The 72,089-nt window shown below is 39.3% G+C and overlaps 1 protein-coding gene across 1 annotated transcript; it reads right to left on the bottom strand.

The window, feature by feature from the left end:
* Positions 1–56,621: 56,621 nt before the first annotated feature.
* LOC145947378 (uncharacterized) lies at positions 56,622–58,689 on the bottom strand. The gene is given in 2 exon segments (XM_083057176.1): positions 56,622–57,314; positions 57,316–58,689. Coding segments are annotated over 2 exon segments (2,064 nt in total). The 5' UTR covers positions 58,687–58,689.
* Between the last annotated feature and the right edge of the window lie 13,400 nt (positions 58,690–72,089).

Genomic DNA, 72,089 nt, shown 5'->3' with positions numbered 1-72,089 from the left:
TAGCGCTTGGCGCCAATCATAATACTCTAAAGAGCGAAATCAAATGCATCTATAGAATAAACTTTAATAAACCATACAATATAGGATCGTTGTTGGGATTCTCGTCGAATCGTATATTGCAACCTCACAAATGGCATGATTCGGATTTACCTATAAATATTATTAGCGTGAATATTATCCGTATAGAATGTAGCGTCACCACTGGTGCGTACAGTAATGACAAGCGCGTACACACGATACATGAATTTTCACCGAGCGTGCCGCCAGGATATAAGATATCGGAAACGCCTGCACAGATCATTTATCTCCCGATCGTCGTACGGAGCATTACTGATCTAACGATACGCATTGTTGATCAAGAAGGACGATTGTTGGATTTTCGAGGAGAGGAAGTTACTGTAAGATTGCACGTACGGCGTCGACAAAATTAGCGTGTGATGCTCGTGCTAAATGATACGGAGCACGTGAGAGATAATAATTTTACGAGGGACATTACGAGGGACAATACTTTTGCGAGAGCAGCTGCGGCAGTGAGCGACAATAATCAGAGATCTCGTTACACTAAAAAGAAACTCAGCGCATTGAATCGCGAATTTTTAAAATCATTGGGATTCATCGTACGAAAAGATGATTGATATTTTGAATATTGGTGGTGAACCAGTCTTTGATGATCGTATCGTCAAGGTTGAGACACATACATACAATCCATATGCTAACACATCGCTTGGACATAGCGACGAGATACGGATACCTATACACCACCAGGATTTGTACACGTTGCCGTGCGAAAGCTTTTTGTATGTCGAGGGAAAGTTGATGACATCTAAAATAGATGCAAATGAAACGATGATATTAACAAATAATTGTGTTGCGTTCATGTTTGATGAAATTCGATATGAACTCAATGGTGTGGAGATTGATCGCAACAGAAACGTTGGAATAACTTCAACGATGAAAAATTATGTTTCTTTAACAACCGAGAGAAGTAAAATCTTGAAGAATGCTGGATGGGATATGACACATAATGGGTCATGTAATGAAATTTGTATGTTCAACTTTTGCGTGCCGCTCAACATGCTATTGAGATTTTGCGAAGATTACAAACGTGTTGTGATTAATGCTCGCCATGAATTAATTTTGATACGTTCGCGCAGCGACAACAATTGTCTGTATGGACCTGCTGAAGCTGCTATTGAATTACTCAAGATACAATGGCGTATGCCTCATGTACTATTGAATGAGGTTAATAAACTGTCCTTGCTATTGGCATTGGAAAGCGGGCAATTCTTAAACATGAGTTTTCGCGCATGGGATCTATACGAATTTCCTCTGCTACATAGTACAACCAAGCATTCATGGACTGTGAAAACTGCTTCTCAGCTGGAAAAGCCGCGATATGTGATCTTTGCACTGCAGACTGGTAGAAAAAATATTATGACAAAATATGTTACTGTATTCGATCATTGTAAATTAGCCAACGTAAAGCTGTATCTAAACTCTGAATCTTATCCCTATGATGATTTAAATTTAGATTTTGAAAAAAATAGATTCGCCCTCTTGTTTGATATGTACTCTCGTTTTCGTAAATCTTATTACGGGTGTGATATTGAGAATGTACTAACTATCGCGAAATTTCTACATTGCGGTCCTCTCGCAGTTATTGATTGTTCGCGACAAAATGATTCTGTCAAAAATTCTACCGTGGACATGAGAATAGAGTTTGAATGTAAGGAAGATGTACCGGCAAATACTACAGCATATTGTCTCATCTTGCTGATCGTGTTGTCGAATATTGTCCTTTGTCCAACGTAGTTCGTAAAATTACATAATCAGCAATTATCCCCTCCTCCGATGTAATATAAATGATTGAGATTTAAATGATTGAGATTTAACAATCTACATCAGTCGTCCAACATTCTTGCAACAAAATGGTTGTACCGACGTTTGTGGATCTGCAAGGATTTATTCTCAATAAACGATTTATCGTGAAGGAAGCGGCGATTCTGAGAAGAGGATTCATTGTTTCACATTATTTTTTCGCATGCCCCGTACCATGGGGTGTGCTCATAAAATCGGAGAGACGTCAAGCTTCATTGGTTGACTCGAAATCATCATGCTCATAAAATCGGAGAGACGTCAAGCTTCGTTGGTTGACTCGAAATCATCATGGATTGCAATGGGAAGATGGAAGCGTTCCATACTGCATGGCTCAGCGTTTGATTACAACAGCTATCGCTGGTATGATACAAGAAGAAGAAGAGACATCCTCTCTTGTGTACGTAAAAGGCCATGAAAAGCGAGAATAGTTGACCAATATAATGGACGATGCGAGAAACGGTTTCATTATTGAGACCTTGGATGCAACTATGAAGATATTCCTGCATTAAACAACTTAGATACTACCTATAGCCTACGTTGCGATAAACATGTAAAAAATTGTGCTTTAGAAAATGTATTTAAAATATTTAATTGGTAGTCAAATCATCACAATGATTCGCCACACACTTTTTTTGAATAAATTAATATTGAAATAATATTATCTTTGTTCGCTCATTTTCCTCATACGCATACGTATTATATGTCACGTGCTCGTATTAATTTCAGCATGTGACAGAATTCTTATGTTATAATTTTTTAAATGTAGTCGATTGAGGTTTGACTGTAGTTGATTGATGTTCGATCGAGGTACGAACATGGTTCGAAAGTGGTTCGAAGGTGGTTGATCGATGTATGTACGTGGTTCGATTGATGTTCGATCGAGGTTGATTGATGTTTGATCGAGGTTCGAAGGTGGTTCGATCGAAGTTGATTGATGTTTGATCGAGGTTCGAAGGTGGTTCGAAAGTGGTTGATTGAGGTATGAAAGTGGTTGATTGATGTTCGATCGATGTTCGAACGTGGTTGATTGACGTTCAATCGATGTTCGAACGTGGTTGATCGAGGTACGAAAGTGGTTCGAAAGTGGTTGATTGACGTTCGATCGATGTTCGAACGTGGTTCGAAAGTGGTTCGAAGGTGGTTGATTGACGTTCAATCGATGTTCGAACGTGGTTGATCGAGGTACGAATGTGGTTCGAAAGTGGTTCGAAGGTGTTTGATTGATGTTTGAACGTGGTTCGATCGAGGTTCGATTGTGATTCGAACGTGGTTCTATTGACGTTCGAAGGTGGTTTCAATTTTAAATATTATTCATATGCTTATTCTCATCATGGAATCTTTGTTTCGGACCATCTGTTTTCTTATCTCATGTGCCGAGTAAGCGTTCAAGCTATTATGTCATACTACTCCCCTACTCTTTTTAACGTGAGCGGGTCTGTCTCCGCGATGTTCGTCATAAAGTTTTTAGCGTTTGACACGTTAGTATCTTAAAAAAGAGTGAAAAAAAACAAAAAAAATGACTGGAAGTTTTCTGCGCCGTACGCTTCCCGAAATAGTAAGTTGTACAATTTATTTAAAACTATTGTACAGAATGTTGCAATATGTTTAGATATATATTAAATATTCATATTTTGCAGATGATCTATAACATTGTGCAAAATTTACGGCCGCAACACGTGGTGCAGCAAGATTTAACTGAACTGGGTGAGAATGCTGAGGTGGGAACATCGATAAATGTTTGCAGAAATGTGGTGCGAAACTGCAGAGGCGCGGGAAATGGATGCCAATAACAGTTGGCTATGGGAGAACATGTATGCTCTTCGGGAACTGTTTGGCCTAGAGCCATATCCACCAGAACCTGTGGTGGAAAATTGGAACTAGTAAGTATTTCTTTTTAATTATAAATTATTAAATTAATTAATAACAAATTTCTGTTATGCAGGAGTCCCCGCCCAGCCGTCGCCTCCGCTTCGCGCTGCATCAAACATTTGACCGCCTCATCATATCCAGACACTCTCGTTCAGACAGGCATTGCTTAACCATGTGTTGCTGTCGTAAATATTATATTTTATATTATTATATTATATTTTAGATTTTATGATTATATTATATTTTATATTATATTTTATATTTTATATTATATTTTATATTATATTTTATATTTTATATTTTATATATTATTATTATTATATTTTAAATTTTAAATTCACACACACACACACACACATACACACACAAACATTTTGTAAAATATACACACACACATAGTTATATAATAAAAATTATTTTAAATATTAAAAATATATAGTTTATTTTAGATTAGATCTTCTCCCCTTCCTCATCCTAAAAATATTAATTTAAAAAAAAAATATTATTAAAAAAAAGTCTCTCTCGCGTCCACCTCTTTCTTTGCGTTCTCCTTCGCTGCATCAGCTCTCGCGCTCTCCATCGCCGCATCGTCTCGCAACATCTCTCTCTCGCTCTTGTGATATCTCTCTCGCGTGCACCTCGCGCTCTCCTTCGTTGCATCAGCTCTCGCGCTCTCCTTCGCGTCATCTCGCTACCTCTCGTCATCTCGCGCTATCTCTCTCGCTCTTGCGTCATCTCTCTCGCGTGCGCCTCGCGCTCTCCTTCGCGTTCCTCTCTCCGCGCGGACCCCTTATCCAAAAAGCTTCATGCGGTCTTTCGCGGACGCCTCCCCCTCCCCGCGGACCCCTCGCGGACCCTAACCTCGCGGACGCCTCCCCCTCCCCGCGGACCCCTCGCGGACCAGGCACCAAAATCGCGGACGCTTCCCCCTCCCCGCGGACGCCTCCCCCTCCCCGCGTGACGTCATTCCCCCTCCCCGCGTGACGTCATCCCCCGCGCCCTGGGTTCCCCTCGCCCCTCACCCCCCTCATTGCTCCATGGGTTAGAACTCTCCTTATATCACTACTTACGCCTTTCTATTAAAAAAGATTTTTTATCTTTAAAGAAATAATTGTAATAAAATAATATTTTAATTTATAAATATTGTTTAAGACTTTATTCTTTTTATTCCCTATTTATTTTGTATTAATGTACGACGTAGAGATCACGGGCCAACCATTGCAAAAGAATCTCCGAGAGGCGGAAGACCGCCAACGTTGGACGACGGTGGTTCGCCACTGCACATGACCATAATGTCACGATTCTTCAGGCATGAAGATACGACGAGGAAGAAGAAGAAATGTACGACGTACATATTGTTGCTCAACGGAAACCGCGAGAAAGTGGTGGTTTCTTCAGTCAAAAAATTTAAAATGTATATTGGGAAATGTCATTATTAAAAAAATATTAAAATTATAAAATAATAAAAATAAATAAATATTTAAAATAAAAAAAAATTAATAAAAAAATTAATAAAATAAATAAAAAAGAAATAAAAAGTCAATTATATATAATTAATTAATAAAAAGTGAATTGCATCCCAATATACTTCAATATAAATATATTATGTGTATGTGTGTGTGTATATATATATTTATATACACAATTTTCTTACATGCTTTTAAGCATGACGTCTTTCAAATAAAATGTATTATTAATAAGACGAGGGACCAGGTATGTCGGCAACATCAGCGTCTGCAGCATGTAGCTTTAAAATATTTTTATTTTTTTTACAGCAGTAGCATATAATTTGTCCGCCGACATAAGAAACAAATGTTTTTCATTAACTTGCATGTTTATAGCTGTTTCTCCCCTCGTCTTTAATGCAGATTTAAATACACAAATAGCATTAACAGAAGCCGACGAAAATTTATTACGTTTTTTTGTTTTTACATTATTTAAAAGAGAAAACATTCTCTTCGGATCGGCATTAGAATTTGGAAGCGATCTAATAGTATTTATAACATTTTTTAAATTAGGATATTTAGCATTATTATTGGTGTCTCGACGTTGTAAAATTTCTTTCCAAGCATTATCAAAATTTAATTTAGTGAGGCTTTGTTTTTCTACCATTGTAAAATCTGATGCTAATGCAATCCATTCTTTTTTTAAAGCATCTTCATCAAAACCGCTAATAGTTTTAATGACGAAAGAAACGTTATTGAATGATGTTTCTCTATTATAAAAGCTTACAAATGGTTGAAAAACTATTAATTGTGATAAAAATATGTCATTTATTGGTAATCTTTTACGAATTTCTTCTGCAGCAGTCACATAAAATGTTAAACAATTTTCTCGAATAATTTTAACAATGTCTACGTGACCTTCCAGTAGTAATTCGTTAAGATATTCCTCACATTCTGAACCCAAAGTAACTTCATTAAGATCTTTTTGGTTCTCCTTTAGAGAGAATGTAATATTTTCAGAAAATGGTTCTAAATGCTCTTCTTTTAAAAAATTTTTGCAGATTTGGAAAAGAAATTTTTTGGATTTTAGTTGTAATAAATGAATTCTGGTTTCTAATACTTGAAAAAATGCATTAAATGCATTAAAGAAATTTAAAGTATATTTTAAAAAAAGAAAATAAGCTTTTAGTTCAACGTTGTTCATCATAGACAGTAGATATTCTCCAGAATTTTTTTTTTCCCTTACAACCATTTCGGTAAGAAAATATTTAATTGTATCCCAAGATTCAAGAAGTCGTTCGACACATAAATAATGAGACAGCCAGCGTGTATCACATAATTTTAATATTTTGCGATTTGTTTCTTGGAAACATTCACAAAATTCTTTGAAAATTGCTGTACGTTTTGGGCTGCTGTTCAAATAATTAGAAATTTTTTAAATAAATTCATTGCAATACGCAGGTATTTTATTACATGCAGTATGCGCTGCTAATGCAGCGGAGTGGCAAGGGCATGTTAAAGTTAGTAAACGTGGACATAGTTCTTCCAACTTTTTTTTGAACGATAAATATTTCCCTGTCATCACAGATGCGTTATCGCACGATAAGGCGACAATATTTGGAAATGGTATCTGCAGTTTCCACATTTCACATTTAAATGCCTGAAACAACTTTTCTGCGCTTGGATCTTTGGCATCAATATCGATTAATTTGACTAATTGCGAGCGAACATCTAATGTCTCCGAATCAACGCATCGGACAAAAAAAGTCATCCATTGTCTGATGTTTCGTCAATAAAAACTGAAAACTTCGTATTTTGAATTTTATTGACGACACGATCCGTCTCAATCGGACACAAAACGTTTGTAATAATGCCTTTACATTTCGTTCGACTCATGCTCATGCTTTTCAATACGTCAGAATCTTCTCCTATTTGTTGAAAAAATGTAAGAATCTCTGTTGTATTTTGATGAGAAATGTTTTTATCAGCAATTAATGCTGCATATCTGATTTCCGCGGATTTTTTACGCTCATTAAATGGCAAAAGAGATTTATTTTGCATATTTAAATCTTCTAAATTTGATTGATTTTTTTCTAGATATTTTTTATATATATTTATGTGTGTTTTGGATTCTGCATGACGATGGATTTGCGATAAACTACTAGCGATAGATTTATCGCAAATCAAACAAAAAAATAAACTTTCGTCATGTGGCACTTCACGCAACCAAAGTTTAAATTCTTCAATATCTAACCATTCTTTTTTAAATATTGATTTACGCGATTTTTTTATTGGTATAAATCGGGAATAGATTGGCTATTCGAGCCGTACGCGGATGTCGGTGCGTCGATTCCAACGAAAATTAATTTTTCGTTGGAATTAACTAATTGTGCACGGGGCACACATTTTGCTTGGTACACCGCCAAGACTTTATTAAGGAACAATCTCAATTCGAGATTTTTAATTCCAAAGATCCCCTCTAACCCCCCTACAGAATTATAGGCGAGAAAAATATAGATCCGAAAGTCGCTGAATCGGGAATCGAACCCGAGACCTTTCGCTTGCCGGGCGACTGCTCTCACCATCTGAGCTATTCAGACCCTTCGACTCTATATTTTTCTCTGCCTTGATAAAATAACTATTTGTAAATAACGCCTTTTTCAGCCGGCGTGAATTAAACACTAAGAATATAAAGGCTCGATATATATCAAATATAAATCGGGACTAGATTGGCTATTCGAGCCATACGCGGATGTCGGTGCGTCGATTCCAACGAAAATTAATTTTTCGTTGGAATTAACTAATTGTGCACGGGGCACACATTTTGCTTGGTACACCGCCAAGACTTTATTAAGGAACAATCTCAATTCGAGATTTTTAATTCCAAAGATCCCCTCTAACCCCCCTACAGAATTATAGGCGAGAAAAAGGCGTTATTTACAAATAGTTATTTTATTAAGGCAGAGAAAAATATAGGGTCGAAGGGTCTGAATAGCTCAGATGGTGAGAGCAGTCGCCCGGCAAGCGAAAGGTCTCGGGTTCGATTCCTGATTCAGCGACTTTCGGATCTATATTTTTCTCGCCTTGATAATTCTGTAGGGGGGTTAGAGCTCTATTCTATCAAAAGAAAATAAAGGACAAAAGATATATACCTGTCCTCTTCTACATATGTTCGAAGGACAAGGGTTCTCATCTTTTCGGTGCGCTCTGCGCTGCCGACCTACCCCCTCCACTGCAAGATGGCTGTCGCGAAGTGGCTGTCGCGCGTGAAATCTTGCATCACTGCTCTGGAGGTGTCGGGACCTCCACCCGTGTCAGGGGTCGTCTCGGTATCTGCCTAGGCTCCCCCCCGATCGCCCCCTCTTCATCTTTCGGTTCGTCTTCGGAGGAATTATCGGATATTTCGGGGGTAGACACGTGTTCCTTCCCGGCTAAGTTCGCGGCCTCGAATCTAAGCAGTCTACTCCGGAGAGTGGGGAGAATCCCTTTTACTGACAATTGTTCCCAACAACCCTAGCCGCGAGTTCCTTCTTTAGTTCATCCACCTTAAGAGCGCATATCCATCCCAGGCTCTTCTTAGTGGTCATTGTTGCGAAATATCGCGAGAGAAAGAAATATTGTCGATAATCAACGCGCATCTCTCGTTATTAAACCCAGTATGGACGTCGCCGAGCGATAAGAGACGGAACCAGTACGCTTTAAATATTTGGCCGTCAGTAGGGATACTATGAGAGTTCTAACTCAGGTCCTCTGAGGGGGGTGCGGGGCGCGGGGGGTTCTCCGTGGCGAGGGTATGACGTCACGCGGGGCGGGGGTATCTCGTAGGCGCGGGGGCTGACGTCACGCGGGTGGAGGGGGATGTTTCGACAAAGGAGGGGGAGTTTTCTGAGTGCAATATTTGTAGATGGTATCTTTACGACTTTTTTATGAGGGTTCTTAGACATTTTCCCCAAAAAGGTATAGAACAAGCGCCGATGATTAACAATTTTGTACCCTCGTTAATATAATTTTATTACGGAAGCGCCGATGTCCGGCTGCTCGAACTTGTCAACGGAGCGTTCTAGAGTTCATTAAAACTATGTTTTTCATTTTATGGACATTTTATCATTAGGAAAGGAATGAAGATTTTAAGCCGACGCTGCGACGAACATGTCAAACGTGATTTAATAGGCCTCTACCTATTTGCGTTGACGTTCGGCAGCTTTGTACCCTCGCGAAAAATCTCCCATAAAAACGAGAGCGAAACATTTTTCTTAATATTTTTTAAGGAAGAATGCAACGTATCGGCGCCAACGTTCGGCTGCTTTGTACCCTCGCAGAAAATCGGTCGTAAACGAGAGCGAAACATCTTCCTAAATATCTTTTTAAGGAAGAATTGCGATAATTTTGAGAGGGATGGGGGTTGAAACTTATGGAGAGAGTCTGTCTCCGCGTCAAAAAGTCTTTAGCATTCGACGAGTTAAAGTGTCCTATGCGAAGTGTCAGTGGCACAGTGTAGTGAGTTAAAAAGAAATGGAAAATAATAATTTCGAGAGAATATTAGACGAGTCATCTGATGAAGATCACGAGTTGTCGGATAACAATGTAGACGAATCTGACGAAGATCATTGTTGTTGAGTGACAGTAATTATATTAGTGATCGCAGTGAGGACCTTACGGATATTCACGACAAGGTAGTGTCTAATTCACAAATCCTTGCGCTAAACGGACGTACAAAAGTTTGCGCCATATACTTTTATTATTCTACGGGTGGTGCTCTGGCTTTATGTACTTCATGTATGATCTCTATTCAAGATTTCGGACACATGTATGCTGTACGAAAGCATGTGATTAAATTACACAATGCAGTGGATTGTCGATGGTGTTGCTATTGTAGAAAATCATTGTGTCAGATATTTCCATGTGATATGTGTCCTATTTGCACAAAATAAACTTTTGGAGATTGTGCTGGGACACTTAAAGTGAGAATTCTACAAGTGTTGTGAAAATGGCGAGTCAGAAAAAATCGAAGGTGTCTTCGGTGGTACAGTTTCTACGAAATCGTGAACTCGGTGTACAGAAACCCCAAACAAAAGATTTGGCCCATTTTATAGAAATTCATGAAGATATTTTAAAAACAACTGGAGGTTTATCTAAATGCTTCAGAGCACACAACAATATCAAATGCTTTCGACGTCGCTATAAAAGCTGTGTGGTTTACTTTAAAGGATCTGAGGACCCATATATTGGTCGAATGGATATGCCATCACCATCGGCATTATGCGAATCATCAGATTATGATTTTTCGGACCAAGATATTGAGGAACCATTATAATTTTTCAGACCGAGATATTGAGGAACCATATTCTCCCTAACCTGTCATGGAGGTAGTATGTAATACTTGTAAGTATTTATTTAAATAAATTAAAATATTTATAAATTAATAAAAAAAAATTTTCTGTTATGCAGAAGGGACCCCTTGCTGTCCCATAATGGTCCTCTACCGCCTCGCTGCCACCGCCCTACCACCTCGCAGCCGCTACTCAACCGCCGACGCATTAAAAATTTTTATATTTTGTATTTTAAATTTATATTGTTTATCTATTTATCTTATTATTTGTATTTTTCTTATATATTCATATTATATTATTATATTTTTTATATTTTTATATTATATTCATATTATATTATTATATTCTTATATATTCTTATATTTTAAATTTTAAATTCACATACACACATATTCATACGCACACACACACACGCACACACACACACACACACACACAAAATTATAAATATTACACATACCTATTTTATGAATAAAAAAAAAATTATTTTAAACATAAAAACACATATTTTACTTTAGAATAATTCCTCTCCTTCCTCCCATTTATATTAAGAATATTATTATAAAAGAATTATTATTATTAATATTGGAAAAAAATATTTAAAAAAAAAATCTCCTTCGCATGCACCTCGCGCTATCTCTTTCTTCTCTCTCGCGTTATCTCTCTCACGGTTCCTAGTCTCGCGCTATCTGTCACTCTTTCGTGTACCTCGCCGCGACATATCTCTCCTTCACATGCGCTATCTCTTTCTTCTCTCTCACGCTACCTCTCAGTCTCTAGCCTGGCGTTTCCCCTTCCCCGTATGACGTCAGACCCCGCAAGGACCCCGCAACAAGTTATGTATGAGAGCTGCTTACGGGTGGGAGAAAGATGGAGAATGGAAATGCATGCAAAAATTACATCATAATTTAGACTTTAAAAACTCTTTATTTATATATTTTTTCTTACATATTATGGACTAAAAATGAAAGCTGTCAGCTCACAATCGATGAGTTGATGTTTATTGAAGGCGTCGCTAGCGCGTATTACATTTGATACTTCTTTAGGATTCTCGTTACATTGGACGCGATATTTGAAAATTGTGTAAATTTAACATCGACTGTCTCGGTAATTTTAACCAATCGATCAAAAGATACATCAATGCATGGATCGAGATCGAACATACGGTGTAACGTCGATTCGATCATCATCATGCATACATTTGAAGATTCGAGACTTATGAGTTTGGCGTTGTTAATCGTATGAACTCGCATTGTTAGCGGTCCAACGCTTATAAAACTGTGGACATCATTAGAGTCGTTCCGAAGAAAATTTTAAAGTATCATCGAATATGAAATTTTTATGCTTTTATTCCATATATTCCTACAATTTTTTTTGAAGATCTTATATTGAAAATTATTGTACGGAATTCACAAATTTGACATAATAACTTTATAAAAGCGTATTTATTTCGTTTTTAAATCGGATTTTTTTTATGCAAAGAATAATATTATAAAATCGTAAATCCCCTTACTAATCTTGATCATTGAATAAATCTCACCATTTATCTACATTTCCCTTCAATCAGAAATTTATATAAATTTAAAATCATACTATATTATCGTATGCAATTAATTACAATTGCGATTTAGTGCGATTATTTATATTTATAATAAAAAATGGAAAAATGTTTATATTTGTTTTATTTGAATATAAATGCATAACGAGAAGACTAGAGGAGACCGGGGCTAGTAGGCTCAGTTCAAAGATATTATAAAATATCTCTTTTGTTATAAAATATATTTTTTTTTGTTTTGAACACGCGTTTAGATTGGTCATCACTAATTAAATAAAAATATATTATATAACTAATTTTTATCAGATCTATATTGATGTTTTATTTCTTCTCATATAACAATATTGATATGTGTGCAATTGAAAACTATTAAAATCATCAAAAAAGCCCGATCTCTAAAAGTTAATAAATTATATAATTTTTTTCCGTGATTCACGTATATGGCACCACTGTGCGACATCTATACAATCTCCGACACCGCAAAGGTTTTACCCGAATAATCTATATCACACACCGAGTCGCAAAGGAAACGTATAAGGATACACAACATTATTGTATGTAACCGATACGCGGTGTTTACCGTGTCGCGCGCGAGCTTCAATGGAATGCGTGCTCGAGCCCGCGCAGCGGTTCTCCGCCTCGAGGGAGAAACAATGTATACGCGATGGCACTCTAAATTCGGGGTTTACTCGTCTCGGCAAGAACCGTCTCACAGGAAAATCTTTTTCCCAGCTCAAAATATATCAATAAATACAGGCGGGAAATACACATAGATAACAGAAAAAAATCTTGAGGAAATAATAAGGCAAACGAAAAATGTTTGGGAAATACGGAACGGCCGTGATGGCGATAGCCAACGCAAAGAAATCTCCTATCTCTCTCCTGACTCCTCTCCTTATCTCCGTCGCTTAAGCCAAGTCTCAAATTTCTTAATTAACCGAGGTTAAAAATAATTTTCCCTTGGGCCCCACGTTGGGCGCCAAATTTGCAACGGACTTTTCTTCCTAGTGCCGCGCAACTTCGTCACTTTTCTCGGTATCTCTATACACAAAAATTCGACAGATTGCTTGGGCGCCAGGTACGGTCAGGCCGCACCACTCAAAATAACACGATAATTAATTCTACGATAGTGACGGCTTAAGCTCGGTAACTCAGTTTCTTAATTGGCAGAGGGGCGGGATTCTTAATGCGGGGAATCGTACTCGGGGCTTCGGAGAGAAGGAGAGTCATTAAATCAGCAACTCGGAATCTTTCAATAAAAATTAAGAAAATATATTTCGTATAAGAAAATGGATTAATGCTTCATATTATTCATTTACGGCCTCGTGACTCGGTAGATCCTCGACATTCGAGGTATTACAAAACAATTGTGGTCTGATATTTATCGCTACCGAGGGGAACATATCCCGTATTATATTTCAATCGAGGAGGCGAGGGAGAAAGACATCTCCCAAATTACAAGACTCAAATACTCGATACAAGACAATCAGAGAGACGAAACTCGATAAATAATTAGACTAACATTTATACACAAAATTCTGGACTGTCGACTCGGTACGACTCTCCACGGAGAGAGAGGCGGCGCAATTCTTACATTAATGGCGAATCTCGGTACGGGCCTCGCGTTTTGCACACTCCCGAGTGCTCGGTAACGAAAGTAATTAACAATAACCTAGGTAACAATTTTTGCCGTGTTACTAGAGACGCGAGTCCCCGCCGAGTTCGCTCTTACCGAGATTTCGAAAGTGGTGGCCTTACAATATATGGAGGTCCGTCAGTGTCTCACGTGGTTCGCACGCCGCAGTCTCGTCGAACAGTGTACGACTCACGGCACGCCGGTATCCGGCGTCGGTGGCGCTGCGCGCGCCGCCTATAATCGATCCTTGATCCTCTGTCGACGATAGTCGATCCTTGTGGGCCTCGTGGCCCCGGTATTTTCGGAACTGCTCTCGGTACTTTTCGGAATGTTGGTGCGGATAATGTAGCTGTTCGCTGCACGTTCCGAATAACTGCTTCTCTCCTTCTTTAATGGCTGTCGACTTGCTGGGGAACCCGCCGAGAGGTGATCAGTCTCCGACGGTTCCGCTTTCTTCGGGACGATGCCGGCGGCCCCACTGGAGTAGCCATCCCTGTCTCGAGATGTCGGTACCTTTTTATGTGCTGCTCCGCTTAGTTCCGTCCGCTATCCGAGGCTGTAAAACGTATCCGGAAGTAACGGGCCCTTGCGTATTTATTCTATTTATTTGACAATAAATACCTTACTTGATCGTGTTATCCGGCGTCCCCGAGCGCACCGCTTCCACCCAGGTCGTCCACTCTTGCTGCAAATTCCGCCATCCCACGATGGCTGCTCCCTTTGATACATTAGAGCCTTCTCCGACCACTCACTTCCACTCGGTAAACCTACGGGACTTAACTAACTAAAGGCGAGTCGACGAAGAAAAGTTCGTCGCTCGCCGACCCAAAATTCGTTTCCTCCCTCTCGACCCTTTCTCGGCCGGGCCGTTCCGGCCCTGTGACGGACGTAAAACCGTCACGTCACAAGGTGTAACCGAAACCACGCATGCCGGCCTTAGCCGACCAGAGTGGCCGCATCCTCCATGTTCCCTACACATAGACAATGGGAGCAGGGATGACCGGCAATTATGCCAATCACCCCTGCATCCGAAACAACCAATGGTCCAAGGACCACCACTGGACAACGACGATAACGAACGCCACCTCATTAAAAGGACGTAACCGGACCTAACATACCCGCGAGGCGAGTCAGATAGGCCGCAGTCCTTATCCACATTAAGTAAATAAATAACCACGTACAAAAATGGACCAACTAACGAAGGGCGTAACCAGACCATACAGACCGGCCGAAGCCGTCAACATAGGCCGCAGCCCCCATAACATTAGACGAAACATTACATACCGAGTATGGGAGAGGGAGGCAGACCCACGTCCACCGGGTTCACCTCCATATCCCCCTGCTCTTCTCCCTCGGTGGATGTGCCCTCGCAAGAACCCCCATCCGGGCGTCCCGAGGCCTGTCTTTTATCTTGAGAAGCGGCACCCATCCGCTCCTCACCGTGCCTTTTTGGAAGGGCGGCCAACTTGGCACACACCCCTAAGCCCAATCTGTGATTGGCAAGTTTGCCCCTGCCCGCGCAGGCAACGCAGTGTGGCGGCGCCGAACAGCCGGCAGCCCTATGCCCCACCTTGCCGCAGCGATAACAGTCCCCTCGATCCAGATGAGGGAACTGTATCTCAGGGCCGCGTGTCCAAACTCTAAGCAACGGTAGCATTGTATGGGGCGGCGGGCCAACGGAACTACTGTCAGTTCCGACTACACCACACGAAGCCTTTCCTTCGCCACCAACTTGCGCGCCACCTTAGCGGGGCAGCGTAACCAAATTGTGCTGACGTCAGTTTTTGGGGTACCTCGGACTAACCCAGCCCGGATGTTCCCAACATCGCATTCTCGACGTCAGCAGCCTCCCTCAGGATGTCCTCGCGAGAAGAAAAGGCCATGACACCCTTTAGACGCACCTCCTCCAGTCGTACCGGACGTGATATCCAGACGTATCGAGACCCGTCGAAGATCTGCCTCAGCCGACCAGCAAGCTGGTCCGTCTTGGTAAACGCATCCTGACTGGGTATTTGGATTAGCGAACCCCCGGTTACCGTTCGACACATCCCCATCCCCGAGATGCCAATCTTCTTAAGGTCGATCCACTCCTTTGCCTCGGACAGAACCGAGGCATAGGTGGGCCGATCCTTCCCCCCCCCCCGACCACAGTCAACGCCACCGCCGCCGTGGACAAGGGACGAATACGGACTCGCTTGCGAGGAGCCCCCGCATCCGAAGCCGCAGCGCCAACGCGCATTCTTTTCTACCCTGTACGGAGCCTCCTGGCTCTCCTCCTAGTCCTCCCTCCGATCCCAGGGGCATCCGAGGACCCCTCCGCAAACGCAGAGGGCACAGAGCCCCCATGAGCGGGAGAAGCAACGGGCGCAATAGAGCCCGTAACACTGCCCGTCGGACCCAAAAATCTGGAAACTCCTTCAGGAGGAGGAGCCCCAGCCTGAGCACCGACAGACTCTAGTCGAAAAGCGGCCGCCATCGTCGAGACAATATCGCCTCTGAGATCGACAAGTTTTCGATCCAGGAGCGACGAGATCTCCTCCGCAAACGGGGATCTATCCGCTATGGCAGCGGTCAGAGGAGGCCCTTCCACAAGCAATGGAGGGGGCTCTCCTTCCCCCTTGCCGGCTCCACGCTCTGCAACTCCCCACTGTAAAGTAGGGCATCGTATTTTGCCCCCAATGAAAGGAGGCTAGCCCGAAGGGCTCCTAGTTCACCGTTAACACGGTTGACCTCCTTGTCCTAATATGCGCCACCTTAGGCCCTCATTTTCGGACCATAACCCCTTTACCTGCGAATCCGCAGCAGCATATAGGCGTTCTTCGAAAGCTCCCACGATCTCATCCAGCCTGGAAGATGAGATCAAAAGCTCCCTAGCCAAGGAGTTATCCAGACCCTCGGATACCTCAGATACTTTTTCAATCTGGCACACAAACTTCCGCGCCAGATTCCGTAAATCCAGCGGGGAGACGTTCGCAAGACCCCCGCGAAACGTCTCCCGAGATGGAATATTCCCCCGGCTCACAGCGGAGAGGACGGGACCAGTGGACGGATCCAAAATCCTCTCAATCTCTTTAAACAGGATCTCCTCTTTCTTGGCAACGTTAAGCCGCTCCTTGGCTTCGGCAATGCCAACATAATCACCGGTCTTAGCCGGACGACCGCGTTTTTTTAATAGAGTGGAGGTTGTACTCACCCTTATCCGCTTGTTTCTCCACTACTGGCTACGGAAACGTGTCGGACGAAATCACCATCGGAGCCTCCTCATCCTGGCTCACCGATGGTGAAATATCCGTCGACGGTCCGGGAAGCGGCGACTTCTTCCCCATATGAACCGCGAGCCTTTCCAGAACAACAAAGGGAATCTTCCCGCTGTCCGCCAAACACCGTAGTGCCGCACTTCGGGGTTGCTGCTCTTCCACAGCGCTTTGAGCGATAGCCACTTCCTCTGGCACCCTCGCTGGCAAGGTACCAGATGGCTCGACGTCTGATGACGACGAGGAGGTGGCCGGGACAATACCCCCCGGTCCTTAAGCATCCGTGACTCTAAGGCAGTCTTCTCTTGTTTCTTTTCCATCATGGTTTCTGAAACATTGGTTTTCTGTCAGGGTTTTTCTTCCCTTAGGAGATTCTCTTACCAGACTAACGGAGTCTCCACTCCGGGTGTTTTTTCGGTGTTTTCCTTCACCTAAGCTCCGGTATCTCGGGCGCGCTAATGCCCGTACATCTTAGACTCGTCTAAGATGCCTGTGAGGGGATCTATCTATTTATCTATCTATCTATCTTGTTTTTTTTTCGAATCCTGCATAGAACACCCTCTACCTCGGGGGAGGCTTCGGGTAGTGCCGGACTCTTACCGACTAAACCCCACCGGTGGCAACCTTGCGCTTGCGACGACACCCCGGAAACTGCTCTCGCATAACTTCCGGGATGTCGCTTCGCGCCTTTTTTTTACTCGCTGGGGAAACCTTTTATAGGTACCCATGCCTCCGGGATGAGAACATGGGTTATGTGGGACTCATTCTGCTTATCCCAGGAAAAACCGAAGTCTTCCCCGTGATAAATCACAGAATATTACCGCACTAAAATCCCAGCGGGTGTCCTTCTCGGGCGTTGGTTGGGGGGCGCCCGGGATGCTGGTATCCCATGCCGTCCGGACGCCCCCCCGCCCAGCCTTCTCCAGGGAGATGCCTTAACCTTGCGGCCAAGACATCTCCCCGTCCGTCATCGTGCGGATACCACCGGGTTGTGACGCGGAGCGGACACCGGCTCCACGTCACGCCCTCCCATTGGTATTGGGGGGTGGGGTCAGGGCTCGAGTGTTCCCGCTCGAGCCCCGGGCCCCCGCCCTTCGGCCGCGGCCCCCTCCGTCCCCCACAAGGTGCAGCGGATCCGACCGTCAGCCGGAGGGCCCTCCTCGAGGTTCGGGCGACTCCCCAGGACTTACGCCGTGGGAATCCGCCCTTATCCCTCCCTCGAGGTCTCCGGGAGCAGAGCGCCAGACTTAAACGTCCAGCACTCCCCCCCGGTGACCTCATCCCACCCCAGTACTATCTAGGGCGAGACGGGGCCCGACCCTCCCCCGGCCTCCACCACAGCGACCTCTTCGCCTGGGCAGCCAGGAGGGGTCGTCCCGGGATTCAGGGAAGAGAACAAGTCTCCCCCTTCTCCCGCTCTTTTTCCTCTCCCTTTCCGTCTCCTCCTTCTGCGACATGACTTTTTCGACATGACATGTCCTGGTGAATACCTGGGTCATCCTGTAGGACACCCCTCCTCTGGATCTGTCCAGCCAGTGGACGAGATGAGGTCTAATAGCCTCGACGGTCCTCTGGCCGGGCAAGTTGGGATCCTCCAGCATGCCCCGCCATCTGTCTATGAGGACTCGTCTGGCTTGTCCCCTCACTGTACGTCTGATACCGTCGGTGATGAGAACTCCTGCCCGCTGTAGCTCCTTTATCCTGGAGTATACCTCTGAGTACATGCGGGCCAGGAGCTCCGTAGGGGGCACTCCGGAGAGCACCCCCACTGCCGTCCAGCTCACTGTCCGGTACCCCCGGCATATGCGGTTGGCCGCCCGGCGCTGCAATTGCCTTAAGGCGTCACGCAGGCGTCGAGTGGCCCCCACCTTTTCCGCCCAAACGGGGGCACCGTACATGAGCATGGCGTGCACGGTACCAGCGTACAGTCGACGAACATTTTCTGCCGGTCCCCCAAGGTTTGGTAGTAGGCGGCCCAAGGCCATGGCCGCCCTTTCTACTTTGGGGAAGATTCGTCTGAAATGCTCGCCGAACGTCCACCGACTGTCCAGGTGGAGGCCCAAGTATTTAATGTGGGCCCCCACCTCGATCGGGGTGTCCATTACCCTTATTCGGGCTCTTGGTGGCGCCCCATGTTTTCCGTTGTGGAAAAAGGCTGCCTCTGTTTTAGGGGGCGCCACCATGAGCCCTACCGTCCTTATGGTGTTTATCACCCTTCCCGTGGCCCAGTTGGCCCTTACTATTGCTTCCCCCCAGTTTCTCCCTCCGGCTAGGAGTCAACAGTGTTGTCTGCATAGCAGACGACATGACAGCCGGAGGGGAGGGCAGTTCGCAGAACCCCGTCGTATGTGATGTTCCACAGGAGCCCAACACGGATCCCTGTGGAACACACACGACATACTTCGTTCCGTCCTCTCCGCATCCCGGTCGTAGCAGGAGACTTTCCTACCCCGGAAATAATCCCGAACCATGGCTATCAGGTAGGGGGGCACTCGGTGATGTTCCAGCGCTACCCCTACCCGACGCCAGGGCAGGGTGTTAAAGGCATTGGAGATATCCAATGACACCGCCACCAACACCCCGCCCTCCTCCATGACGGATCCCGCGATTGAGCGCACTCTCTTGACTGCGTCAATTGTCGAGCGCCCAACCCGGAATCCGTACTGATCATTATTGAGGTTCGGGCCCTCCCGAGTCAAGTGCCAGACGAGGCGGTCGCAAACAATCCTTTCAAGGAGTTTGCCCGCCTCGTCTAAAAGGCATATCGGCCGGTATGCGGAGGGCTGGTCCCGCGGCTTGCCCTCTTTCGGAAGGAGGACTATGTTTGCCTCCTTCCATACTGGGGGGAATTTGCCTTCCCTGAGACATGAGGTATAAAGGTTCCTCATATCATCCTGGAGATCCTTGTGAGCAAGGCGCCATGTCCTTCCTGGGATGCCGTCAGGTCCGGGCGCCTTGGCGCTCTTGATTTTCCTGATGACATCCCGCAGCTCTCCTCTAGAGACGTGCATCAGCTCCTCGTCCCATTCTATATTCCTCTCGGGGATTGGGTCATTGTAACCATCCTCCATTATTGGAAACAGGGTATCAATGACCCGTCGGACGAAGAGCGGATCCATGGTCTCTGTGACCGGGGACGCCACCTGTTTAAGCTTGCCAAGCACTAGCTTATAGGGGCGCCCCCATGGATCTCTGTCTAGAGAGGAGAGCAGTTCTCCCCATGACTTCGTTTTCGCTGCCCTGATCTCCAGTCTGAGTTCGTCCCTGAGGGACCTATAATCTTCCCATGCCTCTTCGTGTCCTTCCTGGTTGCGGCATCGGTTGGCCCGTCTTTTGGCTCGGACCAATCTTTGTCATAGCTCCGCTATCTGTTCCGACCACCAGTAGGCTTTCTTTGGTGGCCGGAACTTGGTCCTGGGCATGGAGGCTTCGCACGCAGCCTCCATGGTGCCCATGACCCAGCGGAGCTTGTGTCGTCCAATTCTTCCAGTACGCCCTTCTTACAAGGGGAGGCTACGACGTGAGGCCAATCGATTTGAACGAAACTCGTTGTAGCGATAGATATTGATGTCGAGTAATATTGGGTAAAAATATTGGGTAAAATGGATGCCATGAAGGCATCTCCGTCTAGTTTTCTGAGGGCCCATCGCTTGGCACGGGACTCCTTGTCCCGGCGGCGGGCCACGGTCTCTCGGGGGATGGCAGCAACGGAGAAGGTTATATGCTCATGATCGGAGAGTGTCTCCCTCTCCGCCGCTACCCTCCATTCTCTTATGATTCTGGCTGCGAGGGGGTTCGCCCAAGTCAAATCGACGATATTGAACCCTCTCGCATTCTGATGCACGTATTATGTGCGCCAGAATTTATCACATTGAGACCGAAGTCCGCCGCCCAGTCCAACACCATGCCCCCTCTCCTGTCCTGCCGCGGGGACCCCCAGACGCCTGATTTAGCGTTGAAGTCTCCCGCAACGATGATTGGACTAGGAGAGAGTCTTCTGGTCAATCTGCCCACCCTTCACAATCTGCGCGCGTATTCCTCGTGCGACAGACTCGGTGAAAGGTAGACAGATATGACTGCGATGAGCCTCCAGGTCACTGCCACGAATCCTTTCCCCCTGGTATGCATCGCCATTGGGGAAGAGTTTGTGGCTCCTCTCCACGTGATGGCCGCCGTGCCATCCAAACTAACGGCATACCTGGGACCCTCTCGGGCATTGTACGGCTCCGAGAGGATGCCTAGGCCACAGTTCTCCTGCGCCATGTATTGTAGCAGGAGGTCTTGCGCCGGCCCCGAGTGGTTAAGATTGGCTTGTATTACTCACCTATGTGAACTTGGCACCCGACTTTAAGAAAATGGATTTTTTAAAAAAGCATTCGATTACGCTTCGTTTGCACCCGTTTGTACCGTCTTTGATTTCGTTTGTACCCCAAAGTTATTAAGGGTTGAAAAATCGCCAGCACCCCACTTTAAGATAACGTAATTTTTTTGATGCAGTTCGATTCAGCATCATTTGTACCCGTTTGTACCGCCTCTCGTTTCGTTTGTACCCTCACGGGGATGGAAATACCAAATTTTTAAAATAGGGGTAAGAGCCAACTGTTATTTTGAGAGATATTTTAATTCTGTAAACGGGTGCTGTTTCGTAATCGTTTGTACCCGTTTGTACCGCTTTTCGTTTCGTTTGTATCCCTACGGGGGTGGAAGTACCGGATTCTAAATGTAGGGGTAAGAGCTAACTTTTTTATTTTTAAAGATATTTGAATTGTGACGCGGATGTTGCCTTCTAATCGTTTGTATATTTAATTGCGGAATCTTTTATATCAAATCTACGGTATAGATGTAAAAAAAATAAGTTGCAGGTTTGATATAAAATTAAACTAAAATTAAACTGAAATAAAATTCTCAATCTGAACTCAAACTAAAATTGAACTAAAAAATTAAACTGAAATAAAATTCTCAATCTGAACTCAAACTAAAATTGAACTAAAATATTAAATTGAAATAAAATTCTCAATCTGACCTCAAATTAAATTTAAACTTAAATTAAAATTCTCAAACTGAACTCAAACTAAAATTAAACTTTAATTAAACTCAAAATAAAATTGAAAAATGAATATTCTTTGATTAAAAATTTATGTCTTATTAGTTAATCATTTTTTACTTCTGCGGAACTAAATAACAAAAACTTAAATGTAAATGCTTTGACATAGTAAAATAAAAACGTGTGTGTGTGTGTGTGTGTAAATTGTGAAGTGTAAATATATATAAATATATTAAAATGCAAATAATATGTTAAAACTTTACATATATTTTTTTATTTTTTTTATTTTTTTTTAGGTTTTTTAATTTTTTTCCTTTTAAACTTTAAAACTATTTTTGTTTTATAGACATTAAACGAACTTAAAATGAATAATTAAGATGTGACACATATGTATAATAATAGTGTGTTTTATATTTTAATATATATTAATAAAGATAATTTCTTTTTTTGTAACATCATTCTTTGTGATGCCAGTAGCGGCTTTTTATCTCTACAGAGATCATTATAAACTTCCCATTTTTCTGTCAGCCTGCGTATGTTTGCAATATAATGCCCTACACTTTCTGCATCTGATGTGCCTTGATACTCTATAACGGAAAGCAATTTATACATGCAATCATGAAATAGGAGATCTACGGGTACGTGGCTCAATGTGAATGTTCCTTCCCAATATGATATATTTAAGTTTCTTGCTAGATGTGTCGATTGTAAACACTCTATATCAATAAAAAGCAGTTGACCACAAATAACTGAACATTCTATGTTTTCTCCGTCACAACGAATACATCTTTTGTTCTTGTAAATATATTTTTCATTTATCGAATGTTGTAAGGCGCGCATATTTTCTTTATAAAACGGCTTGACATTAATATCTATAATATTAAAGTTGTTATTTTGTGCGTGTTGGCAATTCTGACAAGTTACATTTATGCTTAAGGAGAATTCCTCCTTTAATAAAGTTTTGCAACTAAATTACAGATATTATAGCAGCAATTCATAGTTCCATGTACAGGAGTGATAAACTTATTTAATATTAGTGCTCCTTCTTTATATATTTTTATGGAAGATCCATATGTCGATAATTTTTTAATAAACTGGAACATGTCACTTTGAGCTTCTTCTACATAACAATGGAAGTTTGTCCAATCATAATAACCGACTAGTAACGTCTGAGCAATTGCATCAAAAGGGCATGTATTAATAAGCATAGTAGAATTTTTTCCAAGAACTACCGGTGCTAAAGTGTTACCATTTTTTAATAAGGGTACTGAGGTTGTGAATTTTGGTTTTAGATGAATATTTTCAACGTCCGGGCACACAGTTAAATATTTTCCACGCTTCTTTGGACTATTATTTTTACCTCTCCAATTTTCCATTTTATTAAGATAGGTAAAACTTAAGTTAGCGCTAGTATCTTCTATATTACTGTCTGAGTCAATAGGCTTAATATCAATAGGCGCGATAGAATTATCAGACACGCTAATATCGTTCTCAGTGGTAATTTTAAAATCTTTCGAGCTATTTGGAGGATCATTTATGTCATCGGAAATGGGTCATTATTATTTATAGTTGTTTGGAAAATATCTAAACTCCTAAACGACCTCTTCCTTGTTCGTTCTCACTCCCACTCACCCGCTATCACTCGCTCTCTCATTTTCTCTCTTTCTGACTTCACACGCATTCTCGCTCCCCCTTTCCCACGGCCCACAAATCACGGGCTATCTCCCTGAGGTAACTAGGCCAATCAAGTAGCAACACATCAATCATCGTGCGCACATGTCGTCTCTCAAAGGATCTCGCTATCATCGTTTCTGTACTTCGTTTTCTGGCAACAACGAGCGGTTCTCTCGCAGCTACACACGTGTGAACAAGAAAGTGAAACGGATCAAAAGGTGAATATCAGGAACTCTACAACGGATCAGTGCTATCTCTCGGACTCTCTATCTCCAAGGAACGATTATAGGATCTCTCATAATGACAACGGACTACGACAAGTGAATCTCAACGAACAGATCAAGTGCGACATAACAATCAGTGCGGCCATTACCGCTCTCCTCGGGCGGCCACGTGTCGCGATATCCTTCGGACTTCTCCATACATTTTTCTCGTCATAAAGACCAAAGACATTTTATTTTCCATTTTGTATATTCTAACGTTTCTTGATTGGCAGAAGGCTGATATTCAGCCGCCGTACATTATTATAATAAATTAGAATTATATTGTTGTGTGAAACATCGCCCGTTTTGATTTTGTGGTTTCTGCCCATATTTCCGCCTCACTCCAACCAACCAGAATTCTCACCGGACTTTTATCTCAATAGTAGTATTGTTAGTAATACAGAAAGATTGAACATTAGATTTATTTAGATTAATATTATCATCGGAATTATCCGAGTTATTTTGTGCGGCATGCAAATTACTAGCTTGTAAAATTTTTACCGCGCCTGCAAGCGATTTAATGTGTGTAACAAGAAATTTGTCGATACGCGTACACTTAGCATCTTTAAAAACAAGTTGTTTTAATTCCCTAAAATATTCTTCGCTGCAAGCGGAAGATGCTATGCTGGCCGACATTATTGCTGTCCATAAAGGAAAGTGTCTAACAATTTTTAATAAATTGCTGCCAACTTGAGGACACCAGTATGGATTCGGTTTTTCGCCAGTATCACTTGGTTTACTTTCAATTTGTATAGATTGCAAAAAACTTGTTATTTTCATACCGCATTTATCATCTAAATCATCTATCAAATCTTCATTTGTAAAGTCTGTATCATAATTAGTATCATAATTAGTATCATACATTTTATCGTTTTTTATTAATTGGATTAATCTTCGTTGTGCAGTAAGGCATCTAATTTGTTCGTCGGTAATTTCTTCAGTATCTGATGCGCATACAATTAAAATGTCACGACAAATCTGACGAAATTGATATTAATCCTATTGACTCAGACAGTAATATAGAAGATACTAGCGCTAACTTAAGTTTTACCTATCTTAATAAAATGGAAAATTGGAGAGGTAAAAATAATAGTCCAAAGAAGCGTGGAAAATATTTAACTGTGTGCCCGGACGTTGAAAATATTCATCTAAAACCAAAATTCACAACCTCAGTACCCTTATTAAAAAATGGTAACACTTTAGCACCGGTAATTCTTGGAAAAAATTCTACTATGCTTATTAATACATGCCCTTTTGATGCAATTGCTCAGACGTTACTAGTCGGTTATTATGATTGGACAAACTTCCATTGTTATGTAGAAGAAGCTCAAAGTGACATGTTCCAGTTTATTAAAAAATTATCGACATATGGATCTTCCATAAAAATATATAAAGAAGGAGCACTAATATTAAATAAGTTTATCACTCCTGTACATGGAACTATGAATTGCTGCTATAATATCTGTAATTTAGTTGCAAAACTTTATTAAAGGACGAATTCTCCTTAAGCATAAATGTAACTTGTCAGAATTGCCAACACGCACAAAATAACAACTTTAATATTATAGATATTAATGTCAAGCCGTTTTATAAAGAAAATATGCGCGCCTTACAACATTCGATAAATGAAAAATATATTTACGAGAACAAAAGATGTATTCGTTGTGACGGAGAAAACGTAGAATGTTCAGTTATTTGTGATCAACTGCTTTTTATTAATATAGAGTGTTTACAATCGACACATCTAGCAAGAAATTTAAATATATCAGATTGGGAAGGAACATTCACATTGAGCCACGTACCCGTAGATCTCCTATTTCATGATTGCATGTATAAATTGCTTTCCGTTATAGAGTATCAAGGCACATCAGATGCAGAAAGTGTAGGGCATTATATTGCAAACATACGCAGGCTGACAGGAAAATGGGAAGTTCATAATGATCTCTGTAGAGATAAAAAGCCGCTACTGGCATCACAAAGAATGATGTTACAAAAAAGAAATTATCTTTATTAATATATATTAAAATATAAAACACACTATTATTATACATATATGCCACATCTTAATTATTCATTTTAAGTTCGTTTAATGTCTATAAAACAAAAATAATTTTAAAGTTTAAAAGTAAAAAAATTAAAAAACCTCAAAAAAATAAAAAAAGGTAAAAAAAATAAAAAATATATGTAAAGATTTAACATATTATTTACATTTTAATATATTTATATATATTTATACTTCACAATTTACACACACACACACACACACACGTTTTTATTTTACTATACCAAAGCATTTACATTTTAGTTTTTGTTATTTAGTTACGCTGAAATAAAAAATGATTAATCAATGAGACATAAATTTTCAATCAAAGAATATTCATTTTATGTTCAATTTTATTTTGAGTTTAATTAAAGTTTAATTTTAGTTTGAGTTTAGTTTGAGAATTTTAATTTAAGTTTAAATTTAGTTTAATTTTAGTTTGAGAATTTTATTTCAGTTTAATTTTTTAGTTCAATTTTAGTTTGAGTTCAGATTGAGAATTTTATTTCAGTTTAATTTTAGTTTAATTTTATATCAAACCTGCAACTTATTTTTTTTACATCTATACCGTAGATTTTATATAAAAGATTCCGCAATTAAATATACAAACGATTAGAAGGCAACATCCGCTTCACAATTCAAATATCTTTAAAAATAAAAAAGTTAGCTCTTACCCCTACATTTAGAATCCGGTACTTTCACCCCAGTACTGGGGGTACAAACGAAACGAAAAGCGGTACAAACGGGTACAAACGATTACGAACCAGCACGCGCTTTCAGATTTCGAATATCTTTAAAAATAAAAGTTAGCTCTTACCCCAATTTTAAAAATGCGGTACTTTCACTCCCGTAGGGATACAAACGAAACGAAAAGCGGTACAAACGGGTACAAACTATTACGAACCAGTACCCGCTTTCAGATTTCGAATATCTTTGAAAATAACAAAGTTAGCTCTTACCCCTATTTTAAAAATGCGGTACTTTCACCCCCGTAGGGGTACAAACGAAACGAAAAGCGGTACAAATGGGTAGAAACGATTACGAAACAGCACCCGTTTACAGAATTAAAATATCTCTCAAAATAACAGTTGGCTCTTACCCCTATTTTAAAAATTTGGTATTTCCATCCCCGTGAGGGTACAAACGAAACGAGAGGCGGTACAAACGGGTATCTTTAAAACGATGCTGAATCGAACTGCATCAAAAAATTATGTTATCTTAAAGTGGGATGCTGGCGATTTTTCAACCCTTAATAACTTGCATCCCTTTGGGATACAAACGAAATCAAAGACGGTACAAACGGGTACAAACGAAGCGTAATCGAATGCTTTTTAAAAAAATCCATTTTCTTAAAGTCGGGTGCCAAGATCACATAGGTGTATTACTCTGCAGGTCATCTTCCTCGGAGCCGGTGTCCTGTCCGCCCTGCGCTTCCATTTCAGAAGCGGAGTCCTTTTCCTCCAAATTTTCTCTTAGCCTCCTCCTCTTTCCGCCTCTCATTGCTTGAGGGGTGTTTTCCTCCTCCTTCGCTTTCTTCCTTTCGGCGTTCGGGAGGGGCGTCGGAGCCCTAGTGGAAGAAGAAGAAGTTGTGGGTCTCCTCTCCTCCTCTCGCCCTTCTTGTGTAATGGGCTGGCTTCTACTTAATGTAGTAAGAGCCAGCCCTCTTGTGCCCTTTCTCACTGACGGGCATGATTTTCCTCCAGAGCGGTGTCCTGCTGGGAGATTTTTGTCCTTACATATTGGACATTCTACTTTCTCCCGACAGGACCTCGCTTTCATGTCCCTTGCCGCACCTAAAGCACTGCCCGCTGCGGTCTTCTTTGTTGGGGCACCGCTGCCTGACGTGGCCTCCCTCCAGGCATTTATAGCACTGGAGGGGCTTTCAAGCAGCTGTACCCCAACTATCGCCCACCCTATCCTTATTCTTTCCGCAGTCGCAATTTTGTTCGCCGCGGTTAGGAGGCATCTGGCTCATGCCGTTCCCATGCCATTTGGGGACATTCGTCCCCAACCTTGACCTCTTCCTTTTCACATCCCCCGGCTAGTGATATCGATGTGGCTATTTCCGGGGGAGTGATCGATTCCTCGAGTCCTCTTAGCCGGATCTCCGCCATTTTGGTGGGTCTATCCACCCTGACGCTGTCCTTTCCCGCGAACACCTTTCTAAGGTTTAGTGCCAGCTTATCAGCCAGCGCATTACCATTCTTGCCGGGGACCTCAAATATGAGGGCCCCGGTTATTGCTCTCCTTATTTTGACTCCCTCTGTGATGCCGAGGGAACCAAGGCTTATTCTTGTTCTTGCCTCTCGCATAGTCTCCTCATACTTGCCAGGAGGGCAATATTCTGAACTCAGACTTAGAAATCGATGAGTCGGATGTGAGGGACGAAGATTGAGAGTGTGTTGTAAGTATTTCTTTTTAATTTAAAAATTGTTAAAATAATTAATAAAAATTTTTTTTTTCTGTCACAGAAGGGACCCCTCGCAGTAGTCCCACGGCTGTCGTCTTGCCACCCCCACCATCGTCGGCACAGCCGCCCGACCGCCTCATCACCGTTGCCGCCACCACTGCCCAGCCGCAGCTCCTCCGCTTGCCGCCGACGCATTAAAATTTTTTATATATTATAATATTTATATTCTTATCTTTATATTCTTATCTTTATATTCTTATCTTTATATTCATATTATATTATTATATTCTTATATATTCTTATATTTTAAATTTTAAATTCACATTCATACGCACACACACACACACACACACACACACACACACACACACACACACACACACACACACACACACAATCTATATATATAAGTGCCGTCCGTCTGTCTGTCTGTCTGTATGTACGCGAACTCCTTCCACATTTGTGGACCGATTTTTGTGAAACAGGTACCAAAATGTTGCAAATTTTTCGGGGGTGGCTGCTGTGGGGTTTATTTTAATTTTTAAAAAAAATTTTTTTTTTCTCATAGAGGAGGGTATGTTTTCCTGAAAATAATTTTTTTACAGATTTTTACGCCATTTACGCCAATGTGTTTAGGGTGTTCCAAAACATTGTATGTGGGTGGTTGCGTGGGTGGGCAAAACTTTAAAATAACCATAATGGTCATCCCTTAAAAATATCGAAAATTTTATTACCAATTTCGAAAATATCGGTTAACAAATATGTGATTGCTTGGGTGGGTGCGTGGGTGAAGGTGTAAAACAAAAAAAATCACATATAGTAGCCATCCCCGAATAATTAGCGAAATTTTGGGACCAATTTATTGAAAATCGGTTAACAAATGTATGAGTGCGTAGGTGGGTGCGTGGGTGGTTGCGAGGGTGGGTTAAAAAAATCACATATAGTAGCCATCACCGAAAAATTTGCTGAATTTTTTTACGAATTTATTGAAAATCGGAAGTATGCCTCAAAAGAGAAAAGGCGGAAATTTGTATAAAGTGAGTCGCGAAAGTAAGCGCTTACGAAAAATACGAATAATTGAGAGTTTTGAGGAAAGGTCTCAAAGACTTGAAGCTAATGTTCAAAGAAATTCTCAGGAGAGGATCAATGAAAATGATAACGCAAGGTCTAAACGACTCGAAGCTGATGCTCAGAGACATGCTCAGCAAAGGACCCACGAAAATGATGACGCAAAGTCTCAACGACTCGAAGCTGATGCCCAGAGACATGCTCAGCAGAGGGCCGACGAAAATGATGATGTAAGGTCACAACGACTTGAAGCTGATGCCCAGAGACATGCTCAAGGAAGACAAAAAGCTAAACAATTAAATCATTACATTGCGCTAATTGCCAAGGACCATGAAATAAATGTGCCAGTTTATACACTTAGCCAAATGAATGTAGAATGCCAATTTTGCAAATCGTTAAACTTTGCATGTGAAAAATCTAAAGATGGAAAATTTACATATTGTTGTCAAAAAGGCAAGCTTCAATTAAAGCCAATAAATTGTCCTGATTTTCTTAAAAAATTATATAATGTAAATGATTATAAATCAAAAAATTTTATGAATAATATTCGTTCATATAACAGCGCTTTAGCTACGGCTTCAATGGGTGCGCCGGGAAATAGAAATCCATTGGATGTTGTGAACAATGCTCCTTATTGCTTAAAGATTCATGGGCAATATCATCATTTAACTTCAACAGCAATGCGCCCAGCGGATGGGCAAGCTCCGCGATTTGCACAGCTTTACTTTTTAGATACAGAAGAAGCTGTAAATCATAGAATGAATAACAAAGCTAATAAGGAGTGTGATTCAGAAATAATGAAAGAGTTGTCAAGTTTTATGGTTCAATGCAATGAATTTGCAAAAACATTCAAGATGATGCGTCAAGTTGAAAAAGATCTTAATCCGATAGGAAATAAAACCATAAATTTAATGTTGTCCTTTAGAAAAAATCCTAAACAAGATCAAAGAAGATACAATGCTCCACAAGCAAATGAAATAGCTGTGGTCTTTAAGAATGTAGATGGTGAGCCTCCATTTGAAAGAGACGTTCGGATTTATAATAAAAATTCGAACGATGTTCAACAAATATCAATTCTAGACAAAAGGTGTGACCCAATGTGTTATCCTTTGTTATATCCATATGGTAACAATGGATGGCATTCAGAACTTAAATCATATAATCCAAAATATCCAGGATTCAAAGTAACTCAAATGGATTATTATGCTCACCTGTTAGCATCAAGATTAGAATTTAGTCAATTTAAAAAGGCAGGCAAATTGAGATGTCAATTTATACTTGATGCCTATATGAAAACTGAAGCAAATAGGCTTAATTATATTAAATTAAATCAACCTCAATTAAGAGCAGAACTTTATTCGGGATTAATGGATCACCTAGATAATCGAGCACAAAATGAAGGAATTACAGCTGGTATACCTGTGATATTACTATCTTCATTTATGGGCAGTCCAAGAAACATGCAAGAAAGGTACCAAGATGCTATGTCTTTGGTAAGAAAGTTTGGTAAACCAGATATTTTTCTTACAATGACTTACAATGACTTCTTACAATCCTCAATGTCCAGAAATTAAGGATAATCTTGATGGATGTTTAATAGAATTTCGACCAGATTTGGTCGCTAAAACATTCAACTTGGATGTCAAAGAGATTTTAAATGATCTAATTCATAATAAAATTTTTGGAAATATAATTGCTTATGCAGGTGTGATTGAATTTCAAAAAAGAGGACTTCCACATTTGCATTTACTTGCAATGTTGAGTGATGAAGATAAGCCTAGACTTCAAGAAGTTATTGACATGATGGTATGGGCTGAAATCCCTGATGAAGAAAGATATTCAGAACTTAATGTAAAAATTTTGAAGCACATGATTAATGGTCCTTGTGGAGATTCCTCCCACAGATATCCTTGCACTGGAGACGATGGAAAATGTTCAAAAGGTTTTCCAAAAGAGTTTCGTGAAGAAACTAATGCTAATGTGAATGGATATCTTATGTATCAACGAAGGAATTTTGGTAAAAAATACATCGTTAGAGGCAAAGAAGTTGATAATCGATGGGTAGTGCCATATTCACCATATTTAATCATGAAATATGATCGACATATCAATTTGGAAATATGTTCATCGGTGAAAAGCGTAAAATACTTATATAAATATATTCACAAAGGATTTGACTGTGCTGCGATTGAAGTGCAAGCACGAGATGGCACAAGGCTAATTAAAATAGATGAAATTAAATCATTCCTTGATGCAAGATATATTAGTGTTCCAGAAGCAATGTGGAGACTGAACGGATACGATCTGTTTATGAGGTCTCATACAGTAATCAGATTGGCAGTTCATTTGCCTAATCGTCAAATGGTTTATTTTCGAGAAGGAAATGAAGAGCAAGCTGCTCAGAGAGAGCTCACTCGAGAAACTACGCTGACTGCATGGTTCAAATTAAATCAATCTGATGAAAATGCAGTGAATTTTATTTACACAGATATTCCTTATCATTATGTATATGATAAAAAAGAAACTAAGTGGAAGCCACGCAAAAAAGGTGGTGAAAAAATAATTTCAAGACTCTATACAGTAAGCATAAAAGATATTGAGAGATTTTATCTCCGTCTTCTTCTACTACATGTGACTGGAGTTAAATGTTTTGAAGATTTGAGAACTGTAAATGGAGTTCTTTATAATACATTTAAAGATGCAGCAATTGCAAAAAACTTGGTAGAAACTGATAATCTTTGGGGAAAAACGCTGGAAGAAGCAACAGAATCGAATATGCCTGCACAAATTCGAGAATTATTTGCTTACATTTGCATCTTTGGAACTCCAACAGATGTACCAACTATTTGGAATAAATATAAAGATTTCATGATTGAGGACTTTGTACATAACAATGTTGTAAATCCTGAAAATATGGCTTTAAACCATATACAAGGAATTCTGATAAATAATGGAAGTAGCTGTGAGAACTTCCAATTGCCAAATCCAACTCCAGTAAATATTTACGTAATAGAGTATAATGTGGATGAAGAAAGAATACGTGGTGATTATTTATTATCGACACTGAGTGCTGAGCAAAAGCACGTGTACGATATAGTCATGCGAGCAATTGAAAATGAAAATGAACCTCAGAGGTTATTTTTTATTGACGGGTTTGCAGGAAGTGGTAAAACATACCTATTTAACACATTTTTAAGTGTTATTCGAGGAAGAAACGAAATAATTCTTCCATATGCTTCAACTGGAATTGCAGCCACACTTCTGAAAGGAGGAAGAACTTATCACTCTCTGTTTAAGCTTTCAATCCCAATTGATGATGGAGCTAAATCAAATATTAGAGGAAATTCTCAAGGTGCACGAGAAATGATTAATGCCAAATTAATCATATGGGATGAAGTGAGCATGACTGTTGGACATGCTTTAACAGCAGTTGATAAACTTTTAAAGGATTTGATGAAGAATCCTCGACCATTTGGAGGAAAAGTAATTTTATTTGCAGGAGATTTCAGACAAAATCTCCCAGTAGTGCCTCATGCACAAAAAGCAGCTATAATTGAATCGATTGTAAAATACAATCCTATATGGAGGAACGTAACTCAAGTTAAATTAAAACAAAATATGAGAACTGCGGAAGAAAAAGAATTTTCAAATTGGCTAATGCAACTCGGAGATGGTAAATTATCAAATACAGATGGACTACATCTCGATATAATTGAAATCCCCAAAGATTTTATAACAAAAGAATCTCTTATTAATGAAATTTTTGGTGATAGAATCACCATGGAACGGATTAGAGAAAATCCAGATAGAGCGATACTTTGTCCTAAAAATGAGGATACTTTTAAAATTAATGACACAATCCTTTGTAAAATGGAAGGAGAGGAAAAGGAATATCTCTCAATTGACTTTATTGTAAGTGATGATCCACAGGAGCAATTAAATTTTCCAACTGAGTTTTTGAACTCTCTGACACCTTCTGGAATGCCAGTTCATCGACTTAAAATAAAAGTCAGTGCTATAATAATCCTATTAAGAAATTTAAATACTAAGAAAGGACTTTGTAATGGAACAAGATTTATAGTAACTAATTTGAAAAATAATCTAATTTATGCGGAGGTTCTAACTGGTCTTGCTCGAGGACAGATTGTCATCATTCCAAGGATAGATTTAATTACAAGTGATTTGGAATTGCCATTTAAATTTAAACGAAGACAGTTTCCTATTCGAGTATCATTTGCTATGACAATAAATAAATCACAAGGACAGAGTTTAGAAAAAATTGGGATTTATTTGCCACATCCTGTATTTGCTCATGGTCAACTTTATGTGGCATTTTCTAGAGCAACCAAAAGGGAAAGTGTAAAAATTAAGATAGATGAATTTAGCAATCAAGGACATCTAATTGAAGGAAGTGAAAAATGTTTTACAAAAAATGTAATATACAGAGAAATTTTGTAAATTGAAGAATTATGAAATTGTATGAGAGCTAATACTAGCGGGTTAGCGGTGGGTACATTAGACGTAATCAAAAAATATTTGAGTAAGGAAAAAAAATTGGTATAATAATTAAATGATAAAAAAAAAATTTGTATGTATATATATTTACTAAACTAATGTTTCAGATTTAAAACATATTAAATTTTGTGGAAATTAAAATAACAAAAAAATTAATATAAGCAAACAAAATTTTAATTATAAATATTTAAGTTTATGCAAAACAAGACGCAAAATACAATATCAGGGAGTGAAAAAAAAATAATAGTAGTCATCTTCGAAAAATTTGCAACATCTATATATATAAGTGCCGTCCGTCTGTCTGTCTGTATGTACGCGAACTCCTTCCACATTTGTGGACCGATTTTTGTGAAACAGGTACCAAAATGTTGCAAATTTTTCGGGGGTGGCTGCTGTGGGGTTTATTTTCATTTAAAAAAATTTTTTTTTTTCTCATAGAGGAGGGTATGTTTTCCTGAAAATAATTTTTTCACAGATTTTTACGCCATTTACGCCAATGTGTTTAGGGTGTTCCAAAACATTGTATGTGGGTGGTTGCGTGGGTGGGCAAAACTTTAAAATAACCATAATGGTCATCCCTTAAAAATATCGAAAATTTTATTACCAATTTCGAAAATATCGGTTAACAAATATGTGATTGCTTGGGTGGGTGCGTGGGTGAAGGTGTAAAACAAAAAAAATCACATATAGTAGCCATCCACGAATAATTAGCGAAATTTTGGGACCAATTTATTGAAAATCGGTTAACAAATGTATGAGTGCGTAGGTGGGTGCGTGGGTGGTTGCGAGGGTGGGTTAAAAAAATCACATATAGTAGCCATCACCGAAAAATTTGCTGAATTTTTTTACGAATTTATTGAAAATCGGAAGTATGCCTCAAAAGAGAAAAGGCGGAAATTTGTATAAAGTGAGTCGCGAAAGTAAGCGCTTACGAAAAATACGAATAATTGAGAGTTTTGAGGAAAGGTCTCAAAGACTTGAAGCTAATGTTCAAAGAAATTCTCAGGAGAGGATCAATGAAAATGATAACGCAAGGTCTAAACGACTCGAAGCTGATGCTCAGAGACATGCTCAGCAAAGGACCCACGAAAATGATGACGCAAAGTCTCAACGACTCGAAGCTGATGCCCAGAGACATGCTCAGCAGAGGGCCGACGAAAATGATGATGTAAGGTCACAACGACTTGAAGCTGATGCCCAGAGACATGCTCAAGGAAGACAAAAAGCTAAACAATTAAATCATTACATTGCGCTAATTGCCAAGGACCATGAAATAAATGTGCCAGTTTACACACTTGGCCAAATGAATGTAGAATGCCAATTTTGCAAATCGTTAAACTTTGCATGTGAAAAATCTAAAGATGGAAAATTTACATATTGTTGTCAAAAAGGCAAGCTTCAATTAAAGCCAATAAATTGTCCTGATTTTCTTAAAAAATCATATAATGGAAATGATTATAAATCAAAAAATTTTATGAATAATATTCGTTCATATAACAGCGCTTTAGCTATGGCTTCAATGGGTGCGCCGGGAAATAGAAATCCATTGGATGTTGTGAACAATGCTCCTTATTGCTTAAAGATTCATGGGCAATATCATCATTTAACTTCAACAGCAATGCGCCCAGCGGATGGGCAAGCTCCGCGATTTGCACAGCTTTACTTTTTAGATACAGAAGAAGCTGTAAATCATAGAATGAATAACAAAGCTAATAAGGAGTGTGATTCAGAAATAATGAAAGAGTTGTCAAGTTTTATGGTTCAATGCAATGAATTTGCAAAAACATTCAAGATGATGCGTCAAGTTGAAAAAGATCTTAATCCGATAGGAAATAAAACCATAAATTTAATGTTGTCCTTTAGAAAAAATCCTAAACAAGATCAAAGAAGATACAATGCTCCACAAACAAATGAAATAGCTGTGGTCTTTAAGAATGTAGATGGTGAGCCTCCATTTGAAAGAGACGTTCGGATTTATAATAAAAATTCGAACGATGTTCAACAAATATCAATTCTAGACAAAAGGTGTGACCCAATGTGTTATCCTTTGTTATATCCATATGGTAACAATGGATGGCATTCAGAACTTAAATCATATAATCCAAAATATCCAGGATTCAAAGTAACTCAAATGGATTATTATGCTCACCTGTTAGCATCAAGATTAGAATTTAGTCAATTTAAAAAGGCAGGCAAATTGAGATGTCAATTTATACTTGATGCCTATATGAAAACTGAAGCAAATAGGCTTATTATATTAAATTAAATCAACCTCAATTAAGAGCAGAACTTTATTCGGGATTAATGGATCACCTAGATAATCGAGCACAAAATGAAGGAATTACAGCTGGTATACCTGTGATATTACCATCTTCATTTATGGGCAGTCCAAGAAACATGCAAGAAAGGTACCAAGATGCTATGTCTTTGGTAAGAAAGTTTGGTAAACCAGATATTTTTCTTACAATGACTTACAATGACTTCTTACAATCCTCAATGTCCAGAAATTAAGGATAATCTTGATGGATGTTTAATAGAATTTCGACCAGATTTGGTCGCTAAAACATTCAACTTGGATGTCAAAGAGATTTTAAATGATCTAATTCATAATAAAATTTTTGGAAATATAATTGCTTATGCAGGTGTGATTGAATTTCAAAAAAGAGGACTTCCACATTTGCATTTACTTGCAATGTTGAGTGATGAAGATAAGCCTAGACTTCAAGAAGTTATTGACATGATATGGGATGAAATCCCTGATGAAGAAAGATATTCAGAACTTAATGTAAAAATTTTGAAGCACATGATTCATGGTCCTTGTGGAGATTCCTCCCACAGATATCCTTGCACTGGAGACGATGGAAAATGTTCAAAAGGTTTTCCAAAAGAGTTTCGTGAAGAAACTAATGCTAATGTTACGTCCAGACTCAAGGAAGGAAGAGTCGAAAGGAAGGACGTAACTACTTAAATCGAACAACGCCAGGTAGTGCGTTTTGTTCGAGCCGAACGAACGTGTTTAGGCCTCAAATAGGTCAACGACCGCGAGGGTCGCTCTTACGCTATTTAAAGGGCTCGGTGGTCCCTTTTCGGCAAGAGAATTTAATCTCTTTTGCGCGGGATGGGACCTTAGTGCGATCTCAGGACGGAGGAAATGAGAGCGGGTTAATCAATTAATTAAACGCGAGTTCATAATAAAACTAAGTTTCATTCATATAAATAAAAACGGTGAAAAGACGGATACATAAGTAACATTTAACCCGCGCGCGGGATTTAATCTATAAATAGGTGTGTGTGTGTGTGTGTGTGTGTGTGTGTGTGTGTGTGTGTGTGTGTGTGTGGTTCGCGGGTGTTACATAAGTACGGAGGTCATCAATGGGGACATGAAGGGGGGAGAGTTTATTGTCTAAATATATTATGGTCCCGATAGGTTATTACAATAATTTTTCATTTTAATAATTAGGTAAAAATAGTAATATTAGAGTGTACGTGAGAATATGTGCGGGTGGGTTTATTTTGTTTTCTTGTTTATTTATTTAATTTCGGAAATTTCAATAGTGGAGGGGGGAAGGAAAGCTCGAAGGATGTCGACGGGGAATCCGATAGGATTGGGGTGGATAGGAGTAAACATGGGGATGAGGGTACCTGGCAGACTTCCTGCCACGATTCGCATGAACTGCTCTTCGTCTGGATCCTCAGGACCGCAGGAATAAGTTCTTCGTGGGCGAGGGAGATCTAAGATGGAGAAGGTTTCGAGTAGCCATTTATAGCATTGGTTCTCGTGGGGGAAAGGAATTCGCCCGATGTGTGCCTTTAAGAAGTCGAAGGCGTTAGTGTAATTAGCGGGAGATTCTTCCGCTTCTTGGCACGTGCAACTTTCGCCATACTCTATGTCGGCGGATGAGGGGGAAGGAGAGCGATTGAGACAGGGAGAGGGAAGGTGGTTCTGAGGTGCAGGAGATGGAATGCGCGATGGCTCTGGAGAGGAAATCGGAGGGTAATGGGGGGAGTGTCAGGGTTTCTATTTCCGCTGTGCTTATTAATTATGTTAATATGTTCGGTGATTAAGCGCTCTAACAAGTCTTGCGTTGGACTATCGTCCGGGAATGAGTCGGCCGTAGCCCGAACCACTTCTCGCCTCAAGCGTCGATTCCGCCGATTTCGCGAGTGTTTTATAACCCTTTTTGAATGCTGCTGGGTTTTCACTAAATAATGACAATGATAAGAAGCGAGTCTTCGAGGGAGTTCTTGAATATAATATTTGCTCAATATATGTTTATTATAACTTCAATATTTATTTAATATATATATATATATATTATTGAAAAGTTTGCACCTCTATAATTCTGTTCGTTAGTATGGTGGGGGAAGTCAAGGAGGCTCACTCTGCAGTTACGCAGGGAACCCGCGAGATAAGGAGAGGTCGTGGGGTTCACTCTACAGTTACGCAGGGAACCCGCGAGATAAGGAGAGGTCGTGGGGCTCACTCTGCAGTTACGCAGGGAACCCGCGAGATAAGGAGCTCTCACTGCAATTATGCAGGGAACCCGCAAAATCAGGAGCTCGCACTGAGAAGTCTTTCGCGCACTAAGTGATGCGGTGCAAACGCAAGGAAAAACTGTGGGTGTTCGACGAAGAACGATAAGTGACGCTCCGCAGAGAAGTTCGCGTTTATATCCCGGTTTTTGATTCACGCCCTCCGTTCCACCTTTTGACAAAATCCTGCGAATAGAAGTTCATAATCGCGTTTTTAATATAATTGTCAATATCGACCTTATCAATTAGATTTCGTACGGTTGAAATTTCTACCACGTCGTCGGCGGAAGCGTCAGAATCTGGCTCGGGCGATTCGGCTACTAAAGTATTTTCGGTTAAATCGAATTCTGAAGAAGGATCTTTCAATGAAAAATTAATTTTTCGAGATGTTGAAGTTGAAGGTACTAAAAGTGTGGATGTGTGAATTAATTCGGAATCAGATGGTTTAGGTTTAGATTTGCGTGTTCTATGTGGTGTTGTTAATGCAGTTTTATAAAGTTCTTCTACTTGATCTTTATCAGTTTGACCTCTTGTTCCTTTACTCATTACCGCTACCAAAAATCGCACATTTCAATCCCGGACGAGCCCCCAATTTTTACGTATGTTACGTCCAGACTCAAGGAAGGAAGAGTCGAAAGGAAGGACGTAACTACTTAAATCGAACAACGCCAGGTAGTGCGTTTTGTTCGAGCCGAACGAACGTGTTTAGGCCCCAAATAGGTCAACGATCGCGAGGGTCGCTCTTACGCTATTTAAAGGGCGTTCGCTCGGTGGTCCCTTTTCGGCAAGAGAATTTAATCTCTTTTGCGCGGGATGGGACCTTAGTGCGATCTCAGGACGGAGGAAATGAGAGCGGGTTAATCAATTAATTAAACGCGAGTTCATAATAAAACTAAGTTTCATTCATATAAATAAAAACGGTGAAAAGACGGATACATAAGTAACATTTAACCCGCGCGCGGGATTTAATCTATAAATAGGTGTGTGTGTGTGTGTATGTGTGTGTGTGTGTGTGTGTGTGTGTGTGTGTGTGTGTGTGTGTGTGTGTGTGTGTGTGTGTGTGTGTGTGTGTGTGTGTGTGTGTGTGTGTGGTTCGCGGGTGTTACATAAGTACGGAGGTCATCAATGGGGACATGAAGGGGGGAGAGTTTATTGTCTAAATATATTATGGTCCCGATAGGGGGACACTCTAATATTACTATTTTTACCTAATTATTAAAATGAAAAATTATTAAAATTCGAACGATGTTCAACAAATATCAATTCTAGACAAAAGGTGTGACCCAATGTGTTATCCTTTGTTATATCCATATGGTAACAATGGATGGCATTCAGAACTTAAATCATATAATCCAAAATATCCAGGATTCAAAGTAACTCAAATGGATTATTATGCTCACCTGTTAGCATCAAGATTAGAATTTAGTCAATTTAAAAAGGCAGGCAAATTGAGATGTCAATTTATACTTGATGCCTATATGAAAACTGAAGCAAATAGGCTTATTATATTAAATTAAATCAACCTCAATTAAGAGCAGAACTTTATTCGGGATTAATGGATCACCTAGATAATCGAGCACAAAATGAAGGAATTACAGCTGGTATACCTGTGATATTACCATCTTCATTTATGGGCAGTCCAAGAAACATGCAAGAAAGGTACCAAGATGCTATGTCTTTGGTAAGAAAGTTTGGTAAACCAGATATTTTTCTTACAATGACTTACAATGACTTCTTACAATCCTCAATGTCCAGAAATTAAGGATAATCTTGATGGATGTTTAATAGAATTTCGACCAGATTTGGTCGCTAAAACATTCAACTTGGATGTCAAAGAGATTTTAAATGATCTAATTCATAATAAAATTTTTGGAAATATAATTGCTTATGCAGGTGTGATTGAATTTCAAAAAAGAGGACTTCCACATTTGCATTTACTTGCAATGTTGAGTGATGAAGATAAGCCTAGACTTCAAGAAGTTATTGACATGATATGGGATGAAATCCCTGATGAAGAAAGATATTCAGAACTTAATGTAAAAATTTTGAAGCACATGATTCATGGTCCTTGTGGAGATTCCTCCCACAGATATCCTTGCACTGGAGACGATGGAAAATGTTCAAAAGGTTTTCCAAAAGAGTTTCGTGAAGAAACTAATGCTAATGTTACGTCCAGACTCAAGGAAGGAAGAGTCGAAAGGAAGGACGTAACTACTTAAATCGAACAACGCCAGGTAGTGCGTTTTGTTCGAGCCGAACGAACGTGTTTAGGCCTCAAATAGGTCAACGACCGCGAGGGTCGCTCTTACGCTATTTAAAGGGCTCGGTGGTCCCTTTTCGGCAAGAGAATTTAATCTCTTTTGCGCGGGATGGGACCTTAGTGCGATCTCAGGACGGAGGAAATGAGAGCGGGTTAATCAATTAATTAAACGCGAGTTCATAATAAAACTAAGTTTCATTCATATAAATAAAAACGGTGAAAAGACGGATACATAAGTAACATTTAACCCGCGCGCGGGATTTAATCTATAAATAGGTGTGTGTGTGTGTGTGTGTGTGTGTGTGTGTGTGTGTGTGTGGTTCGCGGGTGTTACATAAGTACGGAGGTCATCAATGGGGACATGAAGGGGGGAGAGTTTATTGTCTAAATATATTATGGTCCCGATAGGTTATTACAATAATTTTTCATTTTAATAATTAGGTAAAAATAGTAATATTAGAGTGTACGTGAGAATATGTGCGGGTGGGTTTATTTTGTTTTCTTGTTTATTTATTTAATTTCGGAAATTTCAATAGTGGAGGGGGGAAGGAAAGCTCGAAGGATGTCGACGGGGAATCCGATAGGATTGGGGTGGATAGGAGTAAACATGGGGATGAGGGTACCTGGCAGACTTCCTGCCACGATTCGCATGAACTGCTCTTCGTCTGGATCCTCAGGACCGCAGGAATAAGTTCTTCGTGGGCGAGGGAGATCTAAGATGGAGAAGGTTTCGAGTAGCCATTTATAGCATTGGTTCTCGTGGGGGAAAGGAATTCGCCCGATGTGTGCCTTTAAGAAGTCGAAGGCGTTAGTGTAATTAGCGGGAGATTCTTCCGCTTCTTGGCACGTGCAACTTTCGCCATACTCTATGTCGGCGGATGAGGGGGAAGGAGAGCGATTGAGACAGGGAGAGGGAAGGTGGTTCTGAGGTGCAGGAGATGGAATGCGCGATGGCTCTGGAGAGGAAATCGGAGGGTAATGGGGGGAGTGTCAGGGTTTCTATTTCCGCTGTGCTTATTAATTATGTTAATATGTTCGGTGATTAAGCGCTCTAACAAGTCTTGCGTTGGACTATCGTCCGGGAATGAGTCGGCCGTAGCCCGAACCACTTCTCGCCTCAAGCGTCGATTCCGCCGATTTCGCGAGTGTTTTATAACCCTTTTTGAATGCTGCTGGGTTTTCACTAAATAATGACAATGATAAGAAGCGAGTCTTCGAGGGAGTTCTTGGATATAATATTTGCTCAATATATGTTTATTATAACTTCAATATTTATTTAATATATATATATATATATTATTGAAAAGTTTGCACCTCTATAATTCTGTTCGTTAGTATGGTGGGGGAAGTCAAGGAGGCTCACTCTGCAGTTACGCAGGGAACCCGCGAGATAAGGAGAGGTCGTGGGGTTCACTCTACAGTTACGCAGGGAACCCGCGAGATAAGGAGAGGTCGTGGGGCTCACTCTGCAGTTACGCAGGGAACCCGCGAGATAAGGAGCTCTCACTGCAATTATGCAGGGAACCCGCAAAATCAGGAGCTCGCACTGAGAAGTCTTTCGCGCACTAAGTGATGCGGTGCAAACGCAAGGAAAAACTGTGGGTGTTCGACGAAGAACGATAAGTGACGCTCCGCAGAGAAGTTCGCGTTTATATCCCGGTTTTTGATTCACGCCCTCCGTTCCACCTTTTGACAAAATCCTGCGAATAGAAGTTCATAATCGCGTTTTTAATATAATTGTCAATATCGACCTTATCAATTAGATTTCGTACGGTTGAAATTTCTACCACGTCGTCGGCGGAAGCGTCAGAATCTGGCTCGGGCGATTCGGCTACTAAAGTATTTTCGGTTAAATCGAATTCTGAAGAAGGATCTTTCAATGAAAAATTAATTTTTCGAGATGTTGAAGTTGAAGGTACTAAAAGTGTGGATGTGTGAATTAATTCGGAATCAGATGGTTTAGGTTTAGATTTGCGTGTTCTATGTGGTGTTGTTAATGCAGTTTTATAAAGTTCTTCTACTTGATCTTTATCAGTTTGACCTCTTGTTCCTTTACTCATTACCGCTACCAAAAATCGCACATTTCAATCCCGGACGAGCCCCCAATTTTTACGTATGTTACGTCCAGACTCAAGGAAGGAAGAGTCGAAAGGAAGGACGTAACTACTTAAATCGAACAACGCCAGGTAGTGCGTTTTGTTCGAGCCGAACGAACGTGTTTAGGCCCCAAATAGGTCAACGATCGCGAGGGTCGCTCTTACGCTATTTAAAGGGCGTTCGCTCGGTGGTCCCTTTTCGGCAAGAGAATTTAATCTCTTTTGCGCGGGATGGGACCTTAGTGCGATCTCAGGACGGAGGAAATGAGAGCGGGTTAATCAATTAATTAAACGCGAGTTCATAATAAAACTAAGTTTCATTCATATAAATAAAAACGGTGAAAAGACGGATACATAAGTAACATTTAACCCGCGCGCGGGATTTAATCTATAAATAGGTGTGTGTGTGTGTGTGTATGTGTGTGTGTGTGTGTGTGTGTGTGTGTGTGTGTGTGTGTGTGTGTGTGTGTGTGTGTGTGTGTGTGTGTGTGGTTCGCGGGTGTTACATAAGTACGGAGGTCATCAATGGGGACATGAAGGGGGGAGAGTTTATTGTCTAAATATATTATGGTCCCGATAGGGGGACACTCTAATATTACTATTTTTACCTAATTATTAAAATGAAAAATTATTACAATAATTTTTCATTTTAATAATTAGGTAAAAATAGTAATATTAGAGTGTACGTGAGAATATGTGCGGGTGGGTTTATTTTGTTTTCTTGTTTATTTATTTAATTTCGGAAATTTCAATAGTGGAGGGGGGAAGGAAAGCTCGAAGGATGTCGACGGGGAATCCGATAGGATTGGGGTGGATAGGAGTAAACATGGGGATGAGGGTACCTGGCAGACTTCCTGCCACGATTGGCATGAACTGCTCTTCGTCTGGATCCTCAGGACCGCAGGAATAAGTTCTTCGTGGGCGAGGGAGATCTAAGATGGGGAAGGTTTCGAGTAGCCATTTATAGCATTGGTTCTCGTGGGGGAAAGGAATTCGCCCGATGTGTGCCTTTAAGAAGTCGAAGGCGTTAGTGTAATTAGCGGGAGATTCTTCCGCTTCTTGGCACGTGCAACTTTCGCCATACTCTATGTCGGCGGATGAGGGGGAAGGAGAGCGATTGAGACAGGGAGAGGGAAGGTGGTTCTGAGGTGCAGGAGATGGAATGCGCGATGGCTCTGGAGAGGAAATCGGAGGGTAATGGGGAGTGTCAGGGTTTCTATTTCCGCTGTGCTTATTAATTATGTTAATATGTTCGGTGATTAAGCGCTCTAACAAGTCTTGCGTTGGACTATCGTCCGGGAATGAGTCGGCCGTAGCCCGAACCACTTCTCGCCTCAAGCGTCGATTCCGCCGATTTCGCGAGTGTTTTATAACCCTTTTTGAATGCTGCTGGGTTTTCACTAAATAATGACAATGATAAGAAGCGAGTCTTCGAGGGAGTTCTTGGATATAATATTTGCTCAATATATGTTTATTATAACTTCAATATTTATTTAATATATATATATATATTATTGAAAAGTTTGCACCTCTATAATTCTGTTCGTTAGTATGGTGGGGGAAGTCAAGGAGGCTCACTCTGCAGTTACGCAGGGAACCCGCGAGATAAGGAGAGGTCGTGGGGCTCACTCTACAGTTACGCAGGGAACCCGCGAGATAAGGAGAGGTCGTGGGGCTCACTCTGCAGTTACGCAGGGAACCCGCGAGATAAGGAGCTCTCACTGCAATTATGCAGGGAACCCGCAAAATCAGGAGCTCGCACTGAGAAGTCTTTCGCGCACTAAGTGATGCGGTGCAAACGCAAGGAAAAACTGTGGGTGTTCGACGAAGAACGATAAGTGACGCTCCGCAGAGAAGTTCGCGTTTATATCCCGGTTTTTGATTCACGCCCTCCGTTCCGCCTTTTGACAAAATCCTGCGAATAGAAGTTCATAATCGCGTTTTTAATATTTTTACTTTCCCTTTCTATGGGGAGCGTTGCAAGGATCGACGAATCAAAAGTTTAGTGCAGGCGTCTGCGAATCGGAGCTCGCTTTCCCAAAAACGGGGATGTCTCGAGATTTCGATATCGGCGGCGGTGTTTGTTGTTAATTTTTCCTATATTGCGATATTTGTCGTTTGTTAGTGCCGCTTTTATCAGCGGGTTCTCGCTTTATTGCCCTCACATGCGGCTTAGAGCTTGTTTGCTGAGAGGCGATGCGTGTGACATCTTTTAATCTTTATATTTTTCGCCGCTTTCTCGCGAGAATACCCGCAGGTGTGCTATCTTATTTTGCACACTTTCGTTTTCATTATTTGTTTTCCCCTAATCTTATTAGGGAAGGATTTGCTTTCGGCGCGTTCTCGCCGTCGTTGTGTTTTCCCGGTTTACAATGTTTGTCGGTTTCTCGCGAGAGTTTCCGCTGCGGTGCCGCTTCGCTTGGCACGTTTAATTTTATCAATTCGTTGTTCTAGATTTCCCCTCAAAGGTGGGCTCGCTTTCGGCCCGCTCTCGCCGTCTTTATGTTTTGCCGATATGTGATTTTAACTTATTATTCGCGAGGGTGTCGGCAAGAATCCGCTCTCGGCATCTTTCCGCCTGGTCTCTTTTATTTACCGATTTTGTAATATTTATCGGTCGCTCACGATATCTGCAGCTGTCCGTTTCGCTGGGCACGTTTTCGTTTTATTATATACGTGCCGCTTAGATTATTATTATCTCTTTTCTTCCTTTTTTTATTTACCTAACAACAAACTTCGCCTTGGTCGTGGGAAAGAAAAGAATCGTGGAGTCCGCCGGACGTAACACTAATGTGAATGGATATCTTATGTATCAACGAAGGAATTTTGGTAAAAAATACATCGTTAGAGGCAAAGAAGTTGATAATCGATGGGTAGTGCCATATTCACCATATTTAATCATGAAATATGATCGACATATCAATTTGGAAATATGTTCATCGGTGAAAAGCGTAAAATACTTATATAAATATATTCACAAAGGATTTGACTGTGCTGCGATTGAAGTGCAAGCACGAGATGGCACAAGGCTAATTAAAATAGATGAAATTAAATCATTCCTTGATGCAAGATATATTAGTGCTCAAGAAGCAATGTGGAGACTGAACGGATACGATCTGTTTATGAGGTCTCATACAGTAATCAGATTGGCAGTTCATTTGCCTAATCGTCAAATGGTTTATTTTCGAGAAGGAAATGAAGAGCAAGCTGCTCAGAGAGAGCTCACTCGAGAAACTACGCTGACTGCATGGTTCAAATTAAATCAATCTGATGAAAATGCAGTGAATTTTATTTACACAGATATTCCTTATCATTATGTATATGATAAAAAAGAAACTAAGTGGAAGCCACGCAAAAAAGGTGGTGAAAAAATAATTTCAAGACTCTATACAGTAAGCATAAAAGATATTGAGAGATTTTATCTCCGTCTTCTTCTACTACATGTGACTGGAGTTAAATGTTTTGAAGATTTGAGAACTGTAAATGGAGTTCTTTATAATACATTTAAAGATGCAGCAATTGCAAAAAACTTGGTAGAAACTGATAATCTTTGGGGAAAAACGCTGGAAGAAGCAACAGAATCGAATATGCCTGCACAAATTCGAGAATTATTTGCTTACATTTGCATCTTTGGAACTCCAACAGATGTACCAACTATTTGGAATAAATATAAAGATTTCATGATTGAGGACTTTGTACATAACAATGTTGTAAATCCTGAAAATATGGCTTTAAACCATATACAAGGAATTCTGATAAATAATGGAAGTAGCTGTGAGAACTTCCAATTGCCAAATCCAACTCCAGTAAATATTTACGTAATAGAGTATAATGTGGATGAAGAAAGAATACGTGGTGATTATTTATTATCGACACTGAGTGCTGAGCAAAAGCACGTGTACGATATAGTCATGCGAGCAATTGAAAATGAAAATGAACCTCAGAGGTTATTTTTTATTGACGGGTTTGCAGGAAGTGGTAAAACATACCTATTTAACACATTTTTAAGTGTTATTCGAGGAAGAAACGAAATAATTCTTCCATATGCTTCAACTGGAATTGCAGCCACACTTCTGAAAGGAGGAAGAACTTATCACTCTCTGTTTAAGCTTTCAATCCCAATTGATGATGGAGCTAAATCAAATATTAGAGGAAATTCTCAAGGTGCACGAGAAATGATTAATGCCAAATTAATCATATGGGATGAAGTGAGCATGACTGTTGGACATGCTTTAACAGCAGTTGATAAACTTTTAAAGGATTTGATGAAGAATCCTCGACCATTTGGAGGAAAAGTAATTTTATTTGCAGGAGATTTCAGACAAAATCTCCCAGTAGTGCCTCATGCACAAAAAGCAGCTATAATTGAATCGATTGTAAAATACAATCCTATATGGAGGAACGTAACTCAAGTTAAATTAAAACAAAATATGAGAACTGCGGAAGAAAAAGAATTTTCAAATTGGCTAATGCAACTCGGAGATGGTAAATTATCAAATACAGATGGACTACATCTCGATATAATTGAAATCCCCAAAGATTTTATAACAAAAGAATCTCTTATTAATGAAATTTTTGGTGATAGAATCACCATGGAACGGATTAGAGAAAATCCAGATAGAGCGATACTTTGTCCTAAAAATGAGGATACTTTTAAAATTAATGACACAATCCTTTGTAAAATGGAAGGAGAGGAAAAGGAATATCTCTCAATTGACTTTATTGTAAGTGATGATCCACAGGAGCAATTAAATTTTCCAACTGAGTTTTTGAACTCTCTGACACCTTCTGGAATGCCAGTTCATCGACTTAAAATAAAAGTCAGTGCTATAATAATCCTATTAAGAAATTTAAATACTAAGAAAGGACTTTGTAATGGAACAAGATTTATAGTAACTAATTTGAAAAATAATCTAATTTATGCGGAGGTTCTAACTGGTCTTGCTCGAGGACAGATTGTCATCATTCCAAGGATAGATTTAATTACAAGTGATTTGGAATTGCCATTTAAATTTAAACGAAGACAGTTTCCTATTCGAGTATCATTTGCTATGACAATAAATAAATCACAAGGACAGAGTTTAGAAAAAATTGGGATTTATTTGCCACATCCTGTATTTGCTCATGGTCAACTTTATGTGGCATTTTCTAGAGCAACCAAAAGAGAAAGTGTAAAAATTAAGATAGATGAATTTAGCAATCAAGGACATCTAATTGAAGGAAGTGAAAAATGTTTTACAAAAAATGTAATATACAGAGAAATTTTGTAAATTGAAGAATTATGAAATTGTATGAGAGCTAATACTAGCGGGTTAGCGGTGGGTACATTAGACGTAATCAAAAAATATTTGAGTAAGGAAAAAAAATTGGTATAATAATTAAATGATAAAAAAAAAATTTGTATGTATATATATTTACTAAACTAATGTTTCAGATTTAAAACATATTAAATTTTGTGGAAATTAAAATAACAAAAAAATTAATATAAGCAAACAAAATTTTAATTATAAATATTTAAGTTTATGCAAAACAAGACGCAAAATACAATATCAGGGAGTGAAAAAAAAATAATAGTAGTCATCTTCGAAAAATTTGCAACATCTATATATATAAGTGCCGTCCGTCTGTCTGTCTGTCTGTATGTACGCGAACTCCTTCCACATTTGTGGACCGATTTTTGTGAAACAAGTACCAAAATGTTGCAAATTTTTCGGGGGTGGCTGCTGTGGGGTTTATTTTCATTTTAAAAAAAAATTTTTTTTTCTCATAGAGGAGGGTATGTTTTCCTGAAAATAATTTTTTCACAGATTTTTACGCCATTTACGCCAATGTGTTTAGGGTGTTCCAAAACATTGTATGTGGGTGGTTGCGTGGGTTTTGTCCACCCGCGCAACCACCCAAAAAACCAACCAACGCACTTATACATTTGTTCACCGATTTTCAATAAATTCGTAAAAAAATTCAGCAAATTTTTCGGTGATGGCTACTATATATGTGATTTTTTTAACCCACCCTCGCAACCACCCACGCACCCACCTACGCACTCATACATTTGTTAACCGATTTTCAATAAATTGGTTCCAAAATTTCGCTAATTATTCGGGGATGGCTACTATATGTGATTTTTTTGGTTTTACACCTTCACCCACGCACCTACCCAAGCAATCACATATTTGTTAATCGATGTTTTCGAAATTGATAGTCAAATTTCCTCGGCCTCTTCCAGCTCTTGCCCACCGAGTTTTGTATTTTGCTGTAAAAAAATATATAAAATTTAAGTTTTTGGTTATATTATTTACTACTTATGTATATTTTTATTTATTATTATTTATCATTATTTATCATAAATAATAAATAAATAAATGTGATCTGATGTTCTAGATGTCGGCCAATAGAGCCAAGCGCGAAAATTAATTTCTAATTTTTCGGAACAGTATCTCTTGGTTTGAGATCACTGAGTTCCATTTGATTAATTATCAATTAACCTCGTACTTACAATGGAAAAATAGGCGAGAAAAATATAGGTCCGAAAAGAGCTAGAGTCCGAAAAGAGTCTAGAACATCAGATCACATTTATTTATTTATTATTTATTAATATTGAGAGCCGATTAAATAAAAAATATACATTATTTATCATTATAATATATTTACGTTGAAACGTATCCTTTTCACCTGCAGGCTGTGAATTTTCAGCAGCCTGCAGTGGTGGCTGAGGATTGTCAGCAGTCACCTCTGCAGGTTGTGGATTCTCAGCAGCCACCACTGCAGGCTGTTGCTTGATCAAAGCAGCGGCCAGTTGCCGTTGCAGCTCCTGTAAATGTGACTTCAAGATGTTGTTTTCGTCAAAAATTTTTTCGCTGCTGATGTGATTCTAAAAAAGAAATATATAGATTAATAATCTTAATTTCTCTCTCTCTCTCTCTCTCTCGCGCGCGCGCGCGCACGCACACGCTACGCATACGCTACGCACACGCAAACGCGCACACACATGCACGCACTCGCGCGCACGCACACATAAGTAGGAATACTATGCCGGTTCTAACCCAGGTCCTCTGAGGGGGGTGCGGGGCGCGGGGGGTTCTCCTGTGGCGAGGGGTATGACGTCACGCGGGGCGGGGGTATCTCGTAGGCGCGGGGACTGACGTCACGCGGGTGGAGGGGGATGTTTCGACAAAGGACGGGGAGTTTTCTGAGTGCAATATTTGTAGATGGTATCTTTACGACTTTTTTATGAGGGGTCTTAGACATTTTCCCCAAAAAGGTGTAGAACAAGCGCCGATGATTGACAATTTTGTACCCTCGTTAATATAATTTTATTATGGAAGCGCCGATGTCCGGCTGCTCGTCAACGGAGCGTTCTAGAGTTCATTAAAACTATGTTTTTCATTTTATGGACATTTTATCATTAGGAAAGGAATGAAGATTTTAGGGCCGACGCTGCGACGAATATGTCTAAACGTGATTTAATAGGCCTCTACCTATTTGCGTTGACGTTCGGCAGCTTTGTATCCTCGCGGAAAATCTCCCATAAAAACGAGAGCGAAACATTTTTCTTAATATTTTTTAAGGAAGAATGCAACGTATCGGCGCCAACGTTCGGCTGCTTTGTACCCTCGCAGAAAATCGGTCGTAAACGAGAGCGAAACATCTTCCTAAATATCTTTTTAAGGAAGAATTGCGATAATTTTGAGAGGGATGGGGGTTGAAACTTATGGAGAGAGTCTGTCTCCGCGTCAAAAAGTCTTTAGTATTCGTATAGCACAGATCAGAGTAAAAGAAATGGATGAAGATATTATTATGATTGAGGATAGTGATAATGACGAGGAAGTAATGATAGTCGAAGAAATTAATAATAGAATTGTAAATGTGATAAATGAATCTGATGATGAAGAAGTGATAGAGCCTCTTGAAGACTCTGATTATAATAGTGATGATTGTGAAGACTTTGCCGAAACAACTATACAATTTGTGGCACCGGTTGAGATGCTTACTATAAATGCATCGTTGAAAATGTGCGTTTTAAATTTGTTTTATGTACCTTGGGATAATATTAAACTGTGCACTAGCTGCTTTATAAGAAATGTGGAACTATTTCCAAACATTTGTGTTGTACGACAACATTATACGAGAATGTTTAACATAATAGAACAAGAATTGTGCAGCGTTTGTCGTGCCCCGCTATGTATGATATTTAGCCGGAACATGTGCTCGGTGTGTACGCATTGTAAGTATCAGTTTCTTATTTTTTTAAAATATATTCTAAAATAAATTATAAATTATTAAAATAATTAATAAAAATTTTCTGTTATGCAGGAGTCCCCCGTCGCCTCCGCTTCTCACAGCACCTAGCATTCGGCCGCCTCACCGCCTCGCATCCACAATCGTCGGCTTTACCATAGCCACCTCCACCACCGACAATTTTTATATATTATGATATTCATTTATATTTTCATCTTTATATTTTCATCTTTATATTCTTATCTTTATATTCATTTATATATATTTTTAAAAATTTAATATCCATTTTATATTCACATTTATATATTCACATTTATATACATTTATATACATTTATATCCATTTATATTCTTTTAAACACACACACACACACACACACACACACACAAATGTATAATACACATTTATTCATAATTAAAAATAATTAATATTAAATTAATATATTCATTTTAAAAATTCCTCTTCTTTTCCTTCACTGCGTCATCTCTCGCATGCGCCTCTCGCTTTCTCTGTCTCTCGCGTTCACCTCGCGCTCTCTCTTTCTCTACTAAGCGCTATCTCTCTAGCAGTCCCTAACCTCGCGTCATCTCTCTCTCTCTCTCTCTCTCTCTCTCTCTCTCTCTCTCTCTCTCTCTCTCTCTCTCTCTCTCTCCTCGCCGCAACATCTCTCTCCTTCACGTTCGCCTCACACCCTCTCTTTCTCTCGCGTTCACCTCGCGCTCTCTCTTTCTCTCCTAAGCGCTACCTTTCTCGCAGTCCCTAGCCTCTCGGTCCCTAGCCTCGCGATCCCTAGCCTCTCAGTCCCTAGCCTCGCGATCCCTAGCCTCTCAGTCCCTAGTCTCGCGATCCCTAGCCTCTCAGTCTCTAGCGTCACGTTCCCCCTTCTCCGCATGACGTCATCCCCGCAAGGACCTTACAACGAGCTACGTATGAGAGCTGAGACTGCTTACGGGTGGGAGAAAGATGGAGAATGGAAATGCATGCAAAAATTACATCATAATTTAGACTTTAAAAACTCTTTATTTATATTTTTTTTTCTTACATATTATGGACTAAAAATTAAAGCTGCCAGCTCACAATCGATGAGTTGATGTTCATTGAAGGTGTCGCTAGCGCGTATTACATTTGATACTTCTTTAGGATTCTCGTTACATTGGACGCAATATTTGAAAATTGTGTAAATTTAACATCGACTGTCTCGGTAATTTTAACCAATCGATCAAAAGATACATCAATGCATGGATCGAGATCGAACATACGGTGTAACGTCGATTCGATCATCATCATGCATACATTTGAAGATTCGAGACTTATGAGTTTGGCGTTGTTAATCGTATGAACTCGCATTGTTAGCGGTCCAACGCTTATAAAACTGTGAACATCATTAGAGTCGTTCCGAAGAAAATTTTAAAGTATCATCGAATATGAAATTTTTATGCTTTTATTCCATATATTCCTACAATTTTTTTTAAGATCTTATATTGAAAATTATTGTACGGAATTCACAAATTTGACATAATAACTTTATAAAAGCGTATTTATTTCGTTTTTAAATCGGATTTTTTTTTATGCAAAGAATAATATTATAAAATCGTAAATCCCCTTACTAATCTTGATCATTGAATAAATCTTACTATTTATCTACATTTCCCTTCAATCAGAAATTTATATAAATTTAAAATCATACTATATTATCGTATGCAATTAATTACAATTGCGATTTAGTGCGATTATTTATATTTATAATAAAAAATGGAAAAATGTTTATATTTGTTTTATTTGAATATTGTCACGTCTGGGTGATCTTCCTTCTCTCTCTATGCCTAGGCTAGTGAGAAAACGGGCGCTCTCTATTTTTGTGAGGCAACCTGCTTACACCGGCTATACCTCTGGGACGCCGAGAGCTAGGACCGAAGTTACGGATCTAGGGAATGTTGTAGGTCACAGGAGTGGGGTATTAGTTACTAGTTGGGAGTATCGAATCTATTAGCGATATCTTCGATGTCGTTTAAAATAGTTATGACTTGATCGAAAGTTATTTTACCATTCAAATATTCATAGATCAAATTGAGTATTAATTGGTAAATTGTATTGCAAATTAAGCCTTGAAGTTGTTTATTCATCTGGATAATAATAATTCAGGGGCTAATTAATAAAATGAATTTGATATTTATTTAATCGTCTGTGAATTCGACGCTTATTTGAGCACCAGGGATATGAAGATTATCTAAGCAGACTATGAGTTGATCGATATCAATAGTTCCTTCTAAAACGTCAGTTAGTAGCCCGATAATTATGTTTATAATTGAATTTGCATCATCGTTTGTTAATCCTTGGACGTCTAATTCAGTAGATCTGGGTAGCATTTGAATTAATTGGTAGAGGCAATGATGAGAATAATATATTTAATGCACATATGATTAAGTGTACATACATCAATAATTTAGATAATTATCGTACTCATCTATTTCTAAAGAATTCTCGGGGAGTTGAATTTTTAGTTGAGAGATTAAATCGTTAGATTGAGATTCTTCTTGATGGTTATCTGCAGTGTAATTTTCTTTTAAATAGCGTATGTTCTGACACCATTCAGAGAATAATATTAATTCTGGAGAGTATGAATCTAAGCCTGACGGTAAGTTTATTATAGGCATTATTTCGTGCTCGTTTGTTAAGCTTCGTGGAGTATTAGTTTGGGAAGATGAGGTTTTTAAGCGACGCAATGTATCGGGAGAAAATGATACTACTTCACACGATATGACACGCGGCTTATTTCTATATGCCTTACGCTTAAACCAGCGTAAGGTCGATGCAGCGCGTGTTTCGCGAGTTTTCAAGCCGGCTCGATGATTCCTTTTTATCCGACGTGCTTTTCTGTTTCTCGGGTTGCTCATCTACAAGGAGTCATATGGTCAGAATGAAGGGTTAATAATGAGTTAGATAAGGATTATCGTGAGATAACATGAAGGGGAACTAGAGAGAGTGAGATATCAATATCTGATACGTCTATCCATTTGGTTTTAAATATGAATTCAAAAGGAAGGTCTGGGGGTACGGAGAATGTCTTCGGGCAAGTACGATGGATGCCTCGTTGACGATGGAGATACGCAGGGTGTTGATGGGAGGTTTGTCATCGGGCAAGTACGATGGATGCCTCGACAACGACGGGAAGTAGGGGAAAAGGCAGAGAGTTGCTTGTGTGCTTACGGTAAAAGTATGCGTTGCAACTATAGGTAAAATGAGGATTGGACCACGTCCAAAGTGAAATTAGTTCCAGAATTCTGTTTAAGAATTCTTATGCGATATCTTTCTCCTGTTATCGATTTTTATTAGGTGAGAGAAGGTAATGAGGAGTTGTCTTCGGGCAAGTATGATGAATGCCTCGTCGACGATGGAGATACGCAGGGTGTTGATGGGAGGTTTGTCGTCGGGCAAGTACGATGGATGCCTCGACAACGACGGGAAGTTGGGGAAATGGTAGAGAGTCGTCTGGACCTACGAAAGGTACGTCCAACGGCTAGAGGTAAAATGCGGGTTTGGACGACGTCCGAGTGATACCAGGAGTATTGTTTCTACGTTAATGTTGCTAAATTCTGATATTGATACCTTGAATAATTATGAAAAGGTATTTGGATTCTGATTTGATAAATACTGATTGACAACGGGAAACTGTTAGCTGCATGCAATGCTTAACAGTGGATTTCGTTTATTTGTTTTAGGAGAAGGTAGTGATTGAAAGAGAATTGTCAGTCTAGAGTAACTTAGAATTAAAATTGGCGTGTTAAATAGTCTGGGTAATTATAAGTACTTACCTTGTGATAGACTGTGAACTTCAGGCAGTGGATCGTAATACGCTCGTTCGCCTTTTTCCCTTCTCTAGGACCTCGGTCGCGGGATGTTTGGCAAAATCAACGTATTCGAGTTTTGAAGCACAAGAGTTCTTTATTTAACTTTTACTTTATAATTCTATGCGCGACTAACAAATTGGGTATGTCGACGCAGTTGACGGCAAACGCGTGACTTTATACAGAGTATCGTAAGGCTACAGAAATGATGTACTGTAGAGCTACGGTGGGATCTCGATAATGAGATGCCGTAGAGTTACGGTGAGATGCTAATGATGGTATGCCGCAATGAAGTTAAGAATTAAGGGTTTATATACCCATCAAATAGAGAAAAATCTGAGTGTCGTGTGCAATTCCCTTTTGGTGGGGATTTCTAAGAAAGACGTTTTCTTGGAATATGTCACAATAAATTGTACTAAGAGGTCACGATACGGTGACCCGCAGGAGCGAACGCTCTAGGTGTCAACTATCAATTTACGAGTTTTAGATAATCTGGACCGGATATCGAAGTTAGGCGGTGAGCTTGAGATGAGGAGCGACGATTCCAAGAAGTGTCTAATTTATTATTCTTTTGTGGTTTGAACGCTAGCATCCGATAACGCGAGGGAGATAACGGACGGAAGCGGCTTGTCACCTACGATCGGCACTTAATTACTTGCTGATTGTGAGCTGATTTTAGAGGGGTCTGCGCATAGATACATGTTAAAGTTTCTTGTAGTTCGCCAAATATTCATTTGTACGTTTATGGAATCATTTCTTATATAATTTATTTTATGTTATTAATTGGAATTCTTAATGATTGATAATTTATAATAAAACTTGAGTTTAATGCAATAGGGTAAGATTAAGTTATTTCTAAATTATAGAATTATGATTCCATAACGTAATATCGAGACTTTCTTGTTCTCGTTTGACTTAATTCTATAATAAAATATTCTCTTTAATTATATCCACTTGGGCCTTATTTATAAGTCTCTTCATTTAATAATTTACTCAATAAATCTTAATAATCTTGGGTTCGTTATCGAAATCATTTAATGACTGAAATAAGGCTTCGTAAATATAATTGCGGATGAAATCTTAAAATATTAAGTGTTTGAACACTTTTAGTAATTCATCGAATGCTTGTCGCAGGCTTGTCGTTACAATGCATCGCAAGATAAGGATTTATGGAACCTTCCTCATAATAATTCTGTCAATGATTAAAATACTTCTAAAACTCATTACTATAAGTCTTAAATCGTTAAGTAAAGTTCGACAAGTTATTATGTTTCTGATTCCATAAATAATATTATTATATTGTTTAATTAATATTGAATATTCATATATAGGTGGGTTAGTCATGATTAAAATATATTCTTATTGCTAAGGGTTAGTTTCATATAATAACAACTGGTTAGTTGAAGTATACGCTCAGGGGTCTCGGATGACGTTTGATTGGTCGGATCGCTAGTTCCTGGTAGCGGCTAGTTAGAACTAGATAACTGGAGACCCTAGATTTGATATGGTTAGTAATTAATAATATAAATGCTTGATTTTAGTCTAAACAATTATATGTAAAGAGGAAAATCATTAATTATCCTTAAATTTTAAGTATTGGCGCAGGAAAAACAGTAGCGCGCAAAAATATGGTTTCGCGAAAATGACGGGACGTTACACCTCCCCCCTTATTTAAGAACAAATTGCGATATATTCGAAGGAATTTGTTCGAGATCTTTTAAACGATCTCTTAAATTTTGATATGAATTAATATCAGAAACATTATTAGTAGTTGCTGATTCGATGTTGGATGAGGCATTATCATTTGGTCTTGAAAACCCATTAATGATTACGGTAGGTTCCCTGGAGAGGTCTTCAGGAGCAGAAGGTGAAGGTGGTCCCTTGGCTGGTTTTTTATTGTCGGTCCTATCGACAGGTCCTCGTGCGAGATGAAGTAGTAGATGAGTGAGAGAGCTCCAAATGGCTCCAGCCAAATGCATGCTCCATCCATAGGCGGAATGTAAGGCATAACCGTGAATAGCTGTATCGACGAAGACTTTTATGATGCGAATAATTATTAGAATGCCAAGGATTCCAGCAGTTGCGGATCCGAATGAAATAAATCCGGTCCATATTCGTGAGGCGGCACTCTCGGCAATTTTATTGAGAGAGGCTTCGTCCAATAAATTATACATGGAGACAGCGTCGGAGTTAATGGAGTATCCCGTAATTCCTCTTGCAATTGTATTTAGAAGAGCGGGTTTCTCTGCGGGGAACATAATGTGATCCCTCAGTTTTTCTATATCTTCTTCGGAGTATATTCCGCTGACAGCGAGGGCTCCTGGCGTCAAATAATCCCAGGTTAATGTCGTCATTGGTTAGTTTTAATTGTTGCGGAGGTAACTGTCTGATTTGAGGTTCAGGTGTAAATTGAACCCATGTATCCTCGATACGGTACATAGTTGGTAATTCAAAACTGCATTCCCTTTGATTTCCATATTTAGAAATTATCCGGGATTTCGGGGTGAGAAACAAGGAAGTGTTGCGGGTGGTTACAGGTAATTCCGTGTAACATTCCTTTGTTTTCCTTACTACAACATCTACAGGTATGCATTTGACGATGTGCGTGGTTTCCCCGGTTGTAACTGCCATATAGCCGGGTCCTTTCATAAGGCGATATGCGAATTCATCTGGTTGAAGAGTAGCGAAAGACAGGGCGTTGGTGATTACCTGTCTTTCTAATTCGCATTTTTGTTGCATAACATTATAATATAATGAAGTCATTTGTTGTCGGATGTGTTTTTCCACATACACGAATTTAGAATTCATATATGTGAATATATCCAGGTTGTCCACGGGGATGATACCTCGGCTGGCGAAGGTATCGCCTTGCTTTGTCTCTAGGATAAAGAGCTTAGGGTGCTCTGTGCGAAATAAAGTGTATCCGCACAAGGGTTGTTCTTTTGTCTTCGTAAGTGCGAACGTGACGTCCTGCGTAGTCAGACTATAAATAATTGGAGAAAGAGGGTTAGTTGAATTATCTGTAATTTTAGTTGCTAAACCCTCATAAAGAACGTCATATTGATGGAAATTGCAAGCAGATGTTGGCAAGGATTTCCAATACGAGTATCCGTTTTCGGAATCGATGCAAAATCCTTCGCTCAAGAGACAAATGGTTCCGGATTTTAATATTATTTTTCCGGAGTTTAATTGTACGGGAACGTGCGATGTCCTCAAGGAGATTTTGACGACGGCTTGAACAACGACGTTGTCCCAGGTTCCGTAAGGGTCGGAGTACTGAGTGCCTTTGCAGGTTCCGTCGTTATTAGTGCGTCCGGCTAAGGTGAGACTATAATAAGTAGTCTGATTAGCTCTTAGTCCGTGAATGATATTGCTATCTCCGAGAGAGAATGTTCCATCTTGGAATGCCCTTCGGCACACTGTATATCCGGTTTCGTGGATATAATCTGCCTTTCCGTTATGGACTATGGAGACATGCGAGTGCATTCCGCAGTGGTAAATTGTCCGTGATATTTCCACCTTGCACTGGATGACTTCTGCATGATTGTAGTCCGAGAGTTGTAAGAGTTGCATGTAGACGTCAGTCGAATTGGGTTTCCGTATATCAAGATTGCATTCTCCAACATCGAGCAACGATACCGAAGTAATATTCAGGTGTTGTCCGCCACAATCGAATCCAATAAGAGCGTGAATCGGATTAACGAGAACGAGAATCGCGAAGTACGACAACATGTCTGTAATAATGCATAGTGAAGTATATATATATAGATATTCTTAATCTAATTGTTCGTGTATGTGATATTGCTTTAAAATTATGATTATATGTATGTTTGTATTCCTATAGCTTTGTAATCAAGTAGGATATATATATATGTGATTATTATTGAATATATATATATTCTTATTCTAATTATACGTAAATATATATATATTGTTTTATTATTATTATTTTTTTTTGTGTGCTTTTTGGGGGTTTTTTTTTCTTTATAAATATATCTATATATATATATAGTATATGAGGTATCCTTTTGTCACCGAGTAAAGTATGGAATTATAATAGATTATATGCACGTTTTATTCTAAAATTATGAATATGTAAATTATTATTTTTTTTCCTTTTTTTTTTTATATATATATGCTATATGTCTTATAACTTTATTTTGCAACTGAGTAAGATATAAGAATTGTACTTGGGTATATATGTACGTTCTATACTTAAGATATATATATTTCATTAAAATTACTTTAATTAGATCAGTTAGAACCAATGCGTAGATGTTAATTATTTAGGGTGAAGCTTATCGTAGCGAGGAATATATACTATATTAACTTACATAGATGCTTAATGATAAATAAAAATTCTCTTCTCTCTTTTTGTTATTATTTTTTCGAGGACGCTTTCGTATTTTGCTAGTTCTCTGAATCAGGCCGCCAAGCTGCGAGGGTCTGATATTGCATCCATATGTGTAGTTTTTCGCTGGGAAAGGTTGTGTTTTAACGTCTTTGGTAAGTTAGAAAGGGCGTGTCAAGTCGTAAACATATCATAGGTAGAAGTGTATGTGAGTAGAGGGGGAATGGGAGGAAAAAGAAAATGGTTTTCCACGTGCAGGTCAACGAAGAAGAATCGCACAGTCGCACTTTAGTTTTGCAGTGGTAAGAGTGTTGTGAGAAAAGAAAAATTTATAATGGAAATTGAAGTCCCGTATTCGAAAACGAGGGTGGTGATCAGGCGATTACCGATAATTCTGGTGATGGAGTTTGATAAGGAGAACGTAAGTAGTTATTCATGAATGTGTATGAGTCTGTTTTATTATTAATGCTATTACCTCTGATATTAATGATATTTGATATTTGCTTAATAATTTGGAACGGGGCGATCGAGATAGGGAAATATAATAATTAAGGGTTTTCTTTCTCAGCCCAACGTTATTCTTTCTGTGTATCAATACATGAAGAAGGATCGCGAAGATCGGCGAGTGAGAGCCGAAGAGAGACGGCGCTGGGAGGCTTTCCTGGAGGAGGAAGGGGATGATATTTTCTCCCTGAATAAATTATTTGAGGAATGGAGCGAGGAGGAGAGATTGTTCAGAGAGAGATTTCTGATCACCGATGAGATGCTCAGTAAGTTCTTTTAAATTTTTTTTTTTATGACGCGGTTTGTTAATATATAATTGATAATTCGATGTATGTAACCTTTATTTGTTTGTTAGAGGACGACTGGGATTGTGGACCACCGTGGAGGGTATGCTTGTGGAAGAACGTAGTGAAGATGAGTAGACTACGTGCTGAAAGAAGGGTGCAGAGAATGATCGATTTCGCGGCGCCGGTGAGGAGGTGTGAGGACGCGGGGTACGATGATTTTGAAGACGCGGAGTACCGTGAAGAAGTTTTACGCCAAGCGGGATTCTATAAGAATTAGGTAAGTAAGCTTTCTTTTACTTTGTTTTGCTTTGGGTTTATCTCATTGCTTGACATTATATTATTTTTGTGCATTGTTTCAGAACTGCCTTGATAGCGTCATCGATTCAGGTTATTCTGAAGAGCGCGCGCGCGATCGCAAATGTTCGTATATATTTTTAATAGTTCTTTTATAATAATTATTATCGTATGTATTTTACGTAATTATTAAAATTATGCTTATCGAGAAACTGCGTTATTTTATTTCATACTGCCTTCATAAGTACTTTATATACTCGTAAGATTAGAGGAAACACCGTAGAAGCATTTTATTGTTTATGATTAAGATTCATTAATTAAAATATATATATTCTTATGATTTAAATCCATATATATATGATTCGTAAGAAGCTAAGAATGCACTTTGTTATATTATTATCGTATTAATTATCGTATATATATATTTTGTTTTTTTTTTTTTTTTTATTTTTTTTATTATTTTTTTTTTATTTATTAAATAGGACGAACACTTTATTATCTACGATCAAGATTAAATAAATCAGATATTTGTCAGCCATATTTGCTTAAGACTAGTTATTTGTCGTAATGTAATTGTTTCGCCAGAATAATTATAGTAGTAAGATCGAAGGAAGCTATAAAGAGACATTTTATCATTTTATATATATAAGATTAAATAGATAGGACACTTTATCGTATTAGGATTAAATAGATAGGACATTTTAAAGTTACTTAAAGTATAGTATATTTTCCAAAATGTTTTCGTTCAATGTCTTCATTAAGTATTAAAATACTTAGAGTTAAAAGTAGTAATATAGAATGTATATTTTATATAATTTTAACGATATATTATCATTTAATATATATATATGTATTATCTCTATAAATTTGAACACTAATAATGATTAAATGCTGCGTATAATTTTCATATTACGTTTTAGACTGTACGTTTAACGAAATGTAGTATAACTAGTTTACTGTATCTCCTAATTTTAGTTAATTACGCGGAATTGCATTTGCCTTGGACTTAAGTATTTATAAGGTTATAATAAAGATATAATTTATTCTATACTTTGTTATAAATTAGTGATTTATTTAGTTAATAAATGTTAAGCTAGAGACCGTTTATAGAATTGTCTTAGTTATGACTAGATAACTCATCAAGGTTAGAATATAGGTTACATAGGAGTATGTAAATGTTAGAAAATAGATTTTGTTTTAGTAAATAGATTATTTGGTTATTAGGTTGGGGTTCTCAATTCAATTTCGAAGCCAGTGTCGTTATCGTACACCGAGAGGTAAAGAACGTCCAGGGTAGCAGTGTCCAGAACTAGAAGTGCGATTTTGTTAGAATAGTATGTTTTAAAGGCGTTCATGAATTCTATATAAGCGATAAAGCAATCGTTACATTGTAAAACAGAGCGTTTTTCTATGGCTATTTCGCTGCTGCAGATTTGACAGTCGGCAGGGCTCATATCTCCGTCTATAACTCCATGACCAATTATATGTTTATAACCCTTTGGGGTTGTGCGGTTATAGCATTTAATACAAAGTCTTTTGCCACTTTCTTCAGCTTGGTAGCCAGATATTCGTAGGCATTTTATTTCATATAGTTCTGGAAAGTGCTTTAACAAGGGATGTGGGTTGTATTTAAAATTCTTCCCGATGCACATTTTGCAATTAGTAAGTATAGCGTTAGTATTTATTGTTGTTAAAGTTTTTTTATGCGTATAAAGTGGGAATATTTAGTACGGTTGCTGCATTTAAGCAGAAATTAAGATGGTTTATTAGAAATGGAAAATTTGTTAATTAGTTAATTAATAAAAGATGTCAGGTGATCCGTAAAACAGTGTTGATAAAAAGGAGAACTGTTTCCACCTGAAGTTGATCCGGGGCCTTAGGGGCAGTTCGTAGTCACAGACGATGGAGAGCTGTTAAAGAGGATAACTGCTTTAGGCCCTGGAATAATGTTTCGTTGGCGCTGCCAACATCTGTAAACAAAGATGATACATGTTATTTTATCCTGGTTCAACATGTGCAATTTTTAACTTGTTAACGTGAACAATTCTGGGTTTATTTTTGACTAATAATTTGAGGTTGCACTGCGGTAGAACTTCTATAATTTCATGGGGTCCGGTATATTGGTCGGCGAATTTTCCTTTTGCAGGTTCCTTTAGTAAAAATACACGTGATCCTACTTGAAAATTTTGTTCGTTAACTTTTCGATCGTAATAATGTTTACTTCGTTCTTTAGAGTTTATGAGGTTTTTGCGTGCGTCTTCTTGTGTGTCATGTATTCTGTTAAATAAATCAGTCAGATAATCTCGATAGGTAGTCTCTAGATTTCCTTCGACAGGTGGGTGAGCGGAGGGTAATCGGGCTATTCTACCGAAGATTAACTCAAATGGTGGGTATTTAGTTCCTTCATGAACACTAGTGTTATAAGAAAACATTGCCATGTTAATATGACTATCCCAGTCTCTCTTTCTGGACCTGAATTTTAAGATATTCTGTCAGTACATGATGTGATCTTTCAAGAGAACCGTTAGATTGAGGATGATAGGCGGTAGTTTTAAAGTGTTGTATATTAAACATTTTAGCTAAATTTCGTATGAGACCAGAGAGAAAATTAGTTCCTTGGTCCGTAAGGATGGCTTTAGGAGCGCCGTATATGCAAATGAAATTTCTAGTGAGCGCAATAGCAATGGATAAAGAATTAGCTTCTCTTAAAGGAACGGCTACAGAATATTTAGTCAATAAATCTTGCATAGTTAATATATATTGATTTCCAGAATTTGTTATAGGGAGAGGACCTACTATATCGAGAGCTACTTTGTCGAATGCGGCCCTAGGTGTATCTGTAATTACCATGGGTTGTCTTGTTTTTACACGTGTTAATTTCTTTAACTGACATTGACGACACCTCTGAATAAGATGCTGTATATCTTTTTTCATAGTGTTCCAATGATAATAAGGTCTTAATCGGTTATAAGTTTTAGTTACTCCTTTATGACCACCGTGAGCGGAGGAATGATTCTCGATAATGAGCGTTTCGCGTTCTTCGGCAGGGGGAATTCGAACTAAGTTTTCGCAGACTGTAATGTGGATGGGTAATTCTCTCAAAAATTCTTGAATTTGGCTAATCACGTATCGCCATGGTATATCGTCGAAACGATCAGTTTTACTGATACTAAAGGAGGCTAAACGTAATTCGGTTACGGCATCTAAAAGGGAACGCATACAATTTTTTAACGTTTGTTGTTCTAAGCGCGAACGATTATTTAATCTTATAGGAATGGATATTAATGTTTTTGATTTAACTGTTTGTACATTTACTCTTTCAAACGTGAGGTTCTCATATACAGGTAGTAAATTTGCTTGTTGATATTCTTTAGCGCCGTTATCATAAGGAGTTCCATCCATTTGAATAAAAATTACGTGATCGTCTTTTTGTCTTAATAAACAGTCGCGGCTTTCGGTTACTAGAATTAAATCTGTTTCCCGTGGTTCTGCGAGTTGGAGTACTTCTTCATATATGTGATCTCCTTCGCGTAGGTCAATAACTGTTCTTCGTTTATTGTCGCCGTCTTCGCTGCTGTCGTCGTCACTGGAATATTCTTCTACTATTACGTCAGGTTCCTGAGGATGTGGATTAGGTGGAGGAGTCTTAATAACTTCGCAATAAATATTAGGGTTACTAGAAACAGGTTCGACTAATGATTCGTTTGGAGGTTCATCATACTCGTGATTTACGAATAGAGGAATGGCGAGATTAATAGGTGGATTTCTGGATAAAGCATCTGCATTATTATTTAAACTCCCTTTCTTATATTGTATTTCGTATTCGTATTCAGCCAATTTTGTTCTCCATTTCCATAATCTGGAGGAAGGGTCCTTAATAGAATGTAACCATACGAGGGGTTTATGATCAGTAATAATAGTGAATTTCTTTCCGTATAAATAAGGTCGAAAATGATTGACGCAATAAACTATGGCTAAGCATTCTTTTTCGATAGTAGAATAATTTTGTTCGGCGTTATTTAACACGCGGGAGGTATAAGCGATAGGTAAATCTTTTCCGATTTGCCCTTGACTGAGTACTCCTCCGACAGCATATCCGGATGCGTCGGTTGTTAAAATGAAAGGTTGAGTGAAATCGGGATATTGAAGTATAGGTTCAGAGCATAAAGAGCGTTTTAGAATGTCGAAAGCCTCTATTTGCTTTTGTTGCCAATTAAACGTATTATTTTTCTTTAGTAGGTCTGTGAGTGGTTTAGCGACCTTGGAAAATTGAGGAATAAATCGTCTATAGTATCCAGCTAATCCTAGAAATTGTTTTATGTGTTTTTCATTTTTCGGAGGGGGAAATCTAACTATAGATGCTATTTTCTTTGGATCGGGCCTGACTCCGTCATCTCCGATAATATGACCGAGGTACGCTACTTCGTGATGTAGAAATTCGCATTTATCGGGTTGTAATTTTAAATTCGCGTTTCTTAATCTTTGCATCAATTTATTAAATTTAATTTCATGCTCTTCTAGAGATCTGGCGTAAATAACTATGTCGTCCATATATACGAATAATTCATTACCCTGTAATCCAGAAAGAACGTTATCCATTAATCTTTGAAAAGTCGCTGGAGCATTTTTTAGACCGAAAGGCATTCTTTTAAATTGATAATGACCGTATGGAGTCGAAAATGCGGTTTTAGGGGCATCTTTAGGAGCCATGGGGATTTGATGGAAACCGGAGGCTAGATCGAGAACAGAGAAATATTTAGCGGATCCTAATTGATCTAAAATATCAGTTATATTTGGGAGAGGGTATGCGTCTCCTATGGTTTTTTCATTGAGACCGCGATAGTCGATGACCATTCGCCATCTTTTATTTCCCTGCGAATCTGATTTTTTGGGTACTATCCACACGGGGGAATTATAAGGGGATGTAGAATATTCGATTAAATTATTGGATAATAATTCATTAACTTGTTTATTGATCTCGTCTTTGTGGACAGGAGGAAATCGATATTGTTTCGTATGGATAGGGATCTCATTAGTAGTGGGTATGAAATGCTGAGTGGCGTTAGTAGCTCCGAGATTATCGTCAGGAAGATGAAATCTGTCGGCATGATTATGAATTAATGATTTGACATTATTGAACTCCTCGGAGTTTAAATGTTCTAATCGTAGAAACTGCATGGTAGCAGATGTGCGATCGCAAGAAGCTTCGTCATTGCGAACTTCTTCGAGATATGAAGGGTTATTAATATATAAAGGAGAAGTCGTTACGAGCCCTCGGGTTGCAACGACTTGGGTAGGATTGTCTTCAAAATCTAATTGATCATTATGAATCACTGGGTGCCCTAAGGTTGCAGTGATATTTTCGTATCTAACCTTTTCATTGCATTCAGAAGAAGGACCATCGGTCGTCTCATTCCCTCGGGTTTTGACGACACCGTCTGGGATCGTGGATCCAGACGTATCCGCAAAGTCAAAATCTTCTAATTCGGCAGAAGGGACCTCTACGTGATAAGCACGGTCAGAGGTATTAATAATGGGTAGGTAAGCTTTACCGTTAATATTAGAGACTATAGCTTCTCCGAGATATACATCTTTGTTATACACGAAGCGAGGTATATATCCGTATGATTTATCTGGGTTAGTGATATTAATGAAAAAGGGCGAGACGGATCGCGGTCCGACGCGGAGAAAACTTGCCTCTGAGAATGGAATTCTAATATCGTCGTAATGTAAGCATCGATTTTTATAATCGATAGTAGCGGCGCGTGTTTTCAAAAAGGTGTTTCCTAAAATTCCATCCTGAGGAAAAGTGACGGTATCGGGAATTATATGAAAACAGGTAGGGAGACCAAGAAAATTTATAACAACGGAGCCTAAAGTCGGCATCACTTCTGAAGATAGTCCCTGAAGAGCTAGGACATCTTCTTCGCGAATTTTTATTTTTTGATCAAGACAGTGTCGTTTTATGAGATTTACTCCAGAGCCTGAATCGACCATGAAGAGGCAGTCTCCCTGAAGGTCTGGGGATGAAAGGACAACAGTGGGTAAGCTATGGGGTTTTGCTTTTTCTTCTATTCTTCCAATACTGGTGATAAGGTATGAGTCGGGCTTAGAGGTCGCACTGTAGTAACTGGTGCGCGTTGGAGAAGAGAAGGGCGTCCCGGTTGAGCATCGTTCCGGCGGGCGCCAATTGTTACCGGAACGCTCTGGGCGTTTCCCTGATTATTGTTACTGGTAGAAGGGTGAGGAGGGGAAGAATTATTTCCGAGGGAGCGTCTGTACGCGAGCTTGCGACATTCGTCAATAAGATGTCCGGGGTTTTTACAGTAGCGACAGATTTTCTCGGTAGGGTAATTAGGTCCGGGTTGTCCTGGGATAAGAGGTTTTATAAAGGGGATATTATTTCGTGATGATTTTGATAGAGAGGATTGTTGTGGATCATGAGTTATTGTTTGTTGCAATGGTCCGGATCTATTCGAGAAATCAGCGCGAGGAGGAATGTTAGTTCTATGCATGGAAGTAGCCCGTTTGCGCGCATTTTCTGCTTCTAGAGTTTTTGATAATTTTATAGCGGTCTCGAGGACGTGGTCGAGTGAGAAGGCTCCTTCTAATTTAACTCTAATCAACAAATCAGTAGGGAGACCGTTAACGAAACTAGTACTAACACTACGGTCGATGGTATCTTTGGTGGATTCGTCGATATCTCCGTAACAGTCGCTTTCTCCGTCGATTATAGCTGCACGTAATTCTTTTACTCTGGCTATATAATCGAAAATATCCTCGTTAGGTTTCATATAGATGTTTGCGAGTTCACCGCGATACTGATCTACAGATTTATTTGGACCGAAAATAGCTTTTAACTGTTTTGTTAATGAAAAAACAGAGTTATATTCTCTTCCTTCTACTGCGGAGTAAGCATGTCCTTGTAATTTATTAATTATAAGTTGCACTAAGTAATGTTCGTGATATTGTGGTATTAATTCGCGGGCACGTTCGCAGATTTTACTAAATTGAAAAACAGACATTTTGTGTCCGTCGTATTTAGGGATAGAATCGACTACGTCTTTAAAACGGATCGGAGAAGGTATGTCGACGGGACTAGTCGCATGAGTGTTTTCTGAAGGGAGGTAATCAAAATGAGCTCTTCTTTGATTGGATGCATCAGAAGTCAGATTATTAATACGTTGATTTAAAATCTCTACTTGTCTGGGTAAAGCACTAAGGTGAGAGATTTGCTCAACTAAGGTAGTTAATATTGAGTCATGCTGGTCGTCTGATTTTTTTGTTTCGATTTCTCGTAATAGTGCTTTAAATTCGTCTGTCTTTTCCTGCAGTAATTTGTGTTGTTCTTTGAGTGATTTTTCTTTTTCCGTTAACATTTGACTAAAAATTTCAAGTTCGGATCGTGATACACCTTCCTCAGCCTCGGAGGGAGGATTAGAACTTTGCGATCGTGTAGTCGGCATGGCGCACTTACCTTAGAGAGAAATAAGAGGCTGAAAGAAAATATATTAATAAGATTAGTTACAGTGTTCGGTCGCTTAGTCGGGACCGAATAGATGTCGAATTTTATAGATTTTGCGACGGGGATCTGTACGTTCAATTGTTTTGTAATCAGGATATTTGCATTCGAATTCTATTGGCGATGGTTTGTAATCGATACTCTTATTTTCGTTAGATAGTGGTTCGGGGTCGTTTGTATTATTAGTTAAATTGTATAATCTGGTAAATAAAGGAAGGGGATTTTGGAAAGAGGAGATTGTTTCTTTGATCTGGAAATTAATCCTTTTAATTTGAACTCGACGCCCGCCTTTCCTGGGCATGAGGGAAAATAAAATGTATTTGAAATTTTAACTTATTTCTCAACTGTTGCCACACTCTTCGTCAGCGACAGTTGGTGTTGTTGCCACACTTCGTCAGCGACAACTAAGTCGAATCTCAAATCAAGATAATCATTTAGGAAAGGAATTGAATATAATTGAAAATTCAATCATAATCGTCTGTTGCCACCCTCTTCGTCAGCGACAGCGATAATTGTTGCCACACTTGTCAGCGACAATTTGATCAAATTTCAAGTTACACTCGTTATTCACTTTCGATTTAAATTTTTAGAATTTTAACGCGAAAGAGGATTAATTCTTGAGACCTTTACACAGGAGGATCCTTATCAGTCCTTTAGACAATCCCACCGCTGCCACCAAAGTTTTTGGATTGTCACGTCTGGGTGATCTTCCTTCTCTCTCTATGCCTAGGCTAGTGAGAAAACGGGCGCTCTCTATTTTTGTGAGGCAACCTGCTTACACCGGCTATACCTCTGGGACGCCGAGAGCTAGGACCGAAGTTACGGATCTAGGGAATGTTGTAGGTCACAGGAGTGGGGTATTAGTTACTAGTTGGGAGTATCGAATCTATTAGCGATATCTTCGATGTCGTTTAAAATAGTTATGACTTGATCGAAAGTTATTTTACCATTCAAATATTCATAGATCAAATTGAGTATTAATTGGTAAATTGTATTGCAAATTAAGCCTTGAAGTTGTTTATTCATCTGGATAATAATAATTCAGGGGCTAATTAATAAAATGAATTTGATATTTATTTAATCGTCTGTGAATTCGACGCTTATTTGAGCACCAGGGATATGAAGATTATCTAAGCAGACTATGAGTTGATCGATATCAATAGTTCCTTCTAAAACGTCAGTTAGTAGCCCGATAATTATGTTTATAATTGAATTTGCATCATCGTTTGTTAATCCTTGGACGTCTAATTCAGTAGATCTGGGTAGCATTTGAATTAATTGGTAGAGGCAATGATGAGAATAATATATTTAATGCACATATGATTAAGTGTACATACATCAATAATTTAGATAATTATCGTACTCATCTATTTCTAAAGAATTCTCGGGGAGTTGAGTTTTTAGTTGAGAGATTAAATCGTTAGATTGAGATTCTTCTTGATGGTTATCTGCAGTGTAATTTTCTTTTAAATAGCGTATGTTCTGACACCATTCAGAGAATAATATTAATTCTGGAGAGTATGAATCTAAGCCTGACGGTAAGTTTATTATAGGCATTATTTCGTGCTCGTTTGTTAAGCTTCGTGGAGTATTAGTTTGGGAAGATGAGGTTTTTAAGCGACGCAATGTATCGGGAGAAAATGATACTACTTCACACGATATGACACGCGGCTTATTTCTATATGCCTTACGCTTAAACCAGCGTAAGGTCGATGCAGCGCGTGTTTCGCGAGTTTTCAAGCCGGCTCGATGATTCCTTTTTATCCGACGTGCTTTTCTGTTTCTCGGGTTGCTCATCTACAAGGAGTCATATGGTCAGAATGAAGGGTTAATAATGAGTTAGATAAGGATTATCGTGAGATAACATGAAGGGGAACTAGAGAGAGTGAGATATCAATATCTGATACGTCTATCCATTTGGTTTTAAATATGAATTCAAAAGGAAGGTCTGGGGGTACGGAGAATGTCTTCGGGCAAGTACGATGGATGCCTCGTTGACGATGGAGATACGCAGGGTGTTGATGGGAGGTTTGTCATCGGGCAAGTACGATGGATGCCTCGACAACGACGGGAAGTAGGGGAAAAGGCAGAGAGTTGCTTGTGTGCTTACGGTAAAAGTATGCGTTGCAACTATAGGTAAAATGAGGATTGGACCACGTCCAAAGTGAAATTAGTTCCAGAATTCTGTTTAAGAATTCTTATGCGATATCTTTCTCCTGTTATCGATTTTTATTAGGTGAGAGAAGGTAATGAGGAGTTGTCTTCGGGCAAGTATGATGAATGCCTCGTCGACGATGGAGATACGCAGGGTGTTGATGGGAGGTTTGTCGTCGGGCAAGTACGATGGATGCCTCGACAACGACGGGAAGTTGGGGAAATGGTAGAGAGTCGTCTGGACCTACGAAAGGTACGTCCAACGGCTAGAGGTAAAATGCGGGTTTGGACGACGTCCGAGTGATACCAGGAGTATTGTTTCTACGTTAATGTTGCTAAATTCTGATATTGATACCTTGAATAATTATGAAAAGGTATTTGGATTCTGATTTGATAAATACTGATTGACAACGGGAAACTGTTAGCTGCATGCAATGCTTAACAGTGGATTTCGTTTATTTGTTTTAGGAGAAGGTAGTGATTGAAAGAGAATTGTCAGTCTAGAGTAACTTAGAATTAAAATTGGCGTGTTAAATAGTCTGGGTAATTATAAGTACTTACCTTGTGATAGACTGTGAACTTCAGGCAGTGGATCGTAATACGCTCGTTCGCCTTTTTCCCTTCTCTAGGACCTCGGTCGCGGGATGTTTGGCAAAATCAACGTATTCGAGTTTTGAAGCACAAGAGTTCTTTATTTAACTTTTACTTTATAATTCTATGCGCGACTAACAAATTGGGTATGTCGACGCAGTTGACGGCAAACGCGTGACTTTATACAGAGTATCGTAAGGCTACAGAAATGATGTACTGTAGAGCTACGGTGGGATCTCGATAATGAGATGCCGTAGAGTTACGGTGAGATGCTAATGATGGTATGCCGCAATGAAGTTAAGAATTAAGGGTTTATATACCCATCAAATAGAGAAAAATCTGAGTGTCGTGTGCAATTCCCTTTTGGTGGGGATTTCTAAGAAAGACGTTTTCTTGGAATATGTCACAATAAATTGTACTAAGAGGTCACGATACGGTGACCCGCAGGAGCGAACGCTCTAGGTGTCAACTATCAATTTACGAGTTTTAGATAATCTGGACCGGATATCGAAGTTAGGCGGTGAGCTTGAGATGAGGAGCGACGATTCCAAGAAGTGTCTAATTTATTATTCTTTTGTGGTTTGAACGCTAGCATCCGATAACGCGAGGGAGATAACGGACGGAAGCGGCTTGTCACCTACGATCGGCACTTAATTACTTGCTGATTGTGAGCTGATTTTAGAGGGGTCTGCGCATAGATACATGTTAAAGTTTCTTGTAGTTCGCCAAATATTCATTTGTACGTTTATGGAATCATTTCTTATATAATTTATTTTATGTTATTAATTGGAATTCTTAATGATTGATAATTTATAATAAAACTTGAGTTTAATGCAATAGGGTAAGATTAAGTTATTTCTAAATTATAGAATTATGATTCCATAACGTAATATCGAGACTTTCTTGTTCTCGTTTGACTTAATTCTATAATAAAATATTCTCTTTAATTATATCCACTTGGGCCTTATTTATAAGTCTCTTCATTTAATAATTTACTCAATAAATCTTAATAATCTTGGGTTCGTTATCGAAATCATTTAATGACTGAAATAAGGCTTCGTAAATATAATTGCGGATGAAATCTTAAAATATTAAGTGTTTGAACACTTTTAGTAATTCATCGAATGCTTGTCGCAGGCTTGTCGTTACAATGCATCGCAAGATAAGGATTTATGGAACCTTCCTCATAATAATTCTGTCAATGATTAAAATACTTCTAAAACTCATTACTATAAGTCTTAAATCGTTAAGTAAAGTTCGACAAGTTATTATGTTTCTGATTCCATAAATAATATTATTATATTGTTTAATTAATATTGAATATTCATATATAGGTGGGTTAGTCATGATTAAAATATATTCTTATTGCTAAGGGTTAGTTTCATATAATAACAACTGGTTAGTTGAGTACTCTGCGTTGATACCACTGCTT

The sequence above is a fragment of the Prenolepis imparis genome, unplaced genomic scaffold (genome assembly GCF_030444845.1).
Source record: "Prenolepis imparis isolate NDT839.2.m4 unplaced genomic scaffold, iyPreImpa1.0 SCAF_72, whole genome shotgun sequence".
In the NCBI taxonomy this organism is placed as follows: Eukaryota; Metazoa; Arthropoda; class Insecta; order Hymenoptera; family Formicidae; genus Prenolepis; species Prenolepis imparis.
This window is presented reverse-complemented; position numbering and strand designations above follow the sequence as displayed.